Source organism: Megalobrama amblycephala, unplaced genomic scaffold, assembly GCF_018812025.1.
Source record: "Megalobrama amblycephala isolate DHTTF-2021 unplaced genomic scaffold, ASM1881202v1 scaffold343, whole genome shotgun sequence".
In the NCBI taxonomy this organism is placed as follows: Eukaryota; Metazoa; Chordata; class Actinopteri; order Cypriniformes; family Xenocyprididae; genus Megalobrama; species Megalobrama amblycephala.
This window is the reverse complement of record NW_025953347.1, coordinates 111,804-183,892: the sequence shown is the minus strand read 5'-3', so window position 1 is coordinate 183,892 and position 72,089 is coordinate 111,804. Positions and strand designations below refer to the sequence as shown.

Below are 72,089 nucleotides of genomic sequence, written 5' to 3'. Positions count from 1 at the left end.
CATATTGATCAGAAATCAATGTAGAAATGTTTTCTGAAAACATGTGATTGCTGACAAAGGAGCAACTCTATGATACTCAGGACTCAAGAGCTCAACTAAAGCAAACACTGATCTCCATGATGGCGACCTCAAACATCTAAACCTCTGTTAATTCTCAATAAGATCTTCTGTATTCGTGTGACAGAGATAAAGTCAGTCTGGTTAGTAATAAGTGAAGCTGGTAATGCTGTTTGTGGAGTTGTTTAATCAGATCTTCAGAGATTTAATGTCTTTTATCTTCAGTTCATCTAAGGCTGTGGCTGAAGAAAGTTGTAGTTTGTGTTCTTATTTCTCTTTCTTTCATTGTTTGTTCACAGCAGGTGTTTGAATGATTGAAAGAATGTTTCAGGAACATCAATACTAACCTTTAAATAACATTCTACTAACATTAAGGAAACTGGAATTTTTATGTTCTTGGAATGTTACAAATCAACGTTCCTACAATGTTGAATTTTAAAGAAAAATTAATTTGAAAGAATGTTTAACATCATACCTTAAAAATGTTCCTCTAACGGCAAGAAAACTGGACGTTTTAATGTTCCCAGAAGCAATACTGAAGGCTGCAAATAAATCGTAAATACAAGGAAATGTCATGACGGTAAATCTTTCAGGAGTTTTAGGCCAAGGGGAGCGGAAAAACTGAAAGAAACCGCCATTTCATCAGTTCTGCCCAGTCATCCCTTACGAAAAAGAAGTTTATTCAATTAGTATACTTCTTTTAAACCAAAAATAAGAAAGTATACTTTCAGTCTACTTTATATACTTCAGAAAAACTTTATGTACTTCTGAGATATTACTCAAAATTGCACTAAAGTATACTTGACAAAAGTCAAGTATATTTGGCCTATACGTGGACTTGTTTATGGACTCGATCTACTTTAAATAAAAAATTAAAAATAAAAAAAATTAAACGTACTTATATTTAAGTGTTGATAAAAAGGATTCATGAAGCTAGAATAAAATGTTTTTAAAATGGAAAGAGTTAAAGTACAGTTCAAGGTATTTCAAGTATAAAAAATAATACCTAATAGAAGTATGCTTAAAGTGCAAAAATAATATATAAAAAGTAAACTATAAGTGTGATGTCATGTTCACTTAAGAAAACTTAAAAGTATACTTGCACTAAACTAGCAGTTTACTGAGAGTATATTTCAAAGTGTACTTTCGGATACTAAAAATGTAGCTACTACTAGTATTAAAATAGTAAACTACTAGTATACTAGTATAAGTTCACTTTTAGTACAGATGCAGTACAAATGAGAAATGTAGCTGTGAACTAGTTAAAGTTTACTACTGTTACACTTATAGTACACTTAAACGTATACTTCAATTGGGCCAATTTAGTCCCAAGCGGTATTAAAATAGTACACTTACAAGTTTACTACTAGTACATTGATATTATATTACTACATAAAGTATACTTAAAAATATACTTGAACATTACTTTAGTATACTTGATCAAATGAACTTGAAGTATACTATTTGTAGCAATTGCGGAGGTTATCTGTGATCATAATCCCATGCGAATTGGCCATTTCTGTAATTTATAAAGTAAAAATTCCCCCGCAAATGACCTTCCTCATTTTGCCAAACACTGAGGTTCAGTGATAATATTAGTCCCGTGCGAGAAAGTGTGGAGATCACCTGCGCTGAAAGATACTAGATCCTTCGTACAAAAGAAATCATCAGATTATTAACATATCAAGAGAACGGGGAGTGGGATCATGAGCCTGTTTGTGAGGGTAAGATTGTAGAGAAACACTTCTGCATTAGGAGCTGAACTTACTGTGTTATTAAAATATTGTGAATCTTGTTTCAGATATTAGATGTGAAGTTCCACGTGACCAGCATGTGTATAGCCCACACTCTTACTTCACGGGAGATATGAAATTGGGAATAAAAAAAAATTACTATTGCTTGGAGGGGTATGAATATAAGAGTGCAGTGGCCACATGCACACGAGACGGATGGACTCCAAAACCACTGTGTGCTGGTATGTGCTGATAGTAAATCTTACAATCTGTGCATATAATATGAATTCAAATTAATATGATTGATATTTTTGTTTTACAGGGAAAATGTGTGCAGCACCAATAATCCCAAATGCAGAGATTGTGGGAGATCACAGACCAAACTACAACATTAATTCAAGGATAAGATATAAATGTCGTCCTGGGTTTGAACCAGAGCGGCCTGTAGAAATCATCTGTGACTCCCAGACTGAATGGAGAGGCATACGGCAATGCACTGGTATTATTTATATTGTTGATTTTTATTATAGACCATTTTGATTTTATTGAATTCTGATTTAACTGGACAATGTTTTTATAAGATCTTCAGAGATTGAATGTCTTTTATCTTCAGTTCATCTAAGGCTGTGGCTGAAGAAAGTTGTAGTTTGTGTTCTTATTTCTCTTTCTTTCAGTGTTTGTTCACAGCAGGTGTTTGAATGATTGAAAGAATATTTCAGGAACATCATACTAACCTTTAAATAACATTCTACTAACATTAAGGAAACTGGACATTTTCATGTTCTTGGAATGTTACAAATCAACGTTCCTACAATGTTGAATTTTAAATCAAAATTAAGTTGAAAGAACATTTGAGGAACATCATACCTTATAAAAACGTTCCTCTAACATCAAGAAAACTGGACATTTTTTAATGTTCCCAGAACAACACTGAATATTTAGAGAGGGTTCTGTAAGCTGGGTATATGTCTTTCCACACACTCAGTGTCCCATTGTGAAATCCCACAATACACTTTAACATTTAGACAATGTCTCCAACGAAGATCAGGACTGTCAGCATTGAATGACTGTTACTGACATTGCATTAAACATTTTTTGCATTTTTTTTCTCATGTTTTCCAGCTGCTACAAATTTTCCTGTCACCAGCAGAGACTCATCTTTCTCATCATCATCATCATCATCATCATCATCATCATCATCAGGATTGTCAAAATGTGAACATGTTAACATCACTGACCTCTGTCAGACATGTGCAGGTACCTCAGTTGTGATAGTGGCTTTTTTTTGTTTGTTGCTGATTTCAAAGTGCAATATGTACATTTTAGGAGGATCTATTGCAAGAAATGCAAGACATTACAAAATGAACGTTATGTTTTTATAACCTTAGAATGAGTCATTTCTATCTCATACACGCGGTCCCCAAACATGTTAAGTCGTTATTTTGCGCAGCCATGTTTCTACAGTAGCCCTAAATGGACAAACCGCTCTACAGAGTGCATTTGCTCGACTAGCTTCTCTCTTCGGTCTCAGACAATGACATCTTTGTCCTGTGTTGGCCACCGTAGCTTCTCTATATTGCAATTTGGAACCTCATCACTAGATGCCACTAAAATGTACACACTGCCACCTTTAATGACAGAAATGCATTTAAAAAATACTCATCTAAAAATGAAGCTAATTAGAGCACAAGCTCCGAAGGGGCTGTATCCTCTATTGCAGGGCTGGGCAAACTCGGTCCTGGAGGGCCGCTGTCCCTGCAGAGTTTTGCTCCAACCCTAATCAAACACACCTGAACCAGCTAATCAAGGTCTTCAGGATTACATGCAGGTGAGTTTTATCAGGGTTGCAGCTAAACTCTGCAGGGACGGCGGCCCTCCAGGACCGAGTTTGCCCAGCCCTGCTCTATTGTATCCGTTAGTTTTCTTATTATTATTATTCCTCCCGAATGGGAGTCTATGGCAGCCCTATTAACAGAACAGAACATGAGAAAATTTGGCACAATTGTAGAGATGGTCATGAATGGTAATTGGACCAATTTTGGTGTCTCTAGAAGCAACTCTATAGCGCCACCACCAGTTCAAAAATTCAGATTTCTAAAGGTTATATCTTTTGAACCCTTTGTTCCTACAAAAAATGAAATATGCTCCGTCATATTCATCATATTACATTAAGATACCACACATTACAGTAGTGGCCATTTTGAAAAATACAGTATTCAGTTTTTTTTGCTACTCCTCCTTCAAAATTTGTCTAATCTATGGAATTTCCTTGTGTCATGCCGAATCTGTGGATACCTGATTTTGTCAGGATCGGATTGAACCATGTGTCCGCCATTTTGAATTTTGCATAAATTGCAATATAATTTCAATGATTTCACATATCAGCACCCAATTTTGTAGATATCATCATCAGCATGTCCTGAAGGTACCTGGGAAGTTTGAACACAGCGCCACCTAGTGTTCTAGAGATATAAGGAGTTTTGCAAAAACACTTTTGACTTTTGAAAACATTGTATCCAAAATTTGTATTCTCTGTCATTTTTTGCTCTTCCATATCGCTGCTTGCAGCTTTATTTCACTCATGTCATTTTAAACAGATTTGCGATTTTGCAGATATCTGAGTTCCTGACAAAGACTAAAATCAGCCTGTTGAAAATCTCAATTCTGTTTTATCTTTGGTTTTTCAGAATTACATGGCCATTATTGTGATTCTGCTGAAGCTGTGCTCCGATTGGTCGTCACTGCTCTGATGGGCGTGGCTGCTGCGGCTGCTGCTGTTCTTCTGGTCAATGACGTCAGATCTACGAGAGGTAAAAAGGAGGAAACAGAACAGATGTCATAAATATTGGGACATATATAAGAGTTTTATTTGTAAAGATGAAAAAAAAATAAAATTGTTCAGTGATATCTGGTGGCCAAAATTGATAAATATTCTTTAACAATTCATTTTATTCTTTAATTTTACATTTCATTGTTAATTACAGTTTTCATTTTTTCTTAATTTGTTATTTTAATTTTTCAATTTTGTGTCATAATTGTATGCAGCAACGCCACAAATACAAATGTAAAAATATTTGTCACATCAATAAATCACTGTAGAATTGAACTAAATATTACCTACTGAACTGATATAATCCTATGAATCATATATGAGCCTATATTTGAATATGTCATAATAAGAATAAACTGTGAATTCAGAATCAGATTGAAGGACGGTTGAATAAAAACACATTTACACCATTAGACAGTTATTAAAACAGTGTAAAATTGTAAAAAAATTTATGAAAAGTAAGGAAAAAGATTTAAGATTTTGAGATTCAAGTTTGAGATTGCTTGTTGTCTTTTATGATGGAATAAACTACAATCCCATGATGCAACATTTGCCATGATAAATATAATTTTTCTACAAGAAAATCAATATTTACATATAATAGTATAATACAGTATAATATTAGTATATTACAGTATAATAGTAGTAAAGTATCTCTCTCACACGTGTCCCACATTGTCCTGCAAAATCACATCTACATCCTGAAACAGAGCGATAACCAGCTGCTGTTCTTCTGAATAACAGAATCAGAGCAGAAAACACTGAATTTATCAGTTAAGCATGTTTATATGTTTATATTTATATTATGTATGTTTATCACTGTATCTGCTCAAGACTATTTTGGAAAGATTTAGAAATTAGAAAACTGGTGTGTATGATAGAAATGTGTGTTTGATGTGCTTTATGTAATATTTTCCTCTTTCTGACAGTAATGTAAATAATGTGATTATGTTTATCTTGTGGCATTGAATAAAAAAACAGATCAGATATCATGAATATTGTTATAGTTGTTATAATATAGTTTTAATCTATAATATGATTTACATTCATGCATTTTCAGATGTTTTTTTCTCAGAAGTGATTGTGTACTTTGGGTCCATCTGGTGGCCAAAACCCAGAATATTCATCAATATTTCATTTAATTTGCTGCAAATGCTTCAGAAACACAAATGAAGAAAAATATTTGCCAATAAAACACCATCAAATGTAAAATGAGAACTGAGCAGGACCAACTGATATACATCAATAAATCATAAGCCTATATTTTTAATTGAAGGCTTGTATAACAATAAATATAAATTCAGATGGAATGATACTGATAAGTTGGTCTGATGGTTATGATGATGAATGAAGATGCTTTAAATGTACAAATATTATAGCTCCATGAATTTTAATAGTTGAATTAAATAGAAATACACTAAACACAATTCAGTAAAACAAACAAACAAACAAACAAATAAACATCAGCAACAGCATGCCACAGGAAATCTGAAGTCTTTTTTTATTATAACAGTTTTTCTCATGCAGAAGAATTAAATATGATATTCAGTGTAAATCAGTCATTTCTGTTCTGGGAGATTTTGTCTTGTTCATTTTCTCCATAAAGATTCACAATCTCTCCTGCCTCCATGAATCACAACACAAACTCTACACTAAGCCTTATTAAGTAGTAAAATAAATAAATAAAATAAAGTGTGTGTAGTGTGTAAAGACTGTGGTATCTTTATGTAAATATGATGTATTTTGTTTCTTTCAATGCAGAAGAGAAATGACAAAACAATGTTTTCATCCTACTCTGGCTGTGGATTTAATGGTCTTAATAAATGATGCGTGATCTTAAAAACTGTAATTTCAGAGCAATTAGTTTAAATTCATCTTTAACTATAATAATAACCAAAATGCTTTCCAGAGTGAAACATGAATGTGAAGTCATTACTTGAGCAGCTCAGTTTGAGTCAAAGTGAAATCTGCTGTTTCCGATGGTGGAGGTTTCAGATGCATCTTAAAATCAGTTTAACACTGTCCTGTTAGTTCATGATCTGTCGGTCACTGAAGTGTTCACATATTTCAAGCGCTATTATCTGAAAATGGTTCACCATGTTTGTTTTGTTCTGCTTGTGGCGTCTGGTTGGTTGAGTAAAACATTAGTTCACACAGCGCTCTTCAAATGAGTCTGCTCAAGTGTAAATGAACGTCTCTGTCCATTTCGTGTCTGTCCTCATCTTCCTTTGTGTCTGCTGCTGTTCTGTTTCTTCCTTCACTTCACCTTTACAGCTACAAACAAGGTATTTAGTCTTTTATGTTTTCTAGGAGTGTTTGCTGATACAGATGAACTGAAGTCAGTGTCAGTGATGGAGGGAGATTCAGTCACTCTAAACTCTGATCTTACTGAAATACATGATGATGATCTGATTCTGTGGAGTTTTGGAACGAAAAACACTGTAATAGCTGAAATAGATGTGCTGGAGTACAGCTTCACTGTATATGATGTTCCTGATGGGAGATTCAGAGACAGACTGAAGCTGGGCAATCAAACTGGATCTCTGACCATCACAAACATCAGAACTGAACATGCTGGAGATTATCAACTACAGACCAACAGTGTGAGAAAGAGTTTCAATCTCACTGTGTATGGTGAGTTTAATATTGTTTTCACCTGTTTTATTTAGTAAAGCTTTAAAGTAGATCTATCTCAACATCTTGATTATTTTGATCCTTGATTATTAAAATGACTAAATCATTGCAACATAGTCGTCTCTGCTACTCGTCTAAATGACAAGTTCATGATAAATATGATTCTTTTGTAAATGTAGAGACAGAAGTGAAGATCAGGACTGTCAGAATGAGACGAGACACTCACTAACTCACTGATGCTGCAATAAACACTTTATATCTTTATTTCATGTATTTCAGCTCGTCTTCCTGTTCCTGTCATCAGCAGAGACTGTTCACAATGTTCTTCATCATCTTCATCATCATCATCATCATCATCATCATCATCATCATGTTCATTGGTGTGTTCAGCTGTGAATGTGAGTCATGTGACTCTCTCCTGGTTCAAAGGAAACAGTTTATTGTCCAGCATCAGTGTGTCTGATCTCAGCATCAGTCTCTCTCTACCTCTGGAGGTGGAAAATCAGGATAAAAACACCTACAGCTGTGTGCTGAACAATCCCATCAGCAACCAGACTCAACATCTGGACATCACTCACCTCTGTCACACATGTGCAGGTACAACAGCAACGATAATATTCACTGAATTAATTTGTTGATTTTAATGAGACTGATAACTTAAGATGCCTGAAATGATGAATGAGCTTCTGTCATCATACTCATACTCATGTTTTTTCTTGTGTGGAGCACAACAGGTGATCTTTTTGAGTTCATGACAGACTAAAGTCAGCTTGTTGAAAATCACAGTTAATTTAATTGTTGCTCATTTGTTTTTGTTTTTTTCAGAAGTCCACACCCATTGTTGTGATTCTGTTGAAGCTGTGCTCCGATTGGTCGTCACTGCTCTGATGGGCGTGGCTGCTGCGGCTGCTGCTGTTCTTCTGGTCAATGACGTCAGATCTACGAGAGGTAAAAAGGAGGAAACAGAACAGATGTCATAAATATTGGGACATATATAAGAGTTTTAATCGTCAAAATTAAAATATGTGTGGTTTAATTGTTTAGTGATGCGAAACAAAGTTGTGTTTACCTTTTCTCTCTTCAGAATTGGTGTATTGAGGCCATCTGGTGGCCGAAACAATTCATTTTATTCTTTAATGCAATCTATTTTACATTTCATTGTTAATTACAGTTTTCATTTTTTCTTAATTTGTTATTTTACCTTTTTAATTTTGTTTCATAATTGTATGCAGCAACGCCACAAATACAAATGTAAAAATATTTGTCACATCAATAAATCACTGTAGAATTGAACTAAATATTACCTACTGAACTGATATAATCCCAGACAGCAACATAGTGTGGCCCAGATCCGGCCCACGTCTGGTACATGTGGATTAGAAACAGACCAGATGTGGGCCGGATCTGGGATACATGAATCATATATGTGCCTATATTTTATTATATCATAATAAGAATAAATTATGAATTCAGAATCAGATTGAAGGACGGTTGAATAAAAACACATTTACAGCATTAGACAGTTATTAAAACAGTGTAAATTGTGAAAAATTTATGAAAATGAAAAAGATTTAAGATTTTGAGATCAAGTTTGAGATTGCTTGTTTTTTACGATGGAATGAACTACAATCCCATGATGCAACATTTGCCATGATAAATATGATTTTTTTCTTCAAGAAAATCGATATTTTCATAGTATAATAGTAGTAAATGTATCTGTCTCACATGTGTCTCACATTATCCTTCAAAATCACATCTACATCCTGAAACAGAGCGATAACCACCTGCTGTTCTTCTGAATAACAGAATCAGAGCAGAAAACACTGGATTTATCAGTTAATCATGTTTTAGAAAGATTTAAAGTCATCATTTAATATACCTGTGAAATCTGAACTATTTTGTATGTTTTTCACTGTATCTGCTCAAGACTATTTTGGAAAGATATAAAAATTAGAAAACTGTGGTTTATGATAGAAATGTGTGTATTTGATGAGCATGATGTATTTTTTTTCTCCCTCTGACAACTGTATGTAAATAATGTGATTATGTTATCTTGTGGCATTATACAAGATATCAAAAATATTGTGAGTTTCAATCTAATTTACATTCATGCATTTTCAGACACTTTTTTTCTGTGAACTTTGGGTCCATCTGGTGGCCAAAACCTAGAATATTCATAAATATTTCATTTAATTGGCATCCATTTTATATTTCTTTGCCAGTTACAGAGTTTCTGAATTTATGTTTCATTGCTTTGCATATTTTCACTCTGCTTTGTTTTAATTGTACTGTATAAAAAATTATATGATCAATAAGTTATATGACAACATATGGTTTTACATTGTTTTAACTCATCAAAATAAGTTAAACAATTTTCAACTTTTTTTATTCAACAAATCTTTTATGTCATTTAATTTGAAATGACTTAAACAACCAAGTTGATTGTACTCAAAAATTTAAGGCACAGATTACAGTGTACAGAACAACACTGCAAATGCTTTAGAAATACAAATGTAGAAAAATATTTGTCATGCCAACAAAACACCATAAAATGTAAAATGAGAACTGAGCAGGACCAACTGATATATATCAATAAATCATATACAAACTTATATTTTTAATTGAAGGGTTGTATAACAATAAAATATAAATTCAGCTGGAATGATAGTTTGTCTGTAGCTAATGGTTATGATGATGAATGAAGATGATTAACATATCCATGAATTTTAATGATTGAATTAAATAGAAATACACTAAACACAATTCAGTAAGAAAAACACCAACAACAATATGCCACAGGAAGTCTGAAGAGTCTTTTTATTATAGAGATAACAGTTTTTCTCATGCAGAAGAATATGATATACAGTGTGACAGAGTCATTTCTGTTCTGGAAGTATTTGTCCCGTTCACTCTGAATGGGAAATGAACGGGACTTTAACTTCCAGAACTGACTTCTAAATGTGGAGTAATATTATAGACATTTATTTGAGGGAATCTTTAAAGATCGTTTCATCCTCTGAGGTACGAACAATGACTGTGACAGTAACCACATTTATTAATCTTCATCTGACACACTGTATATTTAATAATCTTGATATTCTTATAGTTGTTTAGTGTTACAATACCAAAACAAAAGCAATGGAAAATTGTTGTTTCACCACATCACCATTACAAACATTTAAATGAAGAAAATACCCCTAGAAACCACAACAACAGTAAAAAAAACTGTAATCCTACATTTAAAAACAGTTAACTGGATTACAGAAAGTTTTCGTAGATATACGGTGAATAACTGTAATAGATCTAATGGTAGTTTTTGGAAGTGAAAAATAACAAGTCATTATATACTTTACAATAAAAAAAAAAAAAAAAACGGAAAATTGACATTCCCACTATTCCCTGCGTACGGAAGAGGATTAGGGCCAAGCAATAATAAAAAAATAAAACCATTTTGAGATTAAAGTTTTTAAATTTCGAGAAAAAACTCGTTAAATTTTGAGAAAAAGGTCAAGATAAAATGTTGAGAATAAACTCATTAAATTACGCGAAAAAAGTCGTAAAATTTCAAGAAAAAAGTCAAGATAAAATGTTGAGAATAAACTCATTAAATTACAAGAAAAAAAACTTCGTTAAATTTCGAGAAAAAAGTCGAGATAAAATGTTGAGAATAAACTCATTAAATTACAAGAAAAAAAACTCTTTAAATTTCGAGAAAAAAGTCGAGATAAAATGTTGAGAATAAAGTCATTAAATTACGAGAAAAAAGTCGTTAAATTACGAGAACAAATTCATTAAATTATGAGAAAAATGTCGTTAAATTTCGAGAAAAAAGTCGAGATAAAATGTTGAGAATAAACTCATTAAATTACGAGAAAAAAGTTGTTAAATTACGAGAACAAATACGTTAAATTACGAGAAAAAAAACTCGTTAAATTTCGAGAAAAAAGTCGAGATAAAATGTTGAGAATCAAGTCGTTAAATTACGAGAACAAATTCGTTAAATTATGAGAAAAATGTCGTTAAATTTCGAGAAAAAAGTCGAGATAAAATGTTGAGAATAAACTCATTAAATTATGAGAAAAAAGTCGTTAAATTACGAGAACAAATTCGTTAAATTACGAATTTGTTCCCATAATTTAACGACTTTTTTCTCGTAATTTAACAACTTTTTTTCTCATAATTTAATGACTTCATTCTCAACATTTTCTCGACTTTTTTCTCGAAATTTAACAAGTTTTTTCTCAAAATTTAACAACTTTAATCTCGAGATGGTTTTATTTTTTTATTATTGCTTGGCCATAATCCTCTTCCGTACTTGTGTGACACTTTGCATCTGATGAATTTTCATTGAAATAACTCAAGTTATTCTTAGTTTTTTCTGTTCAGTTATACACGTTAGGGTTTTATGTTACATCTAAAGTTGTTACGTTTGTCACCAATGATGGTGTTTAGTGTTTGTGTGCATGACACTGTGTCTCCTTCTTTACATTAGTATTGTCCTTCTCAGCTTGTGGAAAAGCTGCTTGTGATGAGCTTTAATTCACCACTGTGTTTGCTGGTTGTCAGTGTATTACAAAGGTACAAAACAGATATTAGTACTTCAATAGGTTGGTAAAGTAACATTATATCAGTTAAACGTAAAAACGTTTTTTTTTTTTGCCATAAATTTAATGTATTTTTTTGTGTGTAAAATAAACAGTTATGAACTGTAATTATTACAATATAAACCTTCACATTATACAGTTTTGAACTGTAAAATAGACAGTAAACTAAGTGCTGTCCCGTAAAATCTAAAACGTTCTGGAAACCACAGCTGCCGTTTTTTTACTGTGCGCACAATCATCAGAGTTGATTGAAAGTTGAAGATGAAGAAAAATAAGAGTAATTAAAATGAAATAATTATATTACCAAAGAAAATTAAACAACACAGAAATCCTTCATTCAAAAGTGAAAATTGTGGTAACACTTTACAATAAGGTTCATTAGTTAACATTAGTGAACTACATTAGTTAACATGAACTAATAATGAACTACACTTCTACAGCATTTATTAATCTTTGTTCATGTTATTTTCAACATTTACTGATACATTATTAAAATCAAGAGTTGTATTTGTTAACATCATAATGCACATGAACATGAACAAAATATTAACTAAGATACAGTAACAAATGTATTGCTCAATGTTAGTTCATGTTAGTTAATATAATAATTATGTTACATTATGAGCAATACATTTGTTACTGTATTTACTAATCTTTGCTAACATTAGTTAATGAAAATACAGTTGTTCATTGATTGTTCATTGTTTAATAATGTATTAAAAATTAACATTAACAAAGATAAATTAATTATCTATAAAAAAGTGCAGTTCATTATTAGTTCATGTTGAAAGGATAGTTCACCCAAAAATGAAAATTTGATGTTTATCTGCTTACCCCCAGGGCATCCAAGATGTAGGTGACTTTGTTTCTTCAGCAGAACACAAATTGATGATTTTTAACTCCAACCGCTGCCGTCTGTCAGTCTTATAATGTGAGTGAATGGGAACACAATCAATAAGAGTCGAAAAAACTTGCATAGACAAATCCAAAGTAAACCCTGCGGCTCGTGACGACACATTGATGTCCTAAGACACGAAACGATCGGTTTGTGCGAGAAACTGAACAGTACTTCTAAAACACCACTATGTCCAACTGCCCTCCACATCCGGTTAGTGAGGTCAAAAAATCATTGAATCATTGAAGCAAAGCGCGAGACATCACTTCCGTCATCAGAACGTTTTTTGACCTCACTAACCGGATGCTGAACGCAGTTGGACATAGTGGTGTATTAGAGGTAAAAAATGATATAAATACTGTTCGTTTTCTCGCACTAACTGATCATTTCATGTCTTAGAACATCAATGTGTCGTCACGAGCCGCAGGGTTTAATTTGGATTTGTCTGTGCATGTTTTTTTTTTTACTCTTATAGATGGAATTCCCATTGACACACATTATTTGACTGACAGACAGCAACAGTTGCAGTTAAAAATCATCAATTGTGTTCTACTGAAGAAACAAAGTCACCTACATCATGGATGCCCTGGGGGTAAGCAGATAAACATCAACATTTTCATTTTTGGGTGAACTATCCCTTTAACTAATGTAGTTAACTAATGTTAACTAATGAACCTTAAGGCCTGTACACACCGGGACGAATATCGCATGCGTTTATTGCCAGCATTTTTCTAGACGTTTTTTGTGTTCATAGCGATTTTCACTGGCGATGCGCAGAGTGAATGTGCTAATTCACTCCCTGCCAGTATATGGCACTTGTGCTTAACAGTGGTGCAAATAAACATATTTATGATATTAATAAAGTTAAATAAGATAAAAATGCAGATATAAAATGGCATATGAGAGATAGTAGTCAGAAACGGTAGTGCAAATAAGTCACAATGACAGTAGTGCAAGTGAATGGTAGTGCAAATAAACATATTCATGAAATAGACATTCTTAACTATATTTTTTAAATGTAAAAGAAAAAAACAAACGGTAAAAATACAGAAATAATACACATCTATTGGTGTGGCCAAGAACTGGCAGAGCACCATCCGTGCGTCTCAATCAGCCTAGTTCCTAGTAAAATTCATTTACGCGGTCTACTGATACACAACCTGGGAAGCGAGGGAGCTGTTTGAAGCACAGGGATAGTTTGTAGGGGTCTTCCTCATCTACTTACTTCCTCTTCGTCGTCTTGGTATCAATGTGTGCTCGGCAAGACCGTTTTGTGCTTGAGCGCCACCAAGTTGTGTTTTACTGTAACTTCAGCATCTCCAGGCACGTGAACAAAAGCGGCACTCTCATTGGTCTGTCAGTTTTTAACACGGTGCATCAAACAAAAAAACGAACCCGAGGCGTTTTTTAAAAAATTACGCTTTTACACCTGCCGTTTTTCGCATTGGTGTGCACACTCACATTGGCGCTCTTTGTTTAATCACGAGGCGTTAAACGTCGGCGATAATTGCGCGCGATATTCGTCCCGGTGTGTACAGGCCTTTACCAGAAAATCTTATTGTATAGTGTTACCGAAAGTGCTTTACAATTATTAGAGTGCTTATTTTAACAAGAACTTATTTTTCAAAAACAGAAGATTTCACATTAAGTAGGCTATTTTTAGAAACCTAAAAAAGATTAAAAATGGTAAATGTGCTTCAGTGGCAGTAGTTTTGTAGGGATCCTCTCGGATCACACGATCTCTTTCTTCTGTAAGAAGAGAGAGAGAAATGAACAGTGCTGTTTAGAGTTACAGAAACCCAAAGACAAACCAGACACAATCAGCACATCTGTCATCTATCAGTGATTCTGGTACATTTATTTGCCATTAGGATTGGGAGTTTGTCAGTGCAGGTGAAATCAAACACGGATCTGATGTAAAGTCAGAGTTCAGTATCTTACCTCATCTCTGTCCACCTCTTTGTAAGGTCTGTTTTTCTCCCTGCCTGCTTTAAAAACATACACACAATTAAACACTCAGTATGGGATAATGTACACACACACACACACACACACATGCATGTATGTGTAATATACCAAACAAAACATAAATTATTCAGTTTATGCTTTAACTGAACTCTCCTGCTATCTTTAAAGTGAATAGCGCAGACTCGCCAGCCTGGGTCACATGACCATAAATGATAAAATTACTTCCTTGACCATTGCATGTTGTTCACTTTCATTTGGAACACCATTTGGAATTCACAGAACATTGCTATGACGATCATTATCAGGATATATCTGACCTTGGAATGCCACAACTGACCAATCAGAATCAAGTATTCTGGAAAGCCAAGTAATAATTTTGCATAAAACATGATGTTTTCCTCTCACTATAGTATCTATCTGAAGGTGATACTTGCCATTTTAATGCTCCTGTGGCGATAGAAAATCACAGTAGCAGCAACTGCACACACCAGCAGCAGAACAACAGCAACTATTCCTGCTAAAACAGCTGAAGACAGACCTGAATCTGTAGAGATAAAGAGAGACTGTCATTAGTTTGTGTGAGTCTGACAGTGTGTTTATGCCACATTATGACCTATAATGCCCTCTTTTACATTTTAATATATGTGTCTGTGAAGTTTCAGCTCAAAATACCTCACAGATCATTTATTATAGCTTGTAAATTCCCATTTTTGCTGTTTTCATGCTTGTGGCTTTAAATGCAAATGAGCTGCTGCTCCCCGCCCCCTTTCCAGGAAATGACTTTCTTCAACAGCTCCCGCATGCATCGGATACTTTGCCAAACCAAAACATCTGCTTGGTTTTGATGATCATCTATATTTCGATCATGCTCACAGACACTGCAGTTCTTCTTCTTCATTAAAGTTTATTTTCTACATGCATTTTAAAGCTATATCAGTTTACTTCAAATGTATGGTTTCTGAGCGCACACATCTGAAGCACACACACAGAAAGCTGGCTGACGTCTCGTGAGCATTAAACTAACTTCTATTTCATGTCTTATTGTGTTTAAACTCTCACATACACACAAGGTTATGTCAAAAACACACAAAGTTCAGAAACACAGTCAGTTATGTCTGTGAACAGAAACAGCAGGGACAGAAATCGCATGTGTATATTAGATCAGTGGCGCATTCCCTTCAAAAACAAAACAAATTCACTGCATCTTCAGCGGCTCAGATGTCAGGAGTAAATGAAGTCTGTTATGTTCACTCTTACCAAACATTTTTGTTGCTACAGCATAGAGACAATGGTGGACAGTGTATGACTCGCTCAGGGCGGAAACTAATACAGCATGTGTCCGTCATAGTCGTGGGCGGAGCCAGAGCAATGTGACATTACATTGCTCAGAAAATGAAAACGGCTTGATTGTTGAGGTTTTATGGGGATTAAAAAAGGAATAGGTGGATTTTTATCATTATAGGGTGGTTGTGTATACACATACTGAAAAACACATTTATGAATTATGCATAATAGGTCCCCTTTAATTGAAAATATTCTCTCTATAGACCTTATGTAGCCCCGCCGCTTTTTAGCGCTGCGCTCGTTGTCTTTTGACTTCCGGTTTGTATTTCCACAGCGATCTTACGTATTTATGAATGAACTGCTCATTTTAAAATCTTACCGGTCTACTGACATTTGTTAAGACACCCGCTTTAAACATAACAATGCTCATGATAACTTTCATTAACTCTACAACAGGTAAATCCACTTCACCAGCTAATTATTCTTCAACAGCGATGCCATAGAAATATACAGAGCTACCGCAAAAACGGAAGTTCAAAGACAATTTTCTAATGATGGTGGCGCGCTTGTTTCTCTGGTAAATAAGGTCTATAGACACTGATGTGAAAGGTTTATTCCTCTATTGCAATGGGAAATAATCCATTAACAGTTGAAATTAGGCATACTACCAAATTAACTTTCTATGTTTACAACTAAATTGTCTGTGCTTCAAATCTACGCATGGAAGATCTAGTAACCTACAAGGTTGGCCTCCAGAAATGTCGAGAGAGGCTTTTTGTCGTCTGTCACGCTTGGGTAAAGTTGGTTTTATATTCGCACATTCGGACATCCGTATTCAATAGCCTTGTTAATCACACTACATTGGACATTCAGTGGACATTCACAAGTAAATATGCCATTAAAACAATACTTGCCTATTTTGATCGACTGTGAAAAATGTTGTAAGTTGACAATCGTTGGTTGTCAATATCATGTCGCTGCTTAAAATTCGCAAACATTAATTTATTGCACATTTATTGGAAAGTCTGAATTTATCAGAAGTCTGAATGTGCAAATATAAAACCAACTTTACCCAAGTGTCTGTCACCTCAGGATACTCAAGTTGCCCCTCAACAGATCTCATCATGAACTGTAAATGTGCTTGTAAAGCCACCATGTTTCTGTTTGTCTTTCCACTATCGTGTATTCATAGTTTGTTGAATGATGTTATGGGCTTCCCAAGGCTACAGCATTAATAATTATTTCTGACATCTTGAATTATAAGTATAAGATTGAAGAGTTCAGATACAAAAGCCTCTCAGTGCCATCTGAAATGTTCTCCTAAAATTAGCATTTTTATCAAGCTTGTATGTTTATGTTCAGTTATTTCACTTTAATGGCAATGAAAATGTCCTATTAATTGCCACTAAAGTGAAATTACTGAACCTAAAAATACAAGCTTGATAAAAATGCTCATTTTAGGAGAAAATTTCAGACGGCACTTAGAGGCTTTTACATCTGAAGTCTTCATGTTTAGGATAAAGTTTGATAAACTAGATCCTGACATGAAATGATGCATGTGTTTGAACGAACAACAGCAATATACTTTTAAGTGAACTATAAAGTCAAGCTCTCCTAACACAGTTCAGGTATCAATAAACTCTAATACATGTTTCGCAATCTATTAATAGATTAAAAAAAGGAAGTGATAAAACATACTCAAGTCAAACTCCTGCTTGGCCATACGAGGAACTTCATTGGTTTCGTCTTGATCAGACAGAGAGGACAGAGAAGCTGGGAAACACAAACCAACAGAAATAAAGACTTAAGAAAGAATGCAAGAATTGATGAAATCTTTTAATTAAAGATTACAAAGACACATGAATGTAGGATTGTATTTAGGGTTTCTGTAATGTCATATATTTAATTATTCACACAATATTTCTGCTGTAAATGAATGAGCAGAGTCATCAGAAATGCAGTTTTTATGTTGATGAACTATTGCATTTTCAGCAAGCCAATGAAGTTAAATGCAGGTTTAATATTATCTATTTTTCTATTCTAATAGAAAAATCATTGATTCATTTTTAATATTTTAATTCCTGGAGGAAAAAAGAAACTTCAGGGTGATTTACTCACCAGTGATGATCACACTGAATGTTTTGATGCTGTCATCACGAGTGCTGCTGATCTTTCTTGTGATTTTTGTGCTGTCACATTTGCGGTTTCGGTTTAAGCTTTGCCTTTTGCCTGAACTTTCGCTCTGATTATTTCTACTTCATAACGTCCAGCGTGTTCAGATCTGATGTCTGTGATGGTCAGAGATCCAGTCCCATAGTCCACCTTCAGTCTGTCTCTGAATCTCCCGCCTTCACCATCATATAAGCAGCTCGTATTGGCATGTCCGTTGATCAGAGCTATGCGAGTGTCTTCAAATACCACAGTATCTTGTCATGTTGTTGTTTGGTGACACCAGTGTTTAGAGTGACTGAATCTCCCTCCTTCACTGACACTGTCACCACATCATCACCAAACGCACCTGAAGACACAAATAAACAGTTACTTTGTGTGTGTACAGCTTTTACATACATACAGATATATAAATAAGCTACAATATATTGTGGTGACCAGCTTATCCATTCTCATGAGAAAAACAGATCAATAAACAATAAATAATGTTTAATTAATATCTAAATGCAAAAGGTTAAGATACACTGTAAAACAGTGGTCTGTAAATGAATGATAAAATACTGGTAACACTGTTGCCAGTAATTTACTGTTGATTGTACAGTTATTTACTGTAATCTACAGTATGTTACTATAATGATACCATGCACTCATTTCATTTGCAGAAACCGACTGCCTTAAATTTTCCGACTGCCATTTCAATTTATATTCTAATACTTATAATGCACTTATTATTCATTTGAGAGATTTTCATGGATCAGCAACTTCATGCATTGCGTCATCACCATCACTGAGATTCTTATACTGATTGTTGATGTCTGTGTGTGTTTAAGTTAGGCAGGAGCTCAAAATGTTTTATGTCCTATAATGATTTCAGAATCTGTCAAAATAAGTGATTGCTGGATCTCATTCTGTAGAAACACCTGATCAACTTCATGTTGGCTTTTTCCTGCCATAACAAATGTGTTTTATAAACACTCAGTTACAGCAGCCAGAGAAAGTTAATGTTAAAGAGTCAAGAGCCCAACTAAAGCAGACACTGGACACCACGATGGCGACTGCAAACATACAATTAAAAAAAAAACATCAACGTCTAAACCTCTTAATTCTCAGCAAGAACTTCTGTAATATATAATTAATGTCAAACTAGTTTGTAACACAATATGGCTGAAGTCAGTTGTAGTTCTTGTGTTTCTGCTCGTCTCTTCTCTTTTTTTCTGGTCTTGTTTCTCTGTCCTTCAGTGATTCTGCTAATCAGGTGTTCATCAGTGTCTGAATTCACTCACTTCTTTTCATTCACTCTCTCAAGTGTACTATATTAGTGAACTAATGTAGGGAATAGTGAATGAGGGTATAGGGTGTGATTTGAACACAGCCTCTGAGTGTCGACTTTGAAATTAATTCACAGTATTTGGCTATTCTAAAAAAAAAAAAAAAAAATAGCGATGTTAACTCACAGTATATTCCTGTAGGCTAATTTCTCGAAAATGACAAATATTACCCAGAATGCAGTGTTTTCTATACATTACTGTTTTAATGGAAAATAAGTTACTGTCCAAATTTGGCTCTTTTTTTTTAAAGCAAGGGTTTTACAGTGTAGGGTGGGCTATGGGATACAAAATATCAGCGTTGCATATAGACAGCATAATTGGAAGTCCCTATGAAGACAATCAAGTTTGTTGTTTAGCAAGGACAATGAGAAATCTGGTAGACAAATGATAGAACACTGAAATTACAGTCATTCTCTCTGGAATAGCTACATTTCAACCAATGATGAGTAAGAATTAAAAGAGATTTGTAGGTGTAATGAGAATAAAACGATCATATGCGCTATGTAGCCTGTAGCTGTGTGTGTGTGGTCACATGATTTCCCGTCAGTCGCAGTCTTCTCATTTCACCCTGCCCGTCAGACTGCAGGGCTTTAAAAAAAAAAAAAAAAAAAAAAAAAAAAACCATTGTTTTAAGGGTGTTTAGTGTAGGGGTATGTATGTTAATAAAGCCTCAACCCACATGATGAATATGATGCTGGTCGCACAATATGATATCATTTTCTTCGCTGTCGAATTGTGCTGTTTTAATGCAGCAACTGACATGGTCTGACAGCTGTCAAATCGACAGAACACCGCCATTTCAAGAACAGGAAAAATAGGCTATATGGATGCCGTCCAAATACAACAAGGAACGTCGTGGTACTTTAAATAGGCTATAGCCTAATAAATTATTAATAAAATAAAAGATATGATGTTAAAATTTGATGTTAAATGAAAAATGCGTTATAACTACAAAATAATAAAAACAAGTCTTACCATCAATGAGAAAAACAAACAGTGTGAGCCCAAAACAGCCTCTCATATTTTCATCTGTCGTTTATTTCAAATAGACGGTCTTGTTGATCTGTTGTAAGCCGACGCAGTCTGTCTCTTCCTGCCTCTTTAAAAAACACCGTCATAAAATGTATTCACGTCACCAAAGTAGATTCGAATTTAAATTTCGAATAATGAAAACTCGAAATATTTATTCAGATGAAATGTCATTAATCGTTATTTTTATTTAGGACAAAAAAGAAAACAGAGGTTATTGGTTGCGATTTAAACGAAAACGAAAGCGAAAGCAAGATGTAAATCCCGAAGGGCGGTGAAGTGAATTATCAGTTAAGTCCATCTTAAGAACTATGACCAATAGCTAAATAACTTAAAAAATGGATGAACTTAACTAGTCTTAGCAGTTAATGCAACCACATATCAACCACACTGATTATTATACTCATTGCGTCCGAGTGATAGATCCATAAAGGTTAAAGTAAAGTGATCAATCATAGCCTATTCCCACAGTGCTGCTAAAATACAATAAACATACAAAATATCTTACATAAAAATCATAATTTTCTACATCTAATCCTAACGAAGCCATAGTGATGTTTTAACACATTTAAACCTACCAAATGTTCCTTAGCAGAAAAGTCACTGATAGGATGTGACACTTAAGCTGCATAGGCCCAGTTTCACAGACAGGGTTTAGGCTAAACCAGGATAAGGCCTTAGTTCAATTAGGGCATTTAAGTAACTTTTATAAATGTTCCCCTTGAAGAAAAAATAAACATTACTGTGTGCATCTTGAGACAAAACAATAGCACTGACATATTTTCAGATATGTCAGTGCAAGTAGCCTAACTTTCAGTTAAAACAACTCAAACATACATTTTAGTCTAGGAGGACTATCTTAAAGGGTTAGTTCACCCAAAAATGAAACTAAACATTTTGTGGAAATAAACATTTTGACTCACTCCACACAAAGCAACTTTTCAATTGAAATGTGGTGAATACATCACTGATTTCAGGGAAACAATCAAATAAGTCAGGCAGGATTTTTACTCTTTATGCATATTCATGAACTCTTGTAGACTTTTAAACCTTAATGCAATGCATAATTCAAAATACAGGTAAAACCAATTAATATGGAAAATTATTTCAAATTAACACAGCATTTTGTCCTGTTTTTAAGTCATTATTTTGTTTTTTTGGCGCACCAAAAATATTATCATCGCTTTATAATATTAATATTGAACCACTGTACTCACATGAACTGATTTAGATATGATTTTAGTACCTTTATGGATCTTGAGAGAGGAAATGTCATTGTTCCCTATGGAGGCCTCACTGAGCCATCGGATTTCAACTAAAATATCTAAATTTGTGTTCCGAAGATTAACGAAGATCTTACGGTTGTGGAACGACATGAGGGTGAGTAATAAATGACAGAATTTTCATTTTTGGGTGAACTAACCCTTTAAGCCTTGTCTGTGTAACTGGGGGTTATTAATTAATGTCTAAACGAGCTGCTTAACTTAATTTAGACATTAGTGATAACTTAGCCATTTATAGAACTGTACTAACATGAATGCAGTAGGTATATTAACCTTGCAGTCTGACTCACTCCATACAAAGCACCTTTTCAATTGAAATAAGGTGAATCCATCACTGATTTGGGGGAAACAAATAATATTCTAATATTGTTCCTTGAGTGTCACTTTTTACCAATAAAGCATGGTTTAGCACCATTAAGCTGAGTCCAGCACATTATAATCCAATAAGCACAGCATGATCCTATACAGTCTTGTGCATACACAAAGTGCACAGTTTAGTACATTCTTGCACGGTCAAAAACTGTGTGCTCCCCCTTTACTAATACACCTGTTGTCTCATTAAAGTTGGACACTTTTGGATGTTGATGTTTTATTGAAAATAAAAAAATTAGAAGTTGAAGTTTGAAGTCACCATCATTGTGATCAGTGTCTGCTTTAGTTGGGCTCTTGACTCTTTAACATTATCTTTCTCTGACTGCTGTGACTGAGTGTTTATAAAACACATTTGTTATGGCAGGAAAAAGCCAATATGAAGTTAATTAGGTATTTCTTCTTGGACTTGTTTAATTCATTGCTTTCTTTCTGTTTTTATTCTTTCATTCAATGATCACATCCAAAAGTTTAATATCATAATGCATGCTGGGTGCCAGCATAGTACAAATCTGCCCTGCAGCATGAATAAATTATGCAGCTTTATTGCCACCATTGTTGAGATTGATGTGCTGATTTTTGATATCTGTGTGTGTGTATATAATGCTGCAGCTGTTTTTTGTTCATGGTGTTTAAAAATAAAGTCTTTTTAGCTGATTGTTGTTGGAGCTCTTGCTGTAGTTTCTGTAGGTGATAATGTAAAATATTAGTCCGTTTATAATGTAACAATGAATAAAACACTGTATGAATTCAGTGAAACAATAGACTTTGTGATGGTTACGTCTTAACCAATACATAACTATCAGCACTCAAAGATTTTTTTTCTCCACATTTGTTTATGCCATAATGTGATTTGCAAAAAATAGTTTAAGCAGCCATAGAAAAAAGGTGTATTAAAAAGTCAAGGGTCAAAAGCTCAACTAAAGCAAACACTGATCTCCTCGATGGTAACATCAAACCAAACATTTTCAGCAAAACATCAACATCTAAACTTCTGTTAATTCTCAATAAGATCTTCTGTAGAAATTAAGTTTATCTGGTCAGTAATAAGTGTAATAATGTGTAATGGCTGGAAGACAGTTGTAGTTTCTGCTCATATTTATTCCGTTCTTGTTCCTCTTTTCATTGGTTCTGCTTGTTAACAGCAGGTGTTCATCATTAATGCTCAATCATATACAGTGGGTACGGAAAGTATTCAGACTCCCTTAAATTTTTCACTCTTTGTTATATTGCAGTCATTTGCTAAAATCATTTAAGTTCATTTTTTCCTCATTAATGTACACACAGCACCCCATATTGACAGAAAAACACAGAATTGTTGACATTTTTGCAGATTTATTAAAAAAGAAAAACTGAAATATCACATGGTCCTAAGTATTCAGACCCTTTGCTCAGTATTTAGTAGAAGCACCTTTTGATCTAATACAGCCATGAGTCTTTTTGGGAAAGATGCAACAAGTTTTTCACACCTGGATTTGGGGATCCTCTGCCATTCCTCCTTGCAGATCCTCTCCAGTTCTGTCAGGTTGGATGGTAAACATTGGTGGACAGCCATTTTTAGGTCTCTCCAGAGATGCTCAATTGGGTTTAATTCAGGGCTCTGGCTGGGCCATTCAAGAACAGTCACAGAGTTGTTGTGAAGCCACTCCTCCGTTATTTTAGCTGTGTGCTTAGGGTCATTGTCTTGTTGGATGGTAAACCTTCGGCCCAGTCTGAGGTCCTGAACACTCTGGAGAAGGTTTTCGTCCAGGATATCCCTGTACTTGGTCGCATTCATCTTTCCCTCGATTGCAACCAGTCGTCCTGTCCCTGCAGCTGAAAAACACCCCACAGCATGATGCTGCCACCACCATGCTTCACTGTTGGGACTGTATTGGACAGGTGATGAGCAGTGCCTGGTTTTCTCCACACATACCGCTTAGAATTAAGGCCAAAAAGTTCTATCTTGGTCTCATCAGACCAGAGAATCTTATTTCCCACCATCTTGGAGTCCTTCAGGCGGGCTTTCATGTGTCTTGCACTGAGGAGAGGCTTCCGTCGGGCCACTCTGCCATAAAGCCCCGACTGGTGGAGGGCTGCAGTGATGGTTGACTTTCTACAACTTTCTCCCATCTCCCGACTGCATCTCTGGAGCTCAGCCACAGTGATCTTTGGGTTCTTCTTTACCTCTCTCACCAAGGCTCTTCTCCCCCGATAGCTCAGTTTGGCCGGACGGCCAGTTCTAGGAAGGGTTCTGGTCATCCCAAACGTCTTCCATTTAAGGATTATGGAGGCCACTGTGCTCTTAGGAACGTTAAGTGCAGCAGAAATGTTTTTGTAACCTTGGCCAGATCTGTGCCTTGCCACAATTCTGTCTCTGAGCTCTTCAGGCAGTTCCTTTGACCTCATGATTCTCATTTGCTCTGACATGCACTGTGAGCTGTAAGGTCTTATATAGACATGTGTGTGGCTTTCCTAATCAAGTCCAATCAGTATAATCAAACACACCTGGACTCAAATGAAGGTGTAGAACCATCTCAAGGATGATCAGAAGAAATGGACAGCACCTGAGTTAAATATATGAGTGTCACAGCAACGGGTCTGAATACTTAGGACCATGTGATATTTCAGTTTTTCTTTTTTAATAAATCTGCAAAAATGTGAACAATTCTGTGTTTTTCTGCCAATATGGGGTGCTGTGTGAACATTAATGAGGAAAAAAATGATGATTTTGTTTTTGATTTTTTAAATGATTTTAGCAAATGGCTGCAATTTAACAAAGAGTGGAAAAATTTAAGGGGGTCTGAATACTTTCCGTACCCACTGTAAATATTAACTTAATTATCTCACTGCAACACAGTGTCAGTGTTACTTTTACTCTGTAGTGTGGACACTAGAGGATGTTCCTGTGGAGTTGAAAGGGTTAAAGGTGCAAGATAAAAAGACACACCCACAAAATGTATTTTAACAGTAACAAACTGTAAGTTAAAACACAGTTATATACTGGCAACACTGTTGTAGTTTACTGTAAAACTGAGTTTTGTGGGTCACCATTGTGCTGAAGAGTAGAGCCTGTGCTTAGGTTCAGGAGAAGATCAAGAGACATTGATGATATGCTGTGTGTTGTTTTATTTAACAGATGGTGACTGTGTAGATGCTGGTGTAGTGAAAATATCATTATTTAAAATGTTTTTATTGAACTCTAAAGAAATAAGTACATAGTAATAATATGCTCATATTATTAGCATATAATAAATATTAGTTTGTAAATGTAAATGGCAGTCAGATCATTTGAGGCAGTTGGTTTCTGCAAATGAAATGAGGTAACACAAATTTTAATTTAGTTCATGGTATCTTTATAGTAACATACTGTAGATTACAGTAAATAACTGTATAATCAACATTAAATTACTGACAACAGTGTTGCCAGTATTTTAACGTGAAAAAAGCATGGCAAGGTCTAACAGTGTATAAGAATGTTCTCAAAATATTCTGTGTTGGTTCAGGGAATGTAAAAAATACACCAGTTTGACGTTACAGCAACATTTTTACAAGGTATGATGTTCCTCAAACGTTCTTTCATCTTAATTCTAGAAGCATTCATTTGTAACATTCCAAGAACATCAAAATGCCAGTTTCCTTAATGTTAGTAGAATGTTATTTAAAGGTTAGTATGATGTTCCTGAAACATTCTTTGAAACATTCTTTCAATCATTCAAACACCTGCTGTGAACAAGAACTGAAAGAAAGAGAAATAAGAACACAATTGTGTCAAGTCAGCAGCTCGTTTAGACATTCATAGTGAAACCTGCTGTATTCTTAGGTATTTTAAGAACTGTACTAACACAAATATGGAACTAAACAAAATCTGACTCACTCCACACAAAGAAACTTTTCTATTGAAATGAGGTGAATCCATCACTGATAATGGGGAAACAATCAAATAAGTCAGGCAGGATTTTTACTCTTTATGCATATTCATGAACTCTTATAGACTTTTAAAGCTTAATGCAATGTACAGTACAGTCCAAAAGTTTGGAACCACTAAGATTTTTAATGTTTTTAAAAGAAGTTTTGTCTGCTCACCAAGGCTACATTTATTTAATTAAAAATACAGTAAAAAACAGTAATATTGTGAAATATTATTACAATTTAAAATAACTGTTTTCTATTTGAATAGAGAATGATTTCTGAAGGATCATGTGACACTGAAGACTGGAGAAATGATGCTGAAAATTCAGCTTTGCATCACAGGAATAAATTACTTTGTCAAATATATTTAAATAGTACACAGTTATTTTAAATTGTAATAATATTTCACAATATTACTGTTTTTTACTGTATTTTTAATTAAATAAATGTAGCCTTGGTGAGCAGACGAAACTTCTTTTAAAAACATTAAAAATATTAGTGGTTCCAAACTTTTGGACTGTACTGTATAATTCAAAATACAGGTAAAACAAATTAATATGGAAAATTATTTCATATTAACACAGCATTTTGTCCTGTTTTTATAGACTTTGACTTTTTTTTCCACATGTAAGAACAGTAAGTATTAAAAACTACAGGTTGTATAGTGAATATTGTGAAGTATGTGGTCAAAGCCTTAGTGCTCTTTCAGTGATGAGCGGTCACATTGTGTTGGGGGAGGATTCACACACACACACACACACACACACACACACACACACACACACACACACACACACACACACACACACACACACACACACAAGATATTATCTCACTTCTGCTATGTTGAAGCAGTCTGTTTTCAGACATTTCCAGCATTCTCATCTTATAGTGCTGAAAGAAAATGGTTCATGTTGTTTTTTTCTGCTTGTGTTTGAGCAAACTGGTTGGTGAGTAATAAATAATAAATGTGTTTGATTTACTGATTTAGTTAATGCTTTAGTTTTTATACTGTTTAATACATTTGGTATTATTTTCAGATATTTTGAAACAAGTATATTACTTAAAAATTCTGGTCTGGATTAGGGACTATCACTCATAACAGAATAACTTTAGGACAGATTCAGATTTTCTCAGCTTTTCCCATTATGTTCATTTATTTGTTCTTTCATTTTGCTTTTTTTCCTGTCTGTGCTGCTGTCTTGTGTGTTCTTTATTTTACTATTACATAGTACTGATCCTAGCAAAGTATACCAACGTAAAGATATTTGTGACCCTTAATCTGTGACTCTCTGTTCTCCAGGTGTGTTTGGTGATTCAGTGTCAGTGATGGAGGGAGATTCAGTCACTCTAAACTCTGATCTTACTGAAATAGATGATGATCTGATTCTGTGGAGGTTTGGAACTAATAACACTTTAATAGCTGAAATCAATGTACCGGATGACAGCATGACTGTATATGATGATGTTCCTGATGGGAGATTCAGAGACAGACTGAAGCTGGACGATCAAACTGGATCTCTGACCATCACAAACATCACAACTGAACATACTGGAGATTATGAACTACAGACCAACAGTGTGAGAAAGAGTTTCAATCTCACTGTCTATGGTGAGGTATTTTTATTTATTTATATATCTTAGAATAAGAGTATATCTTATCAGTATCCTTTTCAGTATATTGAATACTTTCCTTTCGACAATATTAATTTTTTTTTCTAATCTTTCTCAGCTCGTCTGCCTGTTCCTGTCATCAGCAGTAACTCTTCACAATGTTATTCATCATCATCATCTTCATCAAATTGTTCATTGGTGTGTTCAGCTGTGAATGTGGGTCATGTGACTCTCTCCTGGTACAAAGGAAACAGTTTATTGTCCAGCATCAGTGTGTCTGATCTCAGCATCAGTCTCTCTCTACCTCTGGAGGTGGAATATCAGGATAAAAACACCTACAGCTGTGTGCTGAACAATCCCATCAGCAACCAGACTCAACATCTGGACATCACTCACCTCTGTCACACATGTGCAGGTCCGACAGAGCTGATATATGTGATTATTTACTGAGCTGATCTCTGTCTTAGATCAGACTGATGCATTCACTTCTGTCTTTATCATTACAGAACTAGACACACACACTCCTTCTCATCCTACAGTCTCAGTCTTTCTGATAGCGTTGATCTCTGCTGCTGCTGCTGCTGGATCTCTGTTGATTGTTGCTGCAGTCGGGATATTTTGTATGTGCAGGAAATGTAGAAAAACGTATCAAGAAGGCAAGTGCTTGACAGTTATCTATAAAATGACACTGACTTCAGTCCTCTCGCTCAGGAAAACTAATCTGCATTTCTCAAACTGCATCAAAACAATGGAAATACAAAGACAGAAATGCAAATCTGCATTAATTTAATTATACAATAACTTGATAACACAATCATTAATGTGTAAAGATGCATAAATATTACTTTAAAGTTCATCTTGGTTTGATTTATAAATTATCTGCTAAGAATGTCTTTATAAATTACATGTTGTTTGTGTGTGAGAAACAGTTCAAACTGAATTTGAAACGTGTAATGGAGCATTAGACATATTCGTATTACACTATTAACTTATCATAAATGTGTGCATTAAAGGGGCTGTATGTAGATTTCAGAAACCCTTGATATTTGCAACACCGGTGGCCATTAAGTGAACTACAGTAACTTTACTCACACTCAAGCACAATAACACAGGAGACTGAACGTTATTCAAATGATTTTTGTTCTTTGCTAAAAAGTCAAAAGAAGTTGTGTAACAGTTCTCTGTTACATTAGTCCCAGTAGATTTCCTAATGTTTTAGCTAACCCAACAGTTCTCTGTCACAGTTGTAAATACCTTTACAGTGATATACAGTTAACGAACAACCCAACGCTGGTCCAAGCTGCTGAGAGCAATGTTAAGATAAATATGTGCTGCACGCTTTCCTCTCAATAACAAAATAAACACACAACAAAAATAACAGCGGTGAGAAAACAGCAGTTCAGAAAGCATCTGATCGTAGCGATGTGTTTGCACCAGCTCTGCAATTCACCGGTAATGTTTACATACCTGAGACATATCACAAGCTCAGGGACGGTCGTTCTTGAGTGCTGTTGCAGAGTTTTGCTCCGACACAACTCACCTTCCTTCACATAGCTTTATTAATCCTGAAAACATCAGGGTTGAAGCTAAACTGTGCAGGACAGCTTCACTCCAGGACCAGTGTTACACAGATTTCATGATATGTCCCCCTTTAAGTTTTGTCACAAGCTGTTCAAACATTGGCAATAAAATTGTGATTAATACATGGGGATTCTTACATATAGCCCTTTTAATGCTTTAACTTTGACAGCCCTAAAAATAATACATGTTGTGAAACCACATCTGGTTAAGACTGAATTGTTGTAAACAGGTGAAACTCCTGATAAAGAGATCACATATGCTGAGCCAACGTTCAACAAAAGAAATGCTCATAAAATGGTAAGATCATATATATTCCTAAGTTATGTTGTACATCTCTGTACCAGTTTAGCAGTAAGTCAAATGTATGTATGCTTGTACAGAATCATGATACAAAGAAAGACACAATAGCTCCATATCAGATATATAAAAGCCATAAGACCATCATTCAATGCAAGAAACACTGACTCGTGTCCCACAATACTCAAGACACTCATTAGGAACATAATAACAGATCAACAGGTCCATTTATAGGTTATTAATAGAGTGGTGTAGGTATCTTTGTAGGCCAACCCAGAAGTTAGCGCCGCACGGGTTTCCTCGATAGCGTAGTATATGCAGTGAATGGTTCTGTCCAGGACACCCCCATACAATTCATGTAGTTGGTATGACCGACTGGTATATGGCATGTTGCCAACATGGCGAGTTAAAGGTGCCCTAGAATTAAAAATTGAATTAATCTAGGCATAGTTAAATGACAAGAGTTCAGTACATGGAAAAGACATACAGTGAGTCTCAAACTCCATTGTTTCCTCCTTCTTATATAAATCTCATTTGTTTAAAAGACCTCTGAAGAACAGGCGAATCTCAACATAACACCGACTGTTACGTAACAGTCGGGATCATTAATACGTACGCCCCCAATATTTGCATATGCCAGCTCATGTTCAATGCATTAGACAAGGGCAGCCAGTATTAACGTCTGGATGTGCACAGCTGAATCATCAGACTAGGTAAGAAAGCAAGGACAACAGCGAAAAATGGCAGATGGAGCGATAATAATTGACATGATGCATGATAACATGATATTTTTAGTGATATTTGTAAACTGTCTTTCTAAACGTTTGTTAGCATATTGCTAATGTACTGTTAAATGTGGTTAAAGTTACCATCGTTTCTCACTGTATTCACGGAGACAAGAGAGCCGTCGCTATTTTCATTTTTAAACACTTGCAGTCTGTATAATGCATAAACACAACTTCATTCTTTATAAATCTCTCCAACAGTGTGTAATGTTAGCTTTAGCCATGGAGCATAGCCTCAAATTCATTCAGAATCAAATGTAAACATCCAAATAAATACAATACTCACATAATCCGATGTATGCATGCAGTATGCATGACGAACACTTTGTAAAGATCCATTTTGAGAGTTATATTAGCTGTGTGAACTTTATGCAATGATAGAGTTGAGAGCTTGGGAGGGGGCGGAGAGCACGAGCATTTAAAGGGGCCGCAGCCTGAATCGGCGCATTTCTAATTATGCCCCAAAATAGGCAGTTTAAAAAATTCATTTAAAAAAATCTATGGGGTATTTTGAGCTGAAACTTCACAGACACATTCAGGGGACACCTTAGACTTATATTACATCTTTTAAAAAAACGTTCGATGGCACCTTTAAGTTCGTTGCATGCTAGTAAAGAAGCTCAGCATTATAACTTCTGTGTGTACGTGTCTTAATGTTAACAAAGACAACAACAATGGAAAGCCTATGCATTTTCCCATAGACTTTTGGAAAATCCCAAAAAATAAGCTCTGTGTTTAGCAAAGGGTTATGACACTCACACGTTTTGTCCATCAAGATAATTTTCATAGATGAACATAACTTATGAAGTCTGAAGCCTAACTGCACTCACCAGAAGTAAAACGCTAAAGGTAGGCTATAAACGAACTTCATCACGGTCGCGCGACTTCAGCGTCACCGTCACTAAGCCTCTGACAACTCATTCAGTTTTTATCTAAAAACATTTTCCCAGCATGTTTGAGTTAGAATAGTTTATAAGAGCACAATTATGGGCATAATGAGGCTGTAAAAGCAGACTGAGCTACCCTTTCGGCGTGATGACATTTTTAGCCACTTGTTAGCAACTGCCTTTTTCAAGACACATAACAGCTTTAAAAAATCACAAGTGGGTTAATACTGATGTATTTTGTCATAGAATAAAATGTGAAAGCGTCTTGAGCTTGCGTTCACCACAGACCTTATTTCAGCCATTTACCTAAAATCCCATTAAAAAAACCATCGACTTCAGGGTGATGGATCCGAAAGTGCTCACTTCCGCATTTTGGCCTACAAAGTGATGTCATACCTGCACCACACTATTCATTTTCCATAGTATGCATGATGCTATTTCCTGTCTGCTGATGTTAATTTTTGTACTGAAAAAATTGATGAATTCACTCTCAGAAAAAAAAAGTGCTAAAATTGCACCTTTAGAGGTGTAAGACCTTGTGACTGGTGCAGTAAAGCCTTATTAAAAGGCACATTTGTTCCTCATTTACCACTAAAATTTCAAAGTACCCTGACAGCAACATAGTGTCGGCCCAGATCCGGCCCACATCTGGTCTGTGTGTAATCCACATGTACCAGATGTGGGCCAGATCGTGTTGTTGTCTGGGTATGTACATTTTAGGAGTAGATAAGGTACAAAGTTGTCCTTTTAAGGCTTTACTGCCCCAGACAGTCATAAAATATTGCTCTAAATTTACCTCTAAATGTTTTTTTTTCCCTAAAAAAATTGGCACATACTGTCCTGGGCTGCATTTACCAAAATAATTATGAGCCTAAGTAGATTGTAGAGACCATTTACAGTAGGCCAGTGCTGAACCTGTTAGTAAGACCTGTTAGTAATACATTTATAAGAAAACTAAAAACAAAAAAACATGATGTCAGAATTCACATGGAATCTTAAATATATCATCAGTTAGATATCTTTAAATGTGTATTTTATTACTATTATTATTATTATTATTATTTTTACAGAATGTTGAAGAGGAAGATCAAGTAGAGTATGCACCAGTCGCATTGAGAAGATAAAATATTTTTCACCAGAATAAGGACCGGACCGGGAACATCCTGAGACATCCTTTACAACAGCTGACAAGAAGTTCTTTAAAACTTTAGTTTAGTTTTGGGATTGTTGACAGTCATGTAGCAGCTAAAGCCCCGTTCACACCGGCAGCGGCACACAGAGACTAAAGCCACCTCTCTCCGACAAACAACTGAACCGTATGAGGAATTTATAGATCCGTTTTGAGCGTTGAAATATTTCACAATAATTTCTGCACCATAATGGACCGCAGTTTTTTCGGTAAAATGTTATTCTTTAAACACGATTTCTGTAAACTTGATGGTTATGAATAATTATTTCCAAAACTGTTAAATAATTTACATTCATTAGAGCCTTTTCATGTTTGAGATATGCTTTTCTTCAAATTTAAACTTATTTCTAGTCAAGAATGATCTGAGGAATAATGTATGTCTGTAGTAACTGTTTACTGACTCATGGGTATTTCTGTGTTCAATTCAACCCCAGATTTCATAAAAAAAGATCAAAGGTCAGATTTCAAATACTAAGTTTGAAAAAAATTAGTGTAGTTTTAAATATATGTAAAATATAATGCCATTTATTTTTTCTAGCTGTGATTTCATAATTAGTCCTATAGAGTGTTAATATGATATTCTAATATCGATCTGATATATCTATCGAAGTGTCTCAGCACAGAGTAATGTTACTTTCAACACACACAAATGGAGGCCTACTTAATATGATACCAAGTAAACCAGCTCAGGAGATCCTCCACGAGACTCGAGATCCGTCCCATGAATCCACGCTCATAAAAAAAATCAAGAAAATTAGATTTAAACAATAAGACTAAATGTGTTGAGCTATATAACAATAGTTTTCTCATGATTTACAAACAGTTGGAAACATTTGGGATGTTGTAAGTGCTCAAGTGAACAAAATATATAACACTGGCCTAGTAGTTTTTTGACATTTTACTGCAAAAATATTACACAGCTGTAATGTTTTATAGAAATAAATGTTTAATGAAAGTTTCTTGTTCTGTTGCTGCCAGTCATTTCACTTTTGTCTTCATTTTTTTTTACAGTGTGAGCAATGGTGCAAACTGTCATTTGCACCATCTGGTGGTGATTTCGCAAATTACTTTTGTTTGTAATCTAAGAAAACAGATATAAATACAGTACAGTCATTTTTCTGTAAAAAAAAAAAAAAAGAGAGAGAGAATTATTATTTACAGCAGTTATTATAGTTATGTATTATTAAACTCACAATAGACAGTTAGATTGAAACTCTTGCTCATATTTCTTATCATCAGTAGTTTATAAACTCCAGCATGTTCAGTTGTGGTGTTTGTGATGGTCAGAGATCCAGTTTGATGATCCAGTTTCAGTCTGTCTCTGAATCTCCCATCAGGATCATCATCATATACACTGACTTTATCTTTCATTACATCTATTTCAGCTATTAAAGTGTATTAATATCCAAACCTCCACTGAATCAGATCATCACCCATTATTTCAGTAAGATCAGTGTATAAAGTGACAGAATCTCCCTCCATCACTGACACTGAATCACCAAACACACCTGAAGAACAGAGAGTTTGTAGATTAAAGCTAAATTTATGTTGATGAATGAATCATGAATCTGTTCATGATGATCTGAATCCAAATTGGATCTTACAGTAATTTACCCACTCAATTTCACTCAATCTTTATCTGGAAACAACAAATGTAAATCCATCATATTACTCTATATTAAAAGCAAAGCATGAACTAAATCAGTAAAAACATTGATATAAAAACACTTACCAAACGTTGCCACAAACACAAGTTGAACAAAATGGCAACATGAACCATGTTCTTTGAGCACTTCATTCATCATTATAATGAAAATCTCTGAAGTGTGAAATTAATAGTGAGCATGTGGATCCTCCCCATCAGGACCACCGATCAGTGAACACACAATATATATTACTGTCACGATATATAGCATTTATTAAGACTTGCTATGAAGTCGCAGACAATAATAGGAGGTTATTAAAATGATCATAAGTTTGCATCTTTTCTTTTGTTATTTCTTATGCTGTCGTTCTTTTTGTAGCAGTGCAGTGTGTGTGTGTGTGTGTGTGTGTGTGTGTACACACCCGAAGTGTCATGGAATAAATATATATGTTCATTCATAATGCACATATGTAAAATATGAGTCCATAAGTGATGTGTGATGCATAATCCTGTACCTGTGACTATAGGACTGTTTCTCAAACTTCAGTGTCAGTAAAGCAGTTTTTTGTGAAAAGGAAGTGAGATCATGAGGTTCATATTAACAGGAGAGGAAATAAAGACACTCTTTACTTAATAACACACACAGAGTTTCCACTCATCAGGTCAAACAACATTTCAGTGTAAATAAATGAGACCACAGAAGTTTCACTTTGACACACAAACTGAGCTGCTGGTGTCACATTCACTGAACACTGAAAAAAGGTGCAAAGCTGTCACTGGGACAGTACCCTAAGGTATAAAAGCGAAAAGGGACATCTTTGTACCTTATTTACTCCTAAATAGCACATACTACCTTTTAGTTTTTGTAAGGGTACTGCCCCAGTGACAACTTTGTACCCTTTTTTCTGAGAGTGAATCACATTCATTCTCTGAGTTAGAAAAAACACACATTGTGTTTTTCTATGAGACTGTTTTAATATAATGTGTTTTAAAAAAAAATGTTTGGATGATTTTTTTTTTTACCATGTAATTAGTTCTAGTTCGACAGATTCAGGCCTGTTTGCACATCAGTTGTGAACACGCTTTGTCTTTCTCACTGAAAGCATGCACTGAAAACATGCAACTTGAATGTAATTTGTTTGGGTCCGTATGCACAGATGTAAATGCATCATCACCCACATTCACAGGAGGTTACTCCACGAATTGCATCCTAATTCATTACAGTAGTTTAAGTTTGTGCAGGGCTCATGTTATGAAGTTCCAAACGTAGGTTCGGGAAGAGCCTAAACGTTCATTCCTGTCAATCATCATTTTGAGTGCATATAAGCAGCAGTCATTGAGCCGTCCCAACAAGAAATGTCATTTTTGAAAAAAAAAAAAAAAAAAAATCATGTTAACAGATAATTTGTCATCTACTTTCACTGTATACTTTATTTTATAGAATATTGTTTCCTGTGGTCAGTTCAACTATTTTTCTGATTTTTATTATTAATCATGTCATTTTTAGGGACAACAGCAGGGTCATTACTAGAGGGTTGGCATTGGATATGATCTGTGTTGATGTTTTATCAAAAATGTTTCATTTGAAGTCACCATTATGGTGATCAGTTCTTTAGTTAGTGCTTCTCGTGTTAGTTTTTCTCTGTCTGCTGTGGGTGTTTAAGCACATTTACTATGGCAGCTAAGAGAAAATTTGATCAGGCCATGTTGGCTACTTAGATTACATAATCATCGTCATGATTGGCCTGATTCACTGATCTGAACTAGTCTAATTTGTGATTATGGCTGATCATTTTTTATGAGCAATCTTAAAAACATGCACAAAACATATAAAACTTGATGACATTTGAATGTTTTTTTTCAATGTAAGCTGCACACACCAGACGTTCTTATTGTTACTTATTAATAATATGTTGTTGTTGTTTTTTACATTTGCCGTTTTTTAAGATTTAAATTGCTAATCAATGTGATCTTATGAGCAACAGGTTTTAGAGCATTTGAATGAATCTTAAACTAATGCAAAAAAACAAAAACAAAACAAAACATTACAATTATAACAAAGCACATGTACATGAATGTGATTTGCCTGAAGACTCGAGCAGCTCGAAGTGATCTCTGCTGACTTCTGTACAGAGTTGTGGTTTGATCTGTTCAGCTTCTGCATTAGTGCCTCTATATTCAAACATGTGGTTTGTGTGAATGTGATCGGCCGATGCACCATGAGAATCAATCTCTAACCATTAGTGACCATCCTGACCATATTCCACACTTTTAATAGCAAATCATTGATAAAACATTTGAAATTGAATGCTGCTGCAATAAATAATAGAATATTTAAAATAGAATATTTACAACCAACACATGCAACAGTAGCTGTACGTGTGCAGAGAGTGGGTGGAGCTTAAACTTTATCTCACAGTTTAACACTGTCCTGTTAGTTCATGATCTGTCTCTCACTGAAGTGTTCACTGTTCTATTATCTGAAAATGGTTCACATGTTTGTGTTGCTCTGCTTGTGGCATCTGCTTGGTGAGTTATAATATTCATTTTAACACATCTTGCTTTAGTTTTAATACATTATATCTCCAGAGATTTAATACAGAGCCTTAAAGTACTTTTTAAATCAGATTTTCTAGATAAAAATGCTCAAACCAAACTGAAAATTTATTATGAGATCTAATTTAAACCTCAAGAGAAGAATAGGGCAGAATCATTGTAAACAATGAAAAACAATCAAATGATTTTTGATGAATCTTGCTTGTTTATTTTACTGTTTTTTGTTTAGTTTTTAGCTTCTTATTTAAAAAAAAACTACAATGAAACATTGGATGAAGAGAACTATATAGGTTATTTTCATATGGGCAAGTACAAAGTAAAGTCAATGTCTTTAAAAGCCTTTTAGTCCATGTATGTATCTCTGTAAAACACCTGATTTGCACTATTTGGCTTCCTATATTCATTCTCCAGAGCAGAAGCAGTGAAGGAGCCAATCAAAATTAAGATATGAGACAATCACCCCTGAGGCTCCTCCCACAGATCCACCTGTATTGTGCTAACAGTGTCAGATAATTAAAAATAACACCACAAAAATATGAATCCTGGCTACTTCTGTGTCTGTGCTGTTCTTCCTTACAGTTACAAAACAGGTCTATTTAATCTGCGATCAATTAATCTGTGTCTCTGTTCTTCAGGAGTGTTTGGTGTTGATGAACTGAAGTCAGTGATGGAGGGAGATTCAGTCACACTAAACTCTGATCTCAATGAAATAGATGATGATGATGTGATTCAGTGGAGGTTTGGAACTAATAACACTTTAATAGTTGAAATCAATGTACTGGAGGACAGAATCACTGTATATGATGATGTTCCTGATGGGAGATTCAGAGACAGACTGAAACTGGATCATCAAACTGGATCTCTGACCATCACAAACATCACAACTGAACATGATGGAGATTATAAACTACTGACCAACAGTGTGAGAAAGAGTTTCAATCTCACTGTCTATGGTAAGTTAAATATTTGTTTCACCTGTTTTATTTAGCATTAAATTAGATGCATAACATTTGGATTATTGACAAAATCATTTCAAGCATAATTTTTTTCTCTCTAATATTTGTCCATTTGGGTAAACAATAATCTTTTATAAATATATGAGGAATAGGGGTGGCCCTGAATAGTCGACGATTCGAATCTTCGATAGGAGGAGCCTGATTCGACTACCAATCTCACAGTCGAATCGTCGCAGAGGTGTTATGAGAAGAGATATGGGGGTGCTCAATATCTGATTTTACATAGACATACCGGTTCTTTCCCAATAGGTTAATATACAGCCTATTATGTTAATACCATAAATAAAAATGTAAAAAGAAAGAAGCTTTTAATAAATATTTTAATTTGCGTGAATAAATCCAACCACCCCTGTTAAGTTTCACTTCCATGATCTGTGACCGGCAGAGGAGCATCTTTGCGGCAGGGATTAAATCTTTAACAATGTCTTGGATAAAGTGTACAATTGGATGCACTTTGAAATGGTAAAATATGATCCAAAAAAACGTATGATGCAAGTTGTGCCAACAGCTCATGTCCTGGAACTCAACAATGAAAAACACTGCGGCACGCTTCTGCCGGCCAACGAGCTGACTATAGCGCGCTATTTGAAAAGATTCAAACGGACACAGGCAGATCGCGTGAAAGACTGGATTTTTCTCTCTCAATCAGGTAGGGTAGCTACAAGTGATTTCAAACTATTTTAGACGGATGTAATTTGATTTTTGAATGTTTAGCTAAAAAGACTGCCAATCCAGTTCAGCGTTTATTGTCTCTGCAGTTAAAAAGACAAAGTTGACAATTCTGGCTATAGCCTATACTTTCGTTATTTTAATAATTTATTTAAATTTAATTTATTTAGGCTATTGATCACTCTGGGTTATCTAATTTAATTATTTGTGGCTTGTGTTTTGAATATATGTTCCCCTGCACTTCAGGCATTTTGCAGTTTGACTCGATCATATTTCTGTTCTAATTCAATTCTGTAAATTAATGTTTGATAAAAAAAAAAAAAAATTTAAAAAAATATAGAATTTTATTATTAAATGAATTACATTTTTTGGTGCATCAATGTTGCGCTGTAGAGTTTAAGCTTGCTTGCACAGACAGTTTAGCCGATGTAATTTGATTTGCCGACATATGAAATGTATAGATCTGCAGTGTGGCTTTTCTGCAGTTATTTTTATATATATTTTAAGGTTTATTGATCCAAAATGTTTTTTATTCGTTTTCTTCTATATCTTTGTGTGGTGTTCTGTACATCGTGGCTGTGAATGTTTATCCACATTGCCTTTCATTTGTTTAAAAAAGATCAAATCATTGTCAGTTTCGTCTGTCACTTGACAGGCAGTTTGGTCGGTTTATTAGAAAGACGTTTCTCTGTGCTGTGTGTGAAAGAAAATAAAAGTCGTCTTAAGCCGCGCCCGCGGGTAGGCTATAGGCCTTAGGCCTACTTCATTTTCCGTGTCCCGCTCCATCTCGTGCACAGTTCAGCGCGCGGCCCTTTCAAAGTCCGTGCGCACTCTCTAGTGGACTGCTGTTTTTCAAGCTCAAAGACACTGATTTCACCACAGCCTCTGGCTGCATCTCTGAAGGGATTAATCCTTAAATTAATTGAAATATATATATATATATATATATATATATATATATATATATATATATATATATATATATATATATATATATGAGAAATTAATACAATTAGCAAATATTTCATTTTCTACCTTGATGCGATGATTAGGGTCTGTCTGAGTCGGCTCACATCTGTGTATATTCCTCCACTCAAGCTGATTAGAAAGACCATTTTAACGTGCTCCTCCAAAACTTTGTTTATAAAACATCATTTGTCACTTGAATTCTGCAATTTCTTGAGATACAATCATGTAAGAGGTGGACAATTAGCTGAACATAATACTAGTTTAATTAGTGACACTTAGCCTACATTTTAAAATATTTATTTGAATATGGGAATTTTTTTATTTTAAAACTTTTATTTTAATATGGAAACATGACACCTCATTCTACAATATTTCTGATTAAATCGCTGACTCCTCCCCCATCAGCCAATCACTGTGTGTTTACTCCATAGCAACGAGGTCAACCCCGCCCTTACTCTTAGCTTAAGACTTCAGTCTTTTCCTTAGTAAAAGTTTGTCTCAGCAGCTTTGTGAATAGGTTTTAAGAGAAAACTCTTAGCTAAGAACTTTTACTGCTATTTAGGAGAACTCGTAGTGGTAAGATAAAATGTTTTGTGAATACGGCCCCAGATTTTCACACATGTACCTCGACAGTTTTCTGCAACCCGTTCCTCACTCTCGGCTGGGGATACGAGGAGAACTCTGGATTTCCAAGCTCGGAGCCCTCGATCCCCTTGGAAAGCATGCCAAATACGCTAATTATATATATATATGTTTTACTCTGTTTGATCATTTGTAAGTGTGAAATAGTGAAAACTGCCATAATCAGGCATTGTTATTTATTTATTAAAGATTTATTTTTGGTGTTTTATCGTAGATTCAAATCTATAATGTATTGCATTTATGAAGAAAAGGTTCACCACCCAAGGCTCTATCCTCTATTCTCTCAATGGCGTTCAGTGTCTTTGGGTGGATTGCTGAGGCGGATTGGCACCAACAATCATTTTAGGACTGTTTGTGATTTGGTCTTAGTGACTTAGGAGTCCTCTTGACTACTCCTAACGTTTCACAGATTTAGGAGCTAGTTTTAGAACTAAAATGGTTGTGAAATACTCTTAGAGCAAATATTTAGGACTCCTAAAATTAGGACTGACACACATTATTTTTAAGAGTTTATCCTAAATCGGCAAGTTAGGAGCTACTTTTAGCCTTAAGATGTTTTGTGAATACGGCCCCTGGACAGTAACCATATTATCTTGTTTTGATGGTACAACTGCACCAGGTAGTTGCACTTTTGCATGATGATGTCCTTTCATGCGTCCCTCATTCACTGTTACATGTGCTGGAGCCTGAAGAAAGCAGCTGTAAACTCCCTTCAGAAATGAAACATCACATGACCACTAGAGAGAAAACATATTCCCACATAAACATGAAATCAGTACTAGAGATGAACTGACAATTGAGGTTACTGATGTATTTCATCTCTGTTCATCAGTAGTGTATTGATTTAACTAATAAATGGCGCCATCTGGTGGATTTTTGAAGAACAGCAGCTAATACAGCATCACAACACTGAGCAGAGCATGACCTCTGAGGACATTATAGTTGGCCTAGAATACCAATACATGAAGTTTTTTGAATGTTTTTAAGTCATTATGCAGAAATTATTCAGAAAGGATCATATAGACTCACACAGACATCAAGAACATGAAGTTTAAATTAATCTATCTATTAAGCAAAAACGTATGTATTTTAATATAATATTAGCAAAATGCACAAGAGTTACAGAAGGCCTCAGTGTGTTTTTTCATGCCGAATGAAACATGTTCAGTGTGTGATTCACTGAATGACACTTGAGCAGCTCAGTTCAGAGTCAAAGTGAAACCGGCAGTGGTCTGATCTATTTACATCTGAACAGAGATGCGGTTTGATCTGATGCCTGGACTAATAGCTTCATCAACAGTAATGTGTGGAAAAAATATAAAAACAACAAAAAAATACACATACATTTTCTGAAGAAAATGTGAATGGTGTGTGCTGTGTGCAACTACCCTACACTGCCTCAGGTAGAAAGAGCTCACACCAATGTCTCTATGACACTTCCATCCAAATGGGAGTCTATATAAATTGTTGCTAAGGTGCTCTAAATGGTTGCTAGGGTGTGGTTTGACAGCTTCACAATAATCCTGAGAAACTGATTGGTTGGCTGAGTAAAATGAACCCATCCTCATGTCTCTACATAAGCAGTTTACCATAGCAGGAAAAAGACGTGTGCACACTTCCTGTTTCATGGGCAGCTCCTTCACCATACTGTGTCTACGGGCCTTTTTGAGCAGCTCTTAAACCCAGAGGTACAATTACACTGCAAAAAATGCTGTTCTTACTTAGAGTTTTTGTCTTGTTTCTAGTCAAAATATCTTAAAGTTCTTAAATCAAGAAGCATTTTCTTGACAAGTAAAAATTATTTTCTTGTTTTCAGGAAAAATAAGTCAAAATTAAGCACGTTTTTCCTTAAAACAAGCAAAATAATCTGCCAATGGGGTAAGCAAAATAATCTTAGTCCAAACTGAAAACAAGATTATATAGCTTATTCTTGGTTTGAAATAAGATTATTTTGCTTACCCCATTGGCAGATTATTTTGCTTGTTTTAAGGAAAAACGTGCTTAATTTTGACTTATTTTTCCTGAAAACAAGAAAATAATTTTTACTTGTCAAGAAAATGCTTCTTGATTTAAGAACTTTAAGATATTTTGACTAGAAACAAGACAAAAATTCTAAGTAAGAACAGCATTTTTTGCAGTGTATACCCCATTGTGAGGTATGTAGAGCTTGCCAGCCTCTTTAAATGTGATTTCTACGAAATCCTGGCTCTGAGCTATGACCGTCAAAGTTCATCCCCATGTTAAGTCAATGCAAAAAAAAAAAAAAGCTGCATGATTTGATACCTCATTCATGGGTCTACAACACAAACACTATTTATGCAAGAGAACAATATGATGCTTTGCTTCACAAACACCACTAACTAGAGTCAGTTTTATAATCACCAACGATACAGAACTTAAATAGTACAACTTGTAAAATAAACAACACTGTCTGACACTAAGAACAGTATAAGACTTGAAATGAGAAAGAAGAACATTTATAACTAACACATGCAAGAGTAGCTTGTAGCTTGTGGTGTTCAGATCCGGTGGTGAAGGATTCACACGCAACACTACATTAATATCACAGTTCACACTGTTGTGCTCAATCTGTCTCTCACAGTGAGTGTTCATATTTCAAGCTGTTATCTGAAGATGGTTCATCTGTTTATTTGGTGCTGCATGTGGCATATGGCTGGTAAGTTTATTTCTTTTAAGACATTAAATCTTGCTTTAGTTTTAATACAAAGCAATTGGCTACTTTTTAATCAGCCAAAGGATTTGCATTCTCTGTTATTCCTAAATAGAAGATGCAAATTATCTGAAAATAAAATGAAATAAATTAAATGTTAAATGTCACAAAATGATTGACAGGCCAGTTTATGGTGACAGGATGTGTGTGACTGACGGAGCATCCGTAAAAAGTTTAATGATGTGTTTGTTTGTCCCAAAGCTTGACTACTCTTCTGATACACACTAAAGTATGTAGTTTTTCTTCACAAAAAGAGTACATACTATTAAGGTGAACTGGGACGCAGCACATCTGTGGTATCCTTCATTGCATGTGAAACAAAGGACGCTTTTGAAGAAGAAGGACAGCCTTCATCGTGCCACAGTGACACAATCGGCCTCGAGTCTGAATTAGGACGCAGCTATATAGTGCGCCTTTAATGAAGCTGACTACACAGGGCACACTCAGTGATGCCAACTAAACAATTTTGTTGCTAGATTTAGCAACTATTCAGGCTACTCCGGCAATTTATTTAATAAAATTTATTTAGCGAGTTTTAGCAACATTTGCAAAGTTGCTAACTCAAATGATAAAATTCACACAATTTCCCTATAAATGACAGAAAAATGACTCTCCGTCACACACTCACAACTCTGTCACTATTTATTATAGTATGAATGTACAGTACTCTGGGCATACTAAATCCCGCATGTTGTCATTGTCATGTGACTTACAGTGTCAGTTTAGCAACAAATCGACCTGCCTCAATGTTTTTTTGTGTTTCTGCTTCTGTTCTTCAATTCATGTCTAAAGATTACAAAGTACAGTTGATGTCAGGATTTATAAACAAAAGAAATTTTGTAAAAAATTTAGAAATCTTAATTTGTAAAAAAGTGTTTCTGTTTGTTCTCCAGGTGTGTTTGGTGATTCAGTGTCAGTGATGGAGGGAGATTCTGTCACTTTATACACTGATCTTACTGAAATACATGAAGATGAAGACATACTGTGGAAATATGGAGCTGAAAACTCTCTGATAGCTCAAATCAGTAGAGCTGATCAAATCTTCTCCACATATGATGATGTTCTTGATGGGAGATTCAGAGACAGACTGAAGCTGGACGATCAAACTGGATCTCTGACCATCACAAACATCACAACTGAACATGCTGGAGTTTATAAACTAGAGTTAAATGGAGCGAAACTGACAACAAAAACATTCAGTGTTTCTGTCTATGGTGAGTAGAGATCATTTGTCTCCTTCAAATATTCTTATTTTATTTTTCATATAAAATGTCATAATTTGAGGTCACTGTGATCACACTAAACACTTAAACACATTGAATCGAACATTGTTGATTAGATTTATACAGATCTGTTTATTCTCTGATGTTTTTCAGCTCGTCTGTCTGTTCCTGTCATCAGCAGTAACTCTTCACAATGTTCTTCATCATCATCATCATCAAATTGTTCATTGGTGTGTTCAGCTGTGAATGTGGGTCATGTGACTCTCTCCTGGTACAAAGGAAACAGTTTATTGTCCAGCATCAGTGTGTCTGATCTCAGCATCAGTCTCTCTCTACCTCTGGAGGTGGAATATCAGGATAAAAACACCTACAGCTGTGTGCTGAACAATCCCATCAGCAACCAGACTCAACATCTGGACATCACTCACCTCTGTCACACATGTGCAGGTACAGCAGAGATGATAATATTCACCGAATTAATTTGATTTTACATTGAAAACCACAGCTTGTTGAAAACCACAATTCTGTTTTTTGGTCTTTTATTTTTTTGTTGTTGTAGAAAACATCCACAAAATTCATTGTTGTGATTCTGTTGAAGCTGTGCTCCGATTGGTCGTCACTGCTCTGATGGGCGTGGCTGCTGCGGCTGCTGCTGTTCTTCTGGTCAATGACGTCAGATCTACGAGAGGTTAAATGGAGGAAACAGATCAGATGCTTTCAAATCTTTGCTCACTAATGCTCCTCTGAACTGGACTGTAAAAGGCTCATTACCCGAATCTGGTGTATTGGGGCCATCTGGTGGCCAAAACGATGGATATTCTTAGTATTTCATTTTATTCTTAAATTGCATCCATATATATATATATAGAGAGAGAGAGAGAGAGAGATTTAAGTTTTATTTTACATAATAAAAATAAACTCTGACCTGTATGAATAATGAAGGTTAATTAAAAACTCATTTTCTGTATATTCAGTTTATTTAACACCACACAGACAGTGTAAATGTACACATTAAAACCAAAGTTCATTAGAAGACATTATGATGCAACAGTGACAGGCCCATTTTTCAGCACAATTAATTCTGGATGTATTTTCCCTATTTATTTTCTCACTAAGAGTTCACTAATCCATCAACCAAACTACTAACCTCCAATATGATTACAGCATTACAAAGTTTGGTCTGAAGCACAAAAAAAGTTTATGAAAATAATAATTAAAAAACAAACAAACAAAACACACACACACACACACACACACACACACACACACACACACACACACACACACACACACACACACACACACACACACACAAAGGTTTATGCTTAATGTCTTTTATGATGGGATTACCTACAATCCCACAATGCAACATTTGCCATGATTCTATGATTGATTTCTTTAGTATTATATGTAGTTCTTAATATGGACTTTGTCAATCAAATGGATTTTGTTACTGATGTTGAATACTGACTGAAGGCTTCAGAAGAACCTTAACTTCAGATATCATGTGAGAAAAAATCAAGAAGACTTTAACTTCCAGAACCTGTGCTGCCATACAAGTTTCAAAGTTGTTCATATTACAGATATTACAGCTCTTTTGTTTAATGTTAAATGTTAAATGGCCTATTCAGGTGTTTTTTATCCTAATAATAATCACAAATATGCTTTATATATTGAGCAAGAATGCCCAATTGTATTTCAAATTTAAATACGTGATAAACATTAACCCATGCACTTTAACAAAATGTTTTGTTGTTGTTGTTGTTGTTGTTTTTTACGAACTTTTAAAAAAAATATTTTACAAGCACTTAATACACAACCACAGCTGCTGATGTTCCTCATGTGTTGCTCTTGGGTGAAATGATCTGCTAAAGGATTAAATGTACAGCAGGTTTAGAAGATAAATATCAGTTCTAAATGCTGTTTACTTGTAGCAAATTATAATTAAAAAATTAAAATTATATATTTACAGTGCAGATTCCAAAAGGCACTTGTAATTATATTATATTACTTTTTAGATACTCATAATCAGAATACAGTTACATTGTTATTGATTACATGATTACCCAACAATGGCAAGAAATTATTCAGAATTCATTAAATCTCCATAATTTTTCTTTTTGTATCTTTTAAATTTTCTTTTCTTAAAAACGAGTTTTATGAAATTGCACACACAGACCGGCCACTAGTCAGGTGACTAATTGCATGGAAAGAGAGACTGTACAGCATAAACACAAAATATTAACTTTTAGTTAGTGTATTATTTTAATTGTTTTTATTTTCAAATTATTTATTAACTATAATTACATTTTTTATGATTAAACTAATTTTCTTTCTCTTCTAATCTTTTTTTCTCAATATGGTAAATGATACTATTTCAGGGGTGGTGAACTCCGGTCCTGGAGAGCTTCAGTCCTGCAGAGTTTCACTCCAACCCTGATAAAACTCACTATACTTTCTAATAATTCTTCAGGCATTGATGATCTTGTTCAGGTGTGTTTGATCAGGGTTGGAGCTGAACTCTGCAGGACTGTGGCTCTCCAGGACCGACGTTAAATCAATGTTATAAACAAGACAGGTCTAGAGCAAGGGTGTCCAAACTCGGTCCTGGAGGGCCACTGTCATGCAGAGTTCAGCTTCAACTTACCACAACACACCTGACTGGAAGTTTCTAGTAAGACCTTGATTAGCTGGTTCAGGTGTGTTTAATTGGGTTTGAAGCTGAACTCTGCAGGACAGTGGCCTTCAGGAGCAGGATTGGACACCCCTGGTCTAATGTATTCAAAAAGTAGTCAGATGATATTACCTAAATGTGTAATGCAATAGATTACATTACTAACTACTGAAACTACAGATAGCAACTAATGATCAAAATAATGTTAAATCAATGTTATTGTGTCAGTGTTAACCACATTGAATCAATATCACTTTTGCACCCTCAATTAATGTTGAAAAAATGTTGAAATTTCAACAAAAAGTCAATGGTAAAGTCATTGAATCAATGTTTCAATGTGAAGTTTGTTCAACATCATGCTTGAACTCTCAGAAAATGAAACACAACTACAACTGACTTAAAGCCACACAGCCTGAAATCAACTGAAGATAAAAGAAGACAATAAATCTCTCAAGATCTCAGCAGAAGCTCTTTTAGAGAATTAACAGGTTTAGATGTTGATGTTTTATTGTTTGGTCACCATTTTGGTGATCAGTGTTCCTTTAGTTGGACAGTTTGACTCTCCGCTTTTTGTGTGAGTTTGTGCTCTTTGTAACAGTGTTTAACAATACACGTAATTTGTTGCAAAGAAACCAGAAACAATGACTGATATAGTTTTCATCATAAGGCAAAATCATTTACTAATCATACTCCTGACCAAAAGTGTTGATTTGTTTGGATAGGTTACATTCGTCAACAAAGATTTTTTGCCACAGATCAGACATTCTGAATCTTTAAAAAAATATATATATATATTTTGACACACACAGACATCAAGAATCAGCATATGAATCTCAACAATGGTGACATCCTTCATGCCGCAATGCATGCTGGGAGTCATGAGTTGTATACTATGGTGGCTCCCAGCATGCATTGCAGCACGAAGGATGTCACCGTTGTTGTTATTCATATGCCGATTCATGCCTGTGTGTGTCAAAATATTTTTCCCATGATGTATTCAAAAAAAAAAAAAAATCATAATATGATCTGTGGCAAGAAAGTATTGTTAATATTGTGAATATAATATTGTAATAACAAATAACCACTTCTGGTCAGGAACAAGATTAGTAAACTACTCTGCTTTGTGAGGCTGAAAGTTATATCACCTGATCATCATTGATTCTGGTTTTCTTTGCAAAAATGATTTAAAACAGCGACCAATACAATACAAGATATGATATTAGAAGATGATGTTAAGTGAAACTAAAAAATGTGTTTATACAAAATCAATAGGTCTTACCGTCAAAGAGCAAAAACAGACTGAGCAAAAAACAGCATCCCATCATTTAAACTGCTGTTTATAAGAGTTGATTTATCCAGATTAGATGTTAATAATCTTTATGAAAAATAAAAAACATAGTCCTCCAGGTAGGCTATTCCAGAACGAAAGCAACAACAGCGCGTTATGTAAAAATCCCCACGGGCGGATCAAGATTAAGGACCAGTTTCATAGCCATGAATCCAGAGAACAGAATTTTGTTAGAAAGAACGTTCTATTCAGTGTTGGTTCTGGGAACATAAAAACGTCCAGTTTTCTTGACGTTACATGAACATTTTTATAAGGTATAAAGTTCCTCAAACGTTCTTTCATCTTAATTTTGATTTAAAATTCAGCATTCTAAGAACGTTGATTTGGAACATTCCAAGAACATGAAAATGTGAAGTTTTCTTAATGTTAGTAGAATGTTATTTAAAGGTTAGTATGATGTTCCTGAAACATTCTTTCAATCATTCAAACACCTGCTGTGAACAAACACTGAAAGAAAGAGAAATAAGAACACAATTGTGTCAAGTCAGCAGCTCGTTTAGACATTCATAGTGAAACCTGCTGTATTCTTAGGTATTTTAAGAACTGTACTAACACAAATATAGTACTAAACATTAAATCTGACTCCCTCCACACAAAGCAACTTTTCTATTGAAATAAGGTGAATCCATCACTGATTTTGGGGAAACAATCAAATAATTCAGGCAGGCAGGATTTTTACTCTTTCTGCATTATTCATGAACTCTTATAGACTCTTATATTTCTTTGTCAATTACATGTTCTTTTTTTTATAAAGTTCATATTCTCCTTTTTTTCCCCTGTCAATGTCTGGGAGTGATTTTAAGAATAAATGCAAGCTATTAACATTTTGCTGAGAAAATTCAAAATATCTCACTTTCTGTTGGGTTTACAGATTTTGCACCCAGGGACTTTATTATAGGAATTGGTCTGTTACATCTGTCTACCGAATTTCATACCTGTACGTGAAACGTAGTGCGAAGGGCGCTTAATTGAAATTTTGTAGGTGGTGCTATCAAGCCATTTTGCCACACCTAATTCTGAAACCCATAACAGATGTAAATTTTCATCACTTCTGACGTATGTGCAAAGTTTCATGAGTTTTCGAACACGTTCAGGCCCTCAAAAATGCAATTCATTTCGGAGAAGAATAATTGGCCGAGCAATTACAATAGGGTCCTCACACCATCAGTGTTCGGGCCCTAATAAAAAAATGAATCAGGACAAAATGCATCTTGCAGATTGAAACATGAAAGTGAATCATTATTTGAGCAGCTCAGTTTGAGTCAAAGTGAAATGTGCTGTTGTCTGATCTACTGACATCTCTTCAGAAATGTGGTTTGATCTGTTTGGTGGATAAAGAGCTTCTTCTTTATGAACATGTGGTTTTTGTAAGTGTGATTGGCTGATGGCACCATGAGAACACAATCTCATACCCTTCACTTGATCCATCAATAGAGAAGTTTAAAATGTTATACAAGTCACACAACCATGGTCAACTTAATATTTAAAATCGGTATGCAACTAAAAAGGTACAAATTCTGTTAAGGGATAAAATAATATTATCTGCACAGTGGAAGTGTTATTATGGGAAATGAGGGCAGTTACAACCAACACATGCAAGAATTGTGAATGTGCAATAGGTGGGAGGTCGTCAAATCGTCGCAGAGACTTGTTGAAAATCACTGTTTTATCATTGCTCATTTGTTATTTCGGAAGGCCATTGTTGTGATACTACTGAAGCTGTAATCCGATTGGTTGTCTCTGCTCTGATGGGCGTGGCTACCATGGCTGTTCTGGTTTATGACGTCAGATCTGCATGAGGTTAAGAGAACAGATAACACAAATATTGTGACGTATGTTGTTTTTTTAAACTATAAATATAAAAACATATTCTTGGATTAAAATTCAAGCTATCAATAAAATCAACAAGAGGTTTTATGTGTGGGTGCAAATGTATTAAAAAAGATGAATTATTTTTCATATTATTTGCAAAAGTAGACCATGCAATATGAGGAAAAAAATATGGCCTTCAAAAGATAATGTGGTCTAAAGGTATTATTTGGTGATATCCTCGATATGGTGTACTTGGGGCCATCTGGTGGCCAAAGTATTCTTTAATATTTAATTGTCTTAAATGCCATAGTTTTTAATATTTATTTTATATATATTTTATATTGTCAATTTCATGTTCTTTAATGAATTTATTTTATGCTACTCCACTCACTTTGCCTGTATAGATGTTTGAAATTATTATTATTTAACTCTGTGAAGTATATTTTTTTATAAAAAATCCCTGTGTTCTAATTGTGAGGAGGCATCTTACCCCAAGTGTCTAAATTTCAACTTTTATTACAGACAAAATATGGTAATTTTGTGAATTTACAGCATTTACCCACACAGACTGTGTAAATAACATACACATCATAACAAAAAGTTAGTTCTAAACATTAGTTTATTAGTTCTTTATATTTCTAAAGAGTGCAACTGTGAAAGAACAATTTTCCAGTGTTAAATATATATATATATATTTTTTTGCATTAAATTAGATACATGCATCTTAACATTTTGATTATTGATTATTAAAGTGACAAAATCATTTCAAGCATAATTTTTCTCTCTAATATGTGTCCATAAACAATAATCTTGTATAAATATGAGGAATGAAGATCATTATATGAGACGCTCATCCAGCAGCACAGTCATGTGGGGCCCAGATGTGTGTCACCTGGGTTGTCTAACCGGGGCCCAGCCAGTTTTGTCCTCAGTTTCCGGCCTCACATGGTTTAGCCCAGATGAGATGAACACTGCTCAGTGTGCACACTACAGGCTGTTAAATGCTGAATCAGTGTTGGAGTTAATGAGATAATTAAGTGATAACAAGCAGAATCACCAATGAACACGCTTCCTCGGCTCCGTCAAGGTCAGACATCAGTAAGGCTCCACCGCGCTCCCTCATCACCCTGATTTCACCACAGCCTCTGGCTGCATCTCTGATGGGATTAATCCTTAAATTAACTGAAAAAAAAAAAAAAAGTTTATTTGAGAAATTAATACAATTAGCAAATATTTGATTTTCTACCTTGATGCGATGATTAGGGTCTGTCTGCATGAAAATCAGAAGTGCTGCAATTCAAGTTGCTAAAGTATCCTGTTAGTAATGAGATGTACAGTAAAGTGTAACAGATCAACACTATTATATTATAAAGAATAAAATTATTTTTTTGAGAAAGGCACTTGAGTATGAATTTTCCGAGTTCTGGACAGTAAACTTATTATCTTGTTTTGATGGTACAACTGCACCAGGTAGTTGCTTCCAACTCAATAACTTTATAAAAATGTAATTATTTTAAGAAGCAGCACTTTTGCATGATGTATGATGTCCTTTCATGCGTCCCTCATTCACTGTTACATGTGCTGGAGCCTAAAGAAAGCAGCTGTAAACTCCCTTCAGAAATGAAACATCACATGACCACTAGAGAGAAAACATATTCCCACATAAACATGAAATCAGTACTAGAGATGAACTGACAATTGAGGTTACTGATGTTTTTGACTGATATTTACATCTCTGTTCATCGGTCACCGTGATTTTGCCAAGTAAGACATGTTCCTGGATCAACATATTTTGTTGATCCTGGAACAACATTCATATCCAAAAATTTAGTCCTAACTTTTTCTCAACCCCTAAACCTAACCCTACCCATAATTTATCCCTAAAATCAGAGGGAAATGATAGTTGAATAACACTGTTGTGGAAGAACCTCACCCAGGTTGTAAGCCTAAACTTGACATAAATGGTAAACTTGTCCCTCAAATCTGATTGGTTGATTGAAATGTCGTTCCAGGATCAACAAAGATGTTGATCCAGAAACATGTTGTACTTGATGAAATCACGTTCACCCTGTTCATCAGTGGTATGATATTGATAACTGATAAATGGCGCCATCTGGTGGATGTTTGAAGGGCAGCAGCATCACAACACTGAGCAGAGCCTGACCTCTGAGGACATTATAGTTGGCCTAGAATACCAATACATGAAGTTTTGTCCTGCTTTAAGTTTTTGAATGTTTTTAAGTCATTATGCAGAAATTATTCAGAAAGGATCATGTAGACTCACACAGACATCATAGTTTTTGCTTTAACTATCAAGCAAAAACGTATGTATTTTAATATAATATTAGCAAAATGCACAAGAGTACAGAAGGCCTCAGAGTGTTTTTTCATGCCCAGTGAAACATGTTCAGTATATGATTCACTGAATGACACTTGAGCAGCTCAGTTCAGAGTCAAAGTGAAACCGGCAGTGGTCTGATCTATTTACATCTGAACCTACATGTAGATGCGGTTTGATCTGATGCCTGGACTAACAGCTTCATCAACAGTAATGTGTGGAAAAAAATATAAAAACAACAAAAAAATACACATACATTTTCTGAAGAAAATGTGAATGGTGTGTGCAACTACCCTACACTGCCTCAGGTAGAAAGAGCTCACACCAATGTCTCTATGACACTTCTATCCAAATGGAAGTCTATAGAAATTGTTGCTAAGGTGCTCTAAATGGTTGCTAGGGTGTGGTTTGACAGCTTCACAATAATCCTGAGAAACTGATTGGTTGGCTGAGTAAAATGAACCCATCCTCATGTCTCTACATAAGCAGTTTACCATAGCAGGAAAAACACGTGTGCACACTTCCTGTTTCATGGGCAGCTCCTTCACCATACTGTGTCTACGGGCCTTTTTGAGCAGCTCTTAAACCCAGAGGTACAATTACACTGCAAAAAATGCTGTTCTTACTTAGAGTTTTTGTCTTGTTTCTAGTCAAAATATCTTAAAGTTCTTAAATCAAGAGGTACAATTAAACCCTATTGTGAGGTATGTAGAGCTTGCCAGCCTCTTTAAATGTGATATCCCACATTTCTACGAAATCCTGGCTCTGAGCTATGACCGTCAAAGTTCATCCCCATGTTAAGTTAATGCAAAAAAAAAAAACCCTGCATGATTTGATACCTCATTCATGGGTCTACAACACAAACATTATTTATGCAAGAGAACAATATGATGCTTTGCTTCACAAACACCACTAACTAGAGTCAGTTTTATAATCAACAACGATACAGAACTTAAAAAGTACAACATGTAAAATAAACAACACTGTCTGATACTAAGAACAGTATAAGACTTGAAATGAGAAAGAAGAACATTTATAACTAACACATGCAAGAGTAGCTTGTAGCTTTTGGTGGTCAGATCCGGTGTTGGAGGATTCACACGTATATTATTATCACAGTTCACACTGTTGTGCTCAATCTGTCTCTCACAGTGAGTGTTCATATTTCAAGCTGTTATCTGAAGATGGTTCATCTGTTTATTTGGTGCTACATGTGGCATATGGCTGGTAAGTTTATTTCTTTTAAGACATTAAATCTTGCTTTAGTTTTAATACAAAGCAATTGTCTACTTTTTAATCAGCCAAAGGATTTGCATTCTCTGTTATTCCTAAATAGAAGATGCAAATTATCTGAAAATAAAATGAAATAAATTAAATGTTAAATGTGACAAAATGATTGACAGGCCAGTTTATGGTGACAGGATGTGTGTGACTGACGGAGCATCCGTAAAAAGTTTAATGATGTGTTCGTTTGTCCCAAAGCTTGACTACTCTTCTGATACACACTAAAGTATGTAGTTTTTCTTCACAAAAAGAGTACATACTATTAAGGTGAACTGGGACGCAGCACATCTGTGGTATCCTTCATTGCCTGTGAAACAAAGGATGCTTTTGGAGGAGGAGGACAGCCTTCATCGTGCCACAGTGACACAATCGGCCTCGAGTCTGAATTAGGACGCAGCTATATAGTGCACCTTTAATGAAGCTGACTACACAGGGCGCGCTCAGTGATGCCAACTAAACAATTTTGTTGCTAGATTTAGCAACTATTCAGGCTACTCCGGCAATTTATTTAATAAAATTTATTTAGCGAGTTTTAGCAACATTTGCAAAGTTGCTAACTCAAATGATGAAATTCACACAATTTCCCTATAAATGACACAAAAATTACTCTCTATCACACACTCGCAACTCTGTCACTATTTTTTATAGTATGAATGTACAGTATTCTGGGCATACTAAATCCCACATGTTGTCATTGTCATGTGACTTACAGTGTCAGTTTAGCGACGTTTAGCAACAAATCGACCTGCTTCAATGTTTTTTTGTGTTTCTGCTTCTGTTCTTCAATTTATGTCTAAAGATTACAAAGTACAGTTGATGTCAAAAAAAAAAAAAAGTGTTTCTGTCTGTTCTCCAGGTGTGTTTGGTGATTCAGTGTCAGTGATGGAGGGAGATTCTGTCACTTTATACACTGATCTTACTGAAATACATGAAGATGACTACATACTGTGGAAATATGGAGCTGTGAAGTCTCCGATAGCTCAAATCAATAGAGCTGCTGGAATCTTCTCCACATCTGATGGTCCTGATGGGAGATTCAGAGACAGACTGAAGCTGGACGATCAAACTGGATCTCTGACCATCACAAACATCACAACTGAACATGCTGGAGATTATCAACTAGAGATAAGAGGAGCGAAAAAAACAACAAAAACATTCAGTGTTTCTGTCTATGGTGAGTATTGAGAACATCTGTCTCCTTCAAATATTCTTATTTTATTTTCACATAAAATATATAATTTGAGGTCACTGTGATCACACTAAACACTTAAACACATCGAATGGAACATTATTGATTAGATTTATGCAGATGTGTTTATTCTCTGATGTTTTTCAGCTCGTCTTCCTGTTCCTGTCATCAGCAGTAACTCTTCACAATGTTCTTCATCATCATCATCAAATTGTTCATTGTTGTGTTCAGCTGTGAATGTGAGTCATGTGACTCTCTCCTGGTACAAAGGAAACAGTTTATTGTCCAGCATCAGTGTGTCTGATCTCAGCATCAGTCTCTCTCTACCTCTGGAGGTGGAATATCAGGATAAAAACACCTACAGCTGTGTGCTGAACAATCCCATCAGCAACCAGACTCAACATCTGGACATCACTCACCTCTGTCACACATGTGCAGGTACGGCAGCAACGATAACATTCACTGAATTACTTTGATTTTACATTGACTGATAAATTAAGATGCCAGAAATTAAAGAGCTTCTGCCATAATTTATTTATGTCTTTCTAAACAGGTTTGATTTGTTTTCTTTTGTGGAACACAACATTTTGGGTTTGTGACCACTAAAGTCAGCTTGTTGAAAACCACAATCCTGTTTTTTGGTCTTTTTTTTTCTTCCAGAAGAAAACATCCACAACATTCATTGTTGTGATTCTGCTGAAGCTGTGCTCCGATTGGTCGTCACTGCTCTGATGGGCGTGGCTGCTGCGGCTGCTGCTGTTCTTCTGGTCAATGACGTCAGATCTACGAGAGGTAAAACGGAGGAAACAGAACAGATGTCATAAATATTGTGACATATATGGGAGTTTTAATCAGTAAAGAAAAAATGTGTGTGGTTTAATTGTTTAGTGATGCGAAACCAAGCTTTGCTCACCAATGCTCATCTGAACTGGACTGTAAAAGGTTCATTACCCGAATCTGGTGTATTGGGGCCATCTGGTGGCCAAAACGATAAATATTCTTATCATTTAATTTCATTCTTTAATTGCATCTATTTTACTTTAATTTGTTAATCAATTATTTTAACTGAATATTACCTATCAAACTGATTTTTATCTAAAAATCACATATAGGCCCCAATTTTATTCATTGATCTGCTTCAGTGAGATGAAATGAGTCTTTGTTAAATCTGTTAAATGGCCTATTTAAGTTTTTTTTTTTATCCTACTAATAATCACAAATATGCTGTATATATTCAGCAAGAAGGTCTAATTGTATTTGTGATTTAAGTACATGATAAATTTACATTAATGCATGCACTTTAACAAAATGTTTTTGTTGTTTTTGTTGAACTTTTCAACAACCTTCACCCGTTCTGTTTCAAAATTCTTTTACAAGCACTTAATACACAACCACAACTGCTGATGTTCCTCATGTGTTGCTCTGGGTAAATTATCTGCTAAAGGATTAAATGTACAGCAGGTTTAGAAGTTGTGAATAAATATCAGTTCTAAATGCTGTTTGGTCAATAAGCTTATATACAATAGAGGGAACAATAGGGAACAACCCCTCCTGCGTAATTAAAGTTGTGTTCATTAGGTCTCAGCCAGATTATGGAGGACGAAACCTGCAAAAACAATAAATATATAAATAAATAAATCCACAAAATTATAAATAAATATATAAATACATGTGCAAATAAATGTATAAATACACATATTCCTGCATAAATAAATACATAAATATATATTTTTTATTTGTGGCAATGCATTCTGGGAGCCATGGATGAGTTTTGATTGATTGATTGATTGATTGATTGAGTTTTGATTGGTGCACCCAGAATGCACTGCAGCATGAAGCTTTTTGATTGTCACCATTGTTGAGGTTCATACACTGATTCTTGATATCAGTGTGTGTATGAAAGTAGCTGTAAATCAAAACTTACTGTCCAGCATGTGTTTTACTGTCTAATCAGATTGTCATGACACTGCTGGAGCAAATGCAGTATCACGTGATCAGCAGAAAGTTCAGAAACACTAATAACACTAAACCAGAACAATCAGTGATGAGAGTTCAGATATGATGAGTGGAACAAACCAGTCTATGATGTTTATATTATTAATAAACAGCACTTTATCTCTTTTCTGGCTTTTTTTTATCACAACAAAACATGGTTTAACTAAGAAAATGTCAAATTATGAGCTGTGGTATTGAAAACTTTAGTTAACTTTAGTTAAGTATAACTTTAATAAAGTTATTCCAACTACTTGGAAATACTTTTGTCAAGTTGAAAGTACTTAAAATTCTAAGTAAATACAATTTAACTGAGTCAGTGCAAAAAGATAACTCAAAAAGTTAAGTTAAAGAAACTACCTTTTTTCTACAGTGTAGATTTTTTTTTTTCCTTTCAAAAGTCCACATGCACTGTTGTCATTCTGAAGCTGTGATCCAATTGGTCCTCTCTGCTCTGGTGGGTGTGGCTACTGTGGCTGTTCTGGGGTGCGTTTCCCGAAAGCATCGTTGGTGAACCATGGTCGTAAGTCCCATTGAACTCTAATGGTAACGACGGAACTTGCGACCATAGTTCGCTTCGGGAAACGCACCCCTGGTTTATGACATCAGATCCACAAGAAGAGACAAGAAACATCTTAAAATCATAAATATTGTAATATATCGGGGCTTTATGTGGAATGAATATGAATATAATATTTATAGTAATAAATAATAATATAATATTTTACCAATTAGTTTTCAGATTAGCACAATTACATTCCAAATATAAAATTTTTTATTAAACAGAATGCTGTCTCTTTAATTAGGTTTAATATTTTTTCTAACATAAATTAGTTTTTATTCATAAACATTCAAATTCATATATATTTTAGGAAGGAAGCTGGCGATGACTTCAGCGCTTATATAGCGCATCACTGTGGACAAACTATGAACAACAACTGTAAAGATATTCTTTCTGTGGTTAAATATGTGTGTGTATTTACCACAGATAAAGCAGATGAACTAAAATAAAGACCCTTTAAAATGTAAAAAAAAAACCAAAAACAACAACAGGTATTTCATTGTATAATGACAAAAAGGGAAATTCTGTTAAAAAACAAAACAAAACAAAAAAACCCTGTAAAGTTACACTTGGCCCTGCGGCCACATGTTTTCTAAAGTTTATTTATAAAACACATTCACAATAATAAATCAAAGTGCTATCAAAGATGGTTTAAAAAATAACCACCACAATAAAATCAAAGAATAAAAATGATTACAAATCTATTTACCAAGTTACAGTTAAAAATAAATCAAGAAGAATACATAGTATATAGTACATAGATAAAGTGCAGTAAGTAGGACGTACAGTGGCAGAGTGTGTTTAGAGTCTGGATTTGAATCTGTTGGAGCACATCTGATCTCTTCTGGAAGCTGCTGCAGCTGCAGTAACAGCTAAAAACAGACTCTCTTGCTTTGAGTGAACCCTTAGTATTTCTAACTGATGTGCTCCCATTGGTCCAAGTGATCTGTTTATATTCAGTGAGCATATCTGCAGTGTCCTGCATGAGGTCCAATAGACCATTGAGTGATTCATAAACAAGTAAAAGTACATTCAAACAGGCTGTTTTTCTCTTTCTCCTGGCAGCAGTGCTGTGTAAGAGCTGCAGCTGTCTCAGGGTCTTTTTGGGAAGGCCAGTGTTGATCTGTATTGACTATCCAAGGGCTACACACCAAAAAGTAACTGATTATATGTAATCTAGAAAAAAAAAAAATGTTGTTTTAGAAAAAGAAAAATAATAATAATAGTAATCCTGGCATCTGTGGTTGCCAGAATAATTCTGTAAACAAATACAGTAAAAATGTAAACATATTTACAGAACAATCTCTCACTTTTACAGTATAAATCTGTACAAATAAGAAAACTGCAATTTAATCCAACAACGCACACTGCTGCTAAAATCTATTTTGTATCTTTAACATATTCTGACAAACACCATAATAATGCAGGTGGTAAAAGAGAAAGCCACATGAAGAATCATGAAGTTCATCACAAGTGTTTCCAGAAGCTGAATTATACTAGGATATAGAAGGTGAAGAGTCATTCACGCAAACACAACACCATCATGATGACACACACGACACTTGAATAATGCAATAAACATTAATTAAACAACAGAAGATGGACAATAAACTCTAATGTACATAACTAATATTTGGATAATAAAAATATCAAGAAACATGATTATTTAAAAGAAATACTTTCAAATGTGAAGTGTCACACAGAGGGAATTCTGGGAAAATCATTTTACAGATTTTACTTTGATTACCTCTAAAAACTGTACATTTAACAGTATTTAACAGTACTGTAAAAGTTACATAAAATTACATTTTTTTAACAGTATTTTACAGTTAAAATTATATTTTTACAGTGCAGATTCCAAAAAGCACTTGTAATTATATTACTTTTTAGATACTCATAATCAGTTACATTTTTATTGATTACATGATTACTTATTTTTCCCAACATTCCAAGAAATTATTCAAATTCATTGAATCTCCATATTTTTTTTTTTTATCTTTTACATTTTTTTTTCATAAAAAAGAGTTTTATTTTTAGTTAGTGTATTATTTTGATTGTTTTTATTTTCAAATTATTTATTAATTATAATTAAATTTTTTATAATTAAACAAATTTTCTTTCTCTTCTAATCTTTTTTTTTTTTTTTTTTTTTCAATATGGTACATTATACCAAGGCTCTTCAAGTAGTTTAATTCGAGGGCTAGATTATCAAATCAAAAAGTTGAGGTGGGCCAGGATGGTGGATGGGGTTCTGATTGGTTGCAGATGTGCACAAAACAGAGGAGTCGTGTGATAACTTTGTAATGAACTGGTTCTAAACAGAACATAACACTCGCTCTTCCCTTTTACGTCTCCAACCCCTTTACCATGTCCATTTTCAAACATCCGGCTCCCGTACATATATGAATAGGTGCAACACACACATATTCTACATTGGTAAAATTATTTTATTATTAGGCTTTAATGAAAATATTCTCACCATGAGACTTGGTAACCACAGGTAAAACCATACAATGGCTACTCACTACCACTGTCAAATGATATTATATCATGATATGTTTTATAGGCCTATAAAAAACACCCAAACACAGGTACAAACGACACCTTAACAAAGACATGAATTATATATTCCCCTACCCACCTAATAAATATTGCAATATAAATGACTATAACATAGTTTTCAATATAAATATTCCACATTTCCACAAACCATGGTAAATGTTTGTAAGGGTGGTGATTTTGGGATTTAAAAGGCTTCTATCTTCATTCATATTTCTCCTGTTTTCCTCATCAGTCTTGTTGGGAATGTTGAGGCTGTTTCATCCGATTTAAAACTAGTTTAATCATCGAGTGATTTGTAGATTGTAACCAAGAGGTGTGTGTCGAAATGCTAATCTCACTTGATGTCGCAACGCTGTTTAATAATGGTATCCAGGAATAAACGCAGCTCCTTTAAGCTTCCATTCCGTTATCCACTGGGCCGTGCTGCGTAGAGCAAAGTAAACTAGTGAAACACATGAAAACAGCGCTATTTGTTCTGTATTTGTTGTTACTGACCGAGAAACGTCTTACAGATGATTTGGTGACAGAGCGGTCCGAACGAATCCAAATAGTTTCAGATCATTCCTGACTTCCAGTCCTGGAGAGCCTCAGTCCTGCAGAGTTTCGCTCCAACCCTGATAAAAGTCACCTGACTATAGCTTTCTAATAATTCTTCAGGCATTGATGATCTTGTTCAGGTGTGTTTGATCAGGGTTGGAGCTGAACTCTGCAGGACTGTGGCTCTCCAGGACCGACGTTAAATCAATGTTATAAACAAGACAGGTCTAGAGCAAGGATGTCCAAACTCGGTCCTGGAGGGCCACTGTCATGCAGAGTTCAGCTTCAACTTACCACAACATACCTGACTGGAAGTTTCTAGTAAGACCTTGATTAGCTGGTTCAAGTGTGTTTCATTGGGTTTGAAGCTGAACTCTGCAGGACTGTGGCCTTCAAGAGCAGGATTGGACACCCCTGGTCTAACGTATTCAAAAAGTAGTCAGATGATATTACCTAAATGTGTAATGCAATAGATTACATTACTAACTACTGAAACTACCCAGATAGCAAGCAATGTTTGAAATAATGTTAAATCAATGTTATTGTGTCAACGTTAACCTCATTGATTCAATATCACTTTTGCACCCTCAATTAATGTTGAACAAATGTTGAAATTTCAACAACAAAAATCAATGGTAATGTCACTGAATCAATGTTACACTCTCAGAAAATGAAACACAACTACAACTGACTTAAAGCCACACTGCCTGAAATCAACTGAAGATAAAAGAAGACAATAAATCTCTCAAGATCTCAGCAGAAGCTCTTTTTGAGAATTAACACAGGTTTAGATGTTGATGTTTTAATGAAAATGTTTGGTCACCATTTTGGTGATCAGTGTTTCCTTTAGTTGGGCAGTTTGACTCTTGGCTTTTTGTGTGAGTTTGTGTTCTTTGTAACAGTATTTATCAAAACACATAATTTGTTGCAAAGAAAACCAGAAACAAAACGACTGAGTGATATAGTTTTCATCATCATAAAGCAAAATCATTTACTAACTGTTCTCCTGAGCAAAAGTGTATATTTGTTTTTAATAGGTTACATTCACCAACAATACTTTCTTGCTCCAGATCAGACATTCTGAATCTTCACTTTTAAAGTGCAAAAATTATTTTAAATTTTAAAATAAAAATCTTTTGACACACAGACAAATAACCACTTTTGGTCAGGAACAAGATTAGTAAACTACTCTGCTTTGTGAGACAGAAAACTATACCATCAACATTGTTTCTGTTTTTCTTTTTAACAAATGATGTGTTTCAGTAAACACTGTTACAAAGAGCACAAACTCACACCAAAATTCAAGAGTCAAACTGCCCAACTAAAGGAAACACTGATCACCAGAATGGTGACCAAACAATAAAACATCAACATCTAGACCTGTTAATTCTCAAAAAGAGCTTCTGCTGAGATCTTGAGAGATTGATTGTCTTCTTTTGTCTTCAGTTGATTTCAGGCTGTGTGAGAATAATTTTGTTGAAATTTCTTTTTTTTTTTTTCAACATTAATTGCAGGTGCAAAAGTGATATTGATTCAATTAGGGTAACTTTGACACATTAACATTGATTTAACATTATTTCGATTATTGATGCTATCTGGGTGAGGACTGACTCCAAAATCACACTGACTTGATTTTAGTTGTTTGAAGGTATGCGTTCACTTTGAGAACTTCATCTTCGTTTCCAATTGCAGTGACTTCAGTTTTGTCTTGTTTAACTGAATGAAGGTTTGGGTCATCCAGCTGTTATCTTCATCAGTGCACTGGCACAGAGAGTCAATGGGGCTGTAGTTGAGATAGGGTTAAGTAGATCTGAGTATCATCTACATACACTCTAAAAAATGCTGGGTTGTTTCAACCAATGTTTGGTTAAAATCTGGACAAACACAACTGTTTTTTTACACTTCAAATGTTTTAATTGTTTTTGGGGTTTTTTGTCATACAACTTCTGGGCTGTTTGTCTTGTTGTGTAAAATGTTTCTCACGCTCATAAAACAGACTTCCACTGTGATTATGTTATCTGCTAGTGTGTGGAGGTGTTGCTCATCCGGCCTGCCTGAATCCACCGGCCTGCCCACCTGACGCTGTTTGTAGCGGACAGAGTATCTGCATCATTGATGGGAGGATTTCATCGAGTTTTCCCATTTGCCATTTGGGGTTTGCATTCGATTGGAGGGACTACTCTGGTTACTTAATTTTTACTCTGTTTTTACTTCATTTTTACTTTACTGCTCCTTCTGTTCAGATAGTTGGTCAGATATTTGTATATATTACACTCCTAACTATGCATTTCATTCAGATTTCGTGATCGTCTGTGGTGTTTGATGTGTATACTGTACTGTTTCTTATATTTGTCCTGTTTTTGATGTATTCATGTTTATTGTGTTACATCAGAAGACTTCTTGTTGTTTTTCCTCCCCCTTTTTCACATTTTATTTATGCTGCTTCCCTGGGTCGTAACAATTGATTATAAAGTGATTTGAGCTTGGGAAAACGATATATAAATTAAAGGTATCATCATTATTGTTATTATTTAAATAACTTTGTAAACCAACGATTGGGTTTGTCCATATTTGACCAAAACATGACTTGAAACAGCCCATCATTTTGTGAGGTATCATTATTTGGCTCAGTTGGAGCACAAACGTGTTGATTAGGAGCAGCGCAAGCACTGAGCCTTGAGGGACTCCACATGTCATGGATGTCCACTTAGGCTTATGGTCACCTATGGTCACAGTAACCCCCACCTTCTGACTATGACCTGGACCATTTTTATCATATGTATATTGGGATCCTCAAATCCCTCACATCACATCCGTCTTTCTCCTTCTGTAAGGAAACAATGAATCACAAGGTAAAGAGAGAGAAATCACATCTGCCATCAAGTTAATAAAATTCAGTTTAAAAGTGTTTTTTCTCATTTAGGTGACTTTGCTATAAATTCTATTCAGTCAGTGGGCATATAAATATACTAAACAGTTAATATACAAATACAACATTCGTTTTTCTGTCTTCTCGTGTAATCCCAGACTAACTGATGGTGGTGAGATCAGATCTGTGTGCATCATCCTATCTGCTTTTACAGCAAAACATAAAAATAACTGACTTAAAAATGTCACTTTTTGTAAAGGTTATAACATGCCCAAGACATTTGCACCATACTGTACTTTTTTAATGAAAATATTCCAAAAAGACACAACATTAGTGCTGTATCGTACCTTATTTAGACTTTCAACAGATGCTCAAGTTTGTTTTTCTCCTCTTCTGCTGTAAAGAAAAAAATCACAAACACAATTAAACACTAATTTTGCATAATAAATGTGTTGGTTTCCTCTTACTACAGTATCTGTAGGTGATACTTGCCATGTTTAGAGCTCCTGCGGCGATAGTAAATCACACCAGCGGTTACTAAAGCTCCACACACCAACAGAACAACAGCAACAGCTATTCCAACCATAAGACCTGAAAGCAGACCTGGACAGATGAAGACAGACAGACAGTAGAGTGAGTGAATCTGATTGTAATTGGAAATCCAGTCATGTGAAAAAGAAAGTACACCCTCTTTTAATTCTATGGTTTGACATATCAGGACATAATAAAAATCATCTGGTCCTTAGCAGGTTTAAAATTGATGGACAGATGAACAACAACACATGACATTAGAAAAAGACAGGACATGTATGGCATGTTTAGGAAGGGAGGAGAAAACATACTGCTGTCATGCTCTTGATCCTTCCCTATCTTGTTCAGTTCTTCATTGGTTTTGTCAGGAACAGACAGAGAAGCTGGAAAATACAAGAGAATAATAGTAAAGAAATAAAGTTTGGTATGGGCAGTCAGAAAAAGAGCCTTTTAGGACCAATTATAGTATTTTTTATATCATCTTACTGTTGAATTATTCACAAGGAATGTACACTGAAAAGGAGTGAACAGAGTCAGTCTAATTTTAGCAACCCAGAAATAATCTGTTCTAAAGCAGGTTTTATAAACCGGTCTGTAGACATTCAAAAATACTTCAGGGTAAACAACATTGACTCACCTCTGACGGAGACACTGAATGTTTTAATGGTGTCGCCAATGTTGCTCATTTTTCTGGTGATCTTTGTGCTGTCACACTTGCTGTTTCGGTTCAAGCTGTGGCTGGTTCCTGAGCTCTTGCTTTGGATGAAATTTGCTTCATAACGTCCAGCGTGTTCAGGTCTGGTGTTTGTGATGGTCAGAGATCCGGTCTCGTAGTCCACATTCAGTCTGCCGCTGAATATCCCGCCTTCACCATCATATAAACAGCTCTTACTGGGCTCTCCATTGATCAGAGCGATGAGTGTGTCATTAAAATACCACAGCATCTTGTCACGTTGTTGTTTGGTGACACCAGTGTGTAGAGTGACTGAATGTCTCTCCGTCACTGATACCAAGCTTATTCCAGATGTGTCACCAACCACACCTGGAGACAAAGATGAACAATAATCACTTGTGTGTGAGTGTGTGCATTTGACAAGAAATTCAACAACACAGCAGTGTGTTAGATAATGAGAAAGCCAATAACCAAATATCCTCAATCATAAAGATCTCTGTGGTGGAGAAATAATTGTTTTACAGCCTAATTTTCCATGTAAATATAATACTTCAGAGACTCAGAGTATATGCTGAACTATTATAACATTATTACTGAAGGTGAGGTAAACGTATCATAGCCTGCTAGTCACGCATAACAATTTACAGGACCATTTTGACCAGTCATGATTATAGGTGATTTTTGGACTTGTTCTCACTGCTGAAAAACATCTTAAGCCAGCCTAAGCTTGTTTGCTGGTTTTATAGTGCGCAGGTCTGTTTGCTGTTTTAAAAGAGTTTGTGCACTTAATATCCAGCGAACAGAATTTTGTTATAAGAGCATTCTCTAAATATTCAGTTTAAAAACATTCAAATTTTTTGACATTGCAGTAATGTTTTTATAAGGTATAATGTTCCTTAAATGTTCTTTCAACTTAATTTTGATTTAAAATTCAACATTGTAGGAACGTTGATTTGTAACATTCCAAGAACATAAAATGTCCAGTTTCCTTATTGAATGTTATTTAAAGGTTAGTTTGATGTTCCTGAAACATTCTTTCATTCAGCATTAGATTTCAGATCAGCATTTGCTTTAGTTGAGCTCTTGATCCCTGACTTTCATTGCATTTCTTCTTTTGCAGGTACATTCAGAAATAATTTCTACATTTATAAAACCTATCACCATGTCTGTTTTAAAAGCAGACAAATAATTTCATCAAAACCACTTAAACAGTTGCTTTTTCTGTAGTTATTTGAAAGAGTGTTTTGGGAAAATCATACCAATCTTTAAATAACAATCTAAAATTACTAATGTTCTTGGACATTTTTCTGTTCTTGGAATGTTGAATTTTAAATCTAAATTAAGTTGAAAGAACATTTCAGGAACATTATACATTTGGAAAAAAAAAAAAAAAATTATGTTCCCAGAACCAACACTGAATATTTGGAGAATGTTCTTAAAACAAAATTATGTTAGCTGGGTGTAGACCAACTAAATCATGTGAAGAACATTTATTTGTGGTGTTACGTAAACAGGATCTTATGTATGCAGAGCATTTGAAAGATGCGAATGGATCGTTTCTCAGAAAATCACGTGATCAACAGCAACCATGAGTTTCGTTTTCTGCGTATGGAAACTTGTACTCTGATATCACCGCTGACACACATGAACAGAGGTCAGAGGAGGAATATACAGGAACAGGTCGCCCTTTAGAAAAATGTGCGTCTGTAAATATACTGTGGTCTAACACAGTTTAATCCGATTAATCACTTGCGAATGGAAGCTTAATTTCTGACAATGAATAATAAAAATAATAAATGTAAACTCAAAATTTTGTCTTTTTTTGCGTGATATAACTCGCAGCTGAGTTATAAAGTAAGAGTTCATTTACGCTGTGAATGTGTGTGATGATGCATTTAGGCTACACCTGTGCATTCAGTAAAGACATTTACCCAAAGCAGGTTAGGCACACCACATAAACATTTTCAATCCATGCATTTTCTACACGAATGCATTTGCAATAATCATCAATGCATATGTTGAAACTACAAAGTCAAGTGACTTACCATCAACGAGAAAGACACACAGTGTGAGCACAAAATAGCCTCCCATTTGTTGTTGTTGTTGTTTTTTTTTTTTTTGTTTTTTTTTGTTTAAATCGTTGTTGAGCTGATAAATCTATTGAATCGAGTCTTGAATATTGTTGCCTTTGTATTCTGCAAGGCAGAAATCCCCGGAGCTGTTTGTAAATAGGCTACAGAGTAACCTGTTTACATGATGGTGAAGGTTGCGATGTTACAGACAGCATGAAAACGATAGTAACGAGGTGTGCTTTTATTTCTTGAGTCACATAGGCGGGGCAGATCATATCACAATCAGGCTAAGGAAAATATCTACAACACACTTTTGACCAGTCATGATTTAAGCGAATATGTTGGACTTTATTTATCGAATTCGTTACCCCTGCTGAAAAACATCTTAAACAATGATATTTTAGCTCATCAGTGTACATCGTGGTGGAAATGAAACCTTGTGAAGCTCTGAGGTTGTACTGGGAACAGCGCCAGCTGCTGACGGTAACAGCCATAAATCATATCTAAGTTCCTTGTTCAGCCTCTTATCGTTTCTCTGGAAATTACGTGATGGACGCCAGCCAAGTTTCGTTTTCCGACCAATCGCTTGCCACTTTTAAGTTTTCAAAGCAGTATGTTGTTTAATTTATCAATATAGCCTATATATAATATACATAAACATAAAATACATAAAATATATATACGTAAACTATAAAGTAGAAAAAAAATATTGATCAATTAAACAACAAACTGCTTTGAAAACGTTCAAAGTAGTCTACACTCCACATAATTCAACCAACCAAATTTAAATCCCTGAAAAAACAGATCTGCTCAAACTCCTTTAAACCCAGCAAACAAACTTTGGTGGTTTAAGATGTTTTTCATGCATTCCAGGATTTATGGCTATTCCCAGTACATCCTCAGAGCAAGGTTTCATTTCCACCATGATGTAGGGGAGCGTCGGGCACACTTTCTCAGTTTGTGTAAATGTAGCCTACTTTAGGTTCAGGTAATTTCTTTTGTTCCACATTAAATTCACAAATGTCTGGTACAAATATGTGGCTTTGTTTCATTAATACAATGTATATTTTTTTCTTTATTTTCCCCGGAAGCAGGGAAGTGAAATGTGACAACATGCCCTGTAGGTGGGGCACATTGTAACATGACCATTTGACAGCTAAAAATGTTATCTGACTTAATTAAAAAATATACATGACAAACTAAAATAAAAAACAATTATTATTTTTTTCATATAAAATAATGGCATTTTTTTAGAAAATCAAATTTAAATAATTTTGTGATTAGACAAATAGACAAGACAGTACAAATGCTGTAAATTTCTTGAAATAATATTTTTTGAATGTTCATGTCCTTCCTTTTAGTCTTTAATCTCCTTTTCCCATGCTATCTCAACAGAAATTCATAAAGTTGATTATGCCAGTTGTAACTGTATAGTATAGTTCTAGTAGCAGGACACATTGTAACGCAGTGTTACAACAAACCCTATCTGTGCAACTGGACATTAAACCTGGTTAGTGTCTTCTGATAGTTAGGGAAGCATTAAAGAACTACCCAAACTGCTAAACAACAGATTGGAGTTTAAAATAATATCAGATTTGTCTAATTTTAAATAAACACAAAAACTCTTTTGTTCATTTTTTAGAGAGATGCTCACGGTCTAATCAGATTCAATGAACTATAAGCTGTGCTAAAAGTGGTACCGCCAGACCCAGAGATTGGCTGAATGGATTTGAAAATGGTAAAACTAAACTGTTTAACTCTAGGGGAGTTGGAAAATGAGCCTTTTTTTTTTTTTTTTTTTTTTTAAAGTGGAACGCTGGAATGTTCCTTTAATGGTGCCGTATGTGATTTCTCAAAATTCATTGTTGAACATTGTTGAAATTTGAAATCAACCCAAACAAACCCACCCCTCTCTTCATTGCTCCGCCTCCAAACCTCACACTCCAATCCTAACCACCCTGCTCCGAGTAGGTCTCAAACCCCAGCCCGATCGCTGCTGGCAGGTGAGGCGAGTGCGCTAACAATGACACTAAACACCTCATTCTCTAGCAAACACCAGTGTGCAGTGGTTTACCTGCTCAACTCTAACTATCTGGCCGCTGATACAGACACAATGCGAGTGGATGTCTGTTTATTACAGCTTACACGCAACAAATTTCTTTACGAAAAATACAGCACAGATGATGAATGAATGACAAGGAAGCACACAAAATGAACATACAGTACACCAGAGTAAATACAAACAAGTGCTCATTGTTAATCGCCAACAGCAACCCTGTGCTACTCACATGAGAAGGAATCAAAGCAGCCTCCACATCTGTTTTCAGGTCTTCTCACTTATCTTTTTCCAGCACTGGAAAGCTTTACTAATAAAAATGCTGGTCCTAAAGCGCTTGCCCAGTCATAAACCTTCATTTCAGTGATATTCTTTTGAGCTTTTGTATTGTGTCCCATCTCTCGTTCTGCAGTTTTTCAAATCTCCCTCTTGCTCCTTCTCGACAGTCATATGCCCCTAATGCTGATTGGTTACACATTTGTTGTTTGTCTCGGCCCAAATAACTTCCAATCAGGGTACTTGAAATAATACTGACCTTTAAGGTCTGGGTAGATTAGATGGTGCAGCAAAAACATTTCTCGAAATCAATGTGTTGGATGCAGGAGAAATAGACAGGAATAAAGATATAAGTGACTTTGACAAGGGCCAAATTGTAATATGGCAAAGCGACTGGGTCAGAGTATCTCTGAAATGTATCTCAAGTATCTCAAGGCTTGCCACAAACTGGCGACAGAGTGTCGGACACCCAAGGCTCATCGATGCACAAGGACAACAAAGGCTATCCCATCTGGTCTGAGCCAGCAGAAGGTAAAAGTATAATGATGGTTATATAATGATCTCACTTTGCTGCATAGGGGCTGTGTAGACCAATTAATTTGGCCCCTGTCCAACACTGAAAGGGCATACAATGGGCATGTGAGCATCTGAACTGGACCTTGGAGCAGTTGAATAAGGTCCCCTGCAAACAAGCCCGGTCCTTTAGGAAGCCTCCAGGAGTGTTGTTTTATTGAAAATCATAAAGTTTGAAATCATCAATAAAAAAGTGGACCAGTAATGAGCTATTGCAGGCTTGTTTGCAGGGTTGATTAGTTCGGTGATTCTAATTTTCTTTTACATCACATGGATGGCCATGCACATGTGCAGCATTTACTTGGGAAAGTAATGCACCAGGATCACTGTAAGATGCTCTGGGCAAAGTTCTGCTGGGAAACATTGGGTCCGGTCATTCATGTAGACATAAATTCAACATGTGCCACCTACCTAAACAAACCAGGTACACTCCTTAATGACAATGGACAGTGGCCTCTTTCCGCAGGATAATGCACCCTGACACACTGCACACATTGTCCAGGAATGGTTTGAGGAACATGATGAAGAGTTCAAGGTGTTAATCTGGCCTCCAAATTCCCCAGATCTCAATCCAACTGAGCATCTGTAGGAGGTGCTGAACCAACAAGTTTGATCCACTGCAGCTCCACCTCACAACCTACAGGACTTGAAGGATCTGCTAATGTCTAGGTGCCAGAAACCACAGCACACCTTCAGAAGTCCTGTTGAGTTCATGCCTCGGCGGGTCAGCACTGTTTTGTCTGTACACGAATGACAAACAGCATATTAGGCAGATGGTTATAATGTTTTGGCTCATCAGTGTAATCTCTCTAAGCACAGCTATCTTTAATTCATCATTTTTAAAGAAATAAATAATATGGTATTGTTATCTGAAACAATGACTTTAAAGATATCTTGACCTGGACCTTGTTGAAATTAAGGACATGTGGCCATGCAGCAAAGTACACAAGAAAGAGAGAGAAAGGTGTAGCGCCCTCTACTGTCCTAACCCGGGTAAAAGGAATAATTTTTTGGCATTATATACATTAAATGTGTTAAACTGGCAGAACTAGTCAAACGAGTGTAAGACAGAACAAAGTAAGTACTCACTGATTCTTTGTCACAGGAAGCTCGCCAAAATAAAAACATGAGCATTGTGTGAACTTAACCCTGACAGTAACAGTCGGATCTGGGCCGACTCTATGTTGCTGTCAGGGAAACTATTGTAATGGACTGAATTGGGATACAATTCCTGGAGTAACTTTATCCTGTGAATGTGTGTGATGATGCATTTGCATCTATGCATTCGGCAGAGACATTTATCCAAAGAAACTTACATTGTGTGCCAGTACACTTTTTCAGTTCATGCATTTTCTGCATGAATGCATCATCTATATATCAGTGAGAAACACTTGATTTGCAAAGAGGCCTGAATGCTTTCAACTGAAAATAGAAAATTTATTACAAGGTAAACAACATTTTCAGCCCCCCACTCTATGGTTGCGTTCAAAAATAGACAAGATTTTTTTTTTAACCACAGACCCGTATAGAAAACCACAGCGCATGTTTTCTCTAGCGCAGAGAACGGACACAATTCACCAAAAGCGACATCAGCGACTGTGTCAAAGTGAAACTTTTGTGGTCTCATTTATTTACAAAGAAATAGCAGTTTGGCATAATGGATGGAAAAACATGTATTGGACACAAGCATGTGTCAGTAGTTTGTGGGTAAAGAGTGTCTTCATTTCCTCTCCTGTCGATAAGAACCTCACGGTCAGACTTCCTTTTTCACGATAAACATGCTTTACAGACACTGATGTTTCAGAAACAGTCAAATAAGAGTCACAGGTACACATTATTCTAACACATCATTCATCACTTAAATATTTCACACAATATAAATTAAGTTATAATTTCATTCAATGACATTAATTCTTCCTACACACATGAGAGAGAGAGAGAGAGAGAGAGAGAGAAATATTGCCACAAAAAAAAAAAATACTAAAATAATAAACTTCCAATATCATTTAACATCTTCCTGTGGTGTAGAATGTTTTCTGCCAGCATACAGTGAGTCTTAATAAATGCTACTGTACTGTGATTTTACAGTGAAACCCAGTGTGTGTTCAGTGAAGGGTGGTCGAGTCCTGCTGGGGGAGGATCCACACACACAATATATTAATATCAGTTCTGTCAAATCAAAACACACAGCTTTCAGAGATTTTCATTATGATGATACAGTGCTCAGAGAAAATGGTTCATGTTAGCATTTTGTGCTTGTGTTTCGCGCAGCTTCATGGTAAGTTACAAATGCATGTTTAGTGTGTTTATGTAGCAATGTTTTATTGAGTTAGTCGATGCTTTGGTTTTCATACAGAGTAATATGTTAGATTTATGATGTTTTGGATTCAGGTCTGTCATTACAGATCACATTAGAGACAGATTCATTCAGCTGTTAATAAGCTCATCAAATGCTGAGAAAAGTTGACTTGTATGAATATTCCATTAAAATATGTGAAGATAATATAGTTTTATAGTCTCAAGGTAGAAAATTATTCAAAATGATTTTGTTTTATGCGTGTGTTTAGCAAAATCAATGAGCAAAAATTTTAGAACCATCAGAATATGTTATTGCAAACTGCAAAAAACAGTGTTATTGTAAAATTGCTTACCTTTTTATCTGTGTCTCTGTTTTCCAGGTGTGTTTGCTGATGATGAACTGAAGTCAGTGTCAGTGATGGAGGGAGATTCAGTCACTTCTAATACACTGATCTTACTGAAATAGATGGATGGAAGATCTGATTCTGTGGAGGTTTGGAACCTGAAAAACACTTTAATAGCTGAAATCAATGTACTGGAGCCGACAGAATCACTGTATATGATG

The 72,089-nt window shown here is 35.1% G+C and overlaps 3 protein-coding genes and 1 long non-coding RNA gene across 7 annotated transcripts; 2 read left to right on the top strand and 2 right to left on the bottom strand.

Moving 5' to 3' along the window:
* Positions 1-15,152: 15,152 nt before the first annotated feature.
* Positions 15,153-20,809, bottom strand: LOC125261184. 2 transcript variants are annotated; one of them, XR_007183235.1, is made up of 4 exons: positions 20,478-20,809; positions 18,124-18,523; positions 17,704-17,778; positions 15,153-15,265 (listed from the first exon to the last, which is right to left on the bottom strand). It is a non-coding gene; the product is annotated as an uncharacterized LOC125261184 (long non-coding RNA). The 2 variants fall into 2 exon arrangements; XR_007183234.1 differs by lacking the exon at positions 20,478-20,809 and having other exon boundaries at positions 18,124-18,685.
* A 6,094-nt stretch (positions 20,810-26,903) lies between these two features.
* LOC125261179 (SLAM family member 9-like) lies at positions 26,904-28,388 on the top strand. The gene is made up of 3 exons (XM_048179791.1): positions 26,904-27,024; positions 27,378-27,686; positions 27,807-28,388. Exons 1-3 carry the CDS (start codon positions 26,979-26,981, stop codon positions 28,136-28,138), a joined length of 687 nt encoding a protein of 228 aa, XP_048035748.1. The 5' UTR covers positions 26,904-26,978; the 3' UTR covers positions 28,139-28,388.
* A 14,124-nt stretch (positions 28,389-42,512) lies between these two features.
* LOC125261178 (SLAM family member 5-like) lies at positions 42,513-55,779 on the top strand. 2 transcript variants are annotated; one of them, XM_048179789.1, is made up of 5 exons: positions 42,513-42,601; positions 43,549-43,869; positions 44,032-44,325; positions 44,438-44,566; positions 55,316-55,779. In XM_048179789.1, exons 1-5 carry the CDS (start codon positions 42,559-42,561, stop codon positions 55,345-55,347), a joined length of 819 nt encoding a protein of 272 aa, XP_048035746.1. In that variant the 5' UTR covers positions 42,513-42,558; the 3' UTR covers positions 55,348-55,779. The 2 variants fall into 2 exon arrangements, with proteins under 2 accessions (XP_048035746.1, XP_048035747.1); XM_048179790.1 differs by lacking the exon at positions 55,316-55,779 and having other exon boundaries at positions 44,438-45,367.
* Positions 55,780-62,026: 6,247 nt separating this feature from the next.
* LOC125261180 lies at positions 62,027-66,663 on the bottom strand. Of its 2 annotated transcripts, none has more exons than XM_048179793.1 (6): positions 66,295-66,663; positions 64,214-64,618; positions 63,888-63,959; positions 63,538-63,648; positions 63,393-63,438; positions 62,027-63,003 (listed from the first exon to the last, which is right to left on the bottom strand). In XM_048179793.1, exons 1-5 carry the CDS (start codon positions 66,338-66,340, stop codon positions 63,398-63,400), a joined length of 675 nt encoding a protein of 224 aa, XP_048035750.1. In that variant the 5' UTR covers positions 66,341-66,663; the 3' UTR covers positions 62,027-63,003; positions 63,393-63,397. The 2 variants fall into 2 exon arrangements, with proteins under 2 accessions (XP_048035750.1, XP_048035749.1); XM_048179792.1 differs by having other exon boundaries at positions 63,393-63,441; positions 66,295-66,657.
* Positions 66,664-72,089: the final 5,426 nt, after the last annotated feature.

Excerpts from the sequence above, each read along its gene's own strand:
- LOC125261179 (XM_048179791.1), top strand. The coding sequence starts at position 26,979 with ATGGTTCATGTTGTTTTTTTCTGCTTGTGTTTGAGCAAACTGGTTG. Across the intron at positions 27,025-27,377 it reads GTGTTTGAGCAAACTGGTTG|GTGTGTTTGGTGATTCAGTG; the intron begins GTGAGTAATAAA and ends TCTGTTCTCCAG. Across the intron at positions 27,687-27,806 it reads TTTCAATCTCACTGTCTATG|CTCGTCTGCCTGTTCCTGTC; the intron begins GTGAGGTATTTT and ends AATCTTTCTCAG.
- LOC125261180 (XM_048179792.1), bottom strand. The coding sequence starts at position 66,340 with ATGGGAGGCTATTTTGTGCTCACACTGTGTGTCTTTCTCGTTGATG. Across the intron at positions 64,619-66,294 it reads GTGTGTCTTTCTCGTTGATG|GTGTGGTTGGTGACACATCT; the intron begins GTAAGTCACTTG and ends CTTTGTCTCCAG. Across the intron at positions 63,442-63,537 it reads CCGCAGGAGCTCTAAACATG|CAGAAGAGGAGAAAAACAAA; the intron begins GCAAGTATCACC and ends TTTTCTTTACAG.
- LOC125261178 (XM_048179789.1), top strand. The coding sequence starts at position 42,559 with ATGGTTCATCTGTTTATTTGGTGCTGCATGTGGCATATGGCTG. Across the intron at positions 42,602-43,548 it reads CTGCATGTGGCATATGGCTG|GTGTGTTTGGTGATTCAGTG; the intron begins GTAAGTTTATTT and ends TTTGTTCTCCAG. Across the intron at positions 43,870-44,031 it reads ATTCAGTGTTTCTGTCTATG|CTCGTCTGTCTGTTCCTGTC; the intron begins GTGAGTAGAGAT and ends GATGTTTTTCAG.